General features: G+C 36.4%; 2 protein-coding genes across 8 annotated transcripts; one reads left to right on the top strand and one right to left on the bottom strand.

Annotated features, from left to right (window-relative positions):
• Positions 1-45,177: 45,177 nt before the first annotated feature.
• Positions 45,178-47,937, top strand: LOC122313933 (G-type lectin S-receptor-like serine/threonine-protein kinase At5g24080). Its single transcript, XM_043129263.1, has one exon. The coding sequence runs from the start codon at positions 45,309-45,311 to the stop codon at positions 47,745-47,747; it is 2,439 nt and encodes an 812-aa protein (XP_042985197.1). The 5' UTR covers positions 45,178-45,308; the 3' UTR covers positions 47,748-47,937.
• Positions 47,938-48,125: 188 nt separating this feature from the next.
• On the bottom strand, positions 48,126-66,409 carry LOC122313934 (vacuolar fusion protein CCZ1 homolog B-like). 7 transcript variants are annotated; one of them, XM_043129265.1, is made up of 12 exons: positions 66,132-66,406; positions 65,696-65,786; positions 64,627-64,809; positions 64,162-64,255; positions 63,041-63,221; positions 62,903-62,941; positions 62,687-62,796; positions 58,262-58,357; positions 57,618-58,076; positions 51,113-51,268; positions 48,914-49,143; positions 48,126-48,486 (listed from the first exon to the last, which is right to left on the bottom strand). In XM_043129265.1, exons 2-12 carry the CDS (start codon positions 65,716-65,718, stop codon positions 48,456-48,458), a joined length of 1,602 nt encoding a protein of 533 aa, XP_042985199.1. In that variant the 5' UTR covers positions 65,719-65,786; positions 66,132-66,406; the 3' UTR covers positions 48,126-48,455. The 7 variants fall into 7 exon arrangements, 6 of the variants coding, with proteins under 6 accessions (XP_042985199.1, XP_042985201.1, XP_042985203.1 ...); XR_006243542.1 differs by lacking the exon at positions 48,126-48,486 and adding an exon at positions 49,434-49,818 and having other exon boundaries at positions 49,099-49,143; positions 66,132-66,409; XM_043129267.1 differs by lacking the exon at positions 65,696-65,786.
• Positions 66,410-72,089: the final 5,680 nt, after the last annotated feature.

The following is a 72,089-nucleotide window of genomic DNA, read 5'->3' as shown; positions in this document are numbered from 1 at the left end:
GCGGCCAGAAGCCGCTCGAGCGAATTATACCTTAATCCATATTAATCAACAGTTGATAAAATTAGAGCAGAAATTCATGCTTTTAATCAATTAAAATCACAACTTTGATTTATTCATTTTTCTATATAAAACCAATGATAAAATAATGAAAGAATTAATATATATTGGTTCCAAAAGCATTAAAAAATGCAATAATTCAGCTCAATCAGTAGTGTCATCAAAACCCTTATTTGGGAGTAGATCTTGACACACAAAGTGTTTACTCCAACCTTAATTTGATGGATGAATTAGTAATGTCATCTAGACCCTCCTTTAGGAATAGATCTTGATACACAAAATTGTTCACTCCATCATATACACCTTACTATGGAATTTAAAGTTTTTTTTTCTTTTTAAACAAAAATTCCAGAAACTTTTGTACCTTTAGGTAACCAATATTTTCTTTAATTTTGATGTAAATCATTTATCCCATATTGGATAAACAAATATATATATATATATATATATATATTTATAGCATGATAATAAGAGCCAAAATAAAATTTCATACATGTACTTAACAATAATGACATGCATACAAATCTTAGCCTTGTAGAAAAAGCCCAAGAAAAACTCTTTTCTTTTTCCCTCATATACACAAAGCCGCATCGTATTTTCTTTTCTATCAACACACACAGTGCCACACTAGTTTTCTTTTCTTCTCTCAACACACAGCACCTCACTACTGTATTTTTCTTCTTCCCTCTATAGTCAACACACGGTGCCACACTTCAACTCAGTGTCTTTCTTCTTCTTCTTCTTCTTCTTCTTCTTCTTCTTTTAATTTAATTTATTTTATGTTCTTGCCATAAATTGCCATGGCCAGTGGGCTTGACAGCCATCTGCCGCCGTTATAGAGACGCTGGCAAGGAGGTTCTTAGCCTCCTCGCGGCACCGAATAGTGTACATTCCCATCTCAAAGATGGGTTAAACCCAGAGCCTTTATGCTGGATTTTTGTCAATGAAAACCCACAAAATAATTTTGGGTGCTTGGGCTTTTTAGCCCTTTACGCCGTCTTTAAGGCCATCATACATCCCACCAGCAGGGATTTCGGCCATCACGTACAGCGGCTACAAAACACACAACTCAACTTCTATAAGACCCAGGCCAGCTGCATAAAACCCAGCCTAGTGACCCTAAAAAAAGGGTGTCGTTTGGGTAAGTTTCTTCTTCCCTTTTACGGTTTCCTTCTCCCTGATTTCCTCTCTATTTGGGCGTGTAGTTCCCTTATTTTTCTCCCCCAAATCTCACTCATTTCTTTCAATTATCTCTCACCAGTTCTTGCTCTCAATTTCTTGGCAAAACGGTGCTTATCTCCCTCTTGTGCAGCCCCTTTTTAGATGATCTCTAGGTGCTGCAATTTAGAGTTTCTCAAACCTATTTTCGTGCTCAAAGCCCCACAAGCCAATATTTTCTCTCTTGATCTCTTCTCTCTCTCGTCTTCTCTGTTTTTCCTCTAGATATTTTTTGGGCATGGTGTTGTGTTGGCTTGGATTGGTTTTAGTCCTAGGTTTCACCATTAAAGTACTTACAACGTGTACTCTCATCTTCATTTTATTTATTCATTTTGTTTTCTTCTTCTTCTTATTATTGGTAGATTCCTTCCAATTTCAGATTTTCCTCTCCCTCTTTTGCGTCATTCTCTCTTTTTTTCTGGACTTTTTTTACGGTTACTGAGACCCTCTCATTGGTAAGCTTTGATCTACTCTTTCTCTCTTTTTTTCAGTTACCACTTGGTTTCATCTTTCCCTTGTATATTTTATGTATAGTTATATTTTTTTTATGTGCAACCCATGCTTCTGCTGTGTTTTTCCTTGGATTTTAAGTGTTGCAATTTGGGTGGATTTTTCATTTGAGTTTGCTGGTTTTTATTTGGGTATAAACAGTAGAAAATATTGATGGGTGTGAAGTAGAATTTAAGAAGTTCTGACATTTTTGTGGAGTTGTGAATGAAGAAAATTTTGATTTGTGTTTTGCTTATTTGAGTGAGTTGGTGGTTGTATTAAGATATGGGCTGCTGTGTTGGTTTTGATATTTTGATTAATTGAGTTCGATGTTGGTTGGTGGATGTATAGGACAGTTTTGAAATTGGTTTATTTGAAGTGTGGGCTGACCAAGTTTTTATGTGGTTGCTTGAGTTGCGTTAATGTGTTGAAATATGGTTTAGAATTATAGGTTTTAATTAGTTAGATCGAAGTGGTGATTGTTGGTCTTTAACACTTAGTGTATATTTATTTTATGAATAGGTGTGTATATTTATTTTATGAATAGGTGGCGAGACTAATAGAGGTCAAATTTAAGGCATAGATAATACACTACAAGAGTCAGGTAAGCGGGGTTTCAATGCTAAATTTGCATAAAAAATAAATGAATTAAGGTTGGTTTGTAAAAATGTGCATGTTATATTTTAAAAAGAAAACGTGAAAAGAACCTTAGTTATATGTTCTGCATCCACCCATAAAATCTATATGAAAGAGAAAATGCTTTCTGACATGAAAAGTGTAAACATGAGCAATATTTGACATATTTTGAAATGTGAAAAAGAGCGAATATGATATTTGAGATTTTTGTTAATGTGATATAAAATGTTTTGGATCTGTTATTGATCATTTGAAAATGATATAAATATGTTCCGCACGTGATTTGATATGATATGAATATGAAAAGCATTTAGCATACTTATCTGCTATTATTCTGATTCTGAATATGGTTCTGATATGATGATACTAGTTCAAGTGATATGGTTGGTACCAACATGATATGATATGATATGTGTGCACCCACTTTAGAAACAGAGTGGTCTTTTATGTGTTCTTTCTTGTGTGCACACTCGGGACTCTGAGATTGAAAAAGAGAAAGTTTCACAATATGATATTGCCTGATTTGACCACTGGGGATAGCACAACCCTACCACGAGGGTTAAACATAGTATATGATATGATATGATTCGATATGTTATGATAAGATGAGAATGTTCAATTATGTTATGCCAAAGTGTTTTTGAATATGAACAATTGTTTTATTCTAAAAATGAAAGGATTGAAATGTTGCTCTATTTTTCTTTCCTAATAACTTGTTTTGAGATTTTCCATGAAAATGAAATGATTCTGTATCCTGCATATGAAACTTTTTGAAAATGCTCATGATGTACACACTAGTATATACGCTTTATTTACTAATTTGTTGATAACTCACCCATTTATCTTCTTAATATTTTTTCCAAATGATTTTGACGACCTAGCAAGGGGTCAAGAATAGAATTTGGAGCTTTGATAGCTATGGAATAGGTGGTTGACAACCTAAGAATACAAATGTAATTAGAAGGGTTTAAATTGAATATTTTGAGTCTTTATTGTTATTGGATTTTTTAGACTTATTAAATTTATTAGACTATTATGTTAAACTTACTAGAAGATTATGGAGAAAGGGATTTATATTAATTATGTCTTTATGCTTTGATGTCTTAATGATATGAAGTTGATAGAGATGATTGTATGAATGTTTTGCAATTTTTGGAGATTTATTTGTATTGGGAGACCTGATTATAGAAGACAAGTAGTAATTCTCTGACCCTCTCGGGTATGGGGTGTTACAACTTCGTTTCTCTCATTCTCCAAAACAGAAACCTTCAACTTTCATCTTCACCATCGCAACACAGTATACAAGCATAAGAGCAAAATATGAAATAACACGCAGAAGTATATGCACAATACATCAAGGGTCAATGGAGAAAACAGAAAATGCAAACCCAAAACATATACATATTGTACTGTGTGGATCATCGTGAAGAATAAAATAAATAAAAGAGAATTTTATTGTAATTTTTCTTTTAGATAAAAGGGCTACCTTTTTATTCTTTCATAGCATGATAAAATCACAGATATATGTAAATATATATTCACTATATATTTTATCGACATTATAAAAAATTTATAAACTATCTCTAATATCACATGTTAAATATTTTAACATGAATATTAATAACTAGATCTTCAATTTTCTATGATCCATAATAATAAAAAATAATGATAATTAAATACGTATCTTTCTCTATCTGTTTGATAGAGAATTTGACCAGATATAAGAGAATGATTACTCTAACAACTTTACTTCCAAATGTCTCCCAATAGCTAGAGGCATAATGATGTTGTAGGTGAAAGCCTTTTAACATTTCAGTACTATTTATAGATTTTTGACTATTATAAAATCTAGAGACTTTGTGTCCTACTATGATTAGATATAAATGTATTCTAATCTCATTATAATTCAATAAATTAACTGATAAGATTGAGCCAATATAAACTCATTAGATATGGCACGTTGGAGATAGAGATTAAATAAAACTCTTGCAAGTGAGAGATCGCTTATAGAGGATATTGTCACATGAAACAGAAAATGAGAAGGAAGATGGACATTCTGAACAAGCACACAATAATATGCAGGAAACACCATGCAGTAGACAAGTTGATGCAAAGCAAGATGCAGCAACTGAAAAGTATAAAGCACTGGCACAGAAAAGTAAGACAACAGAAAAGCATAAAAGCATACATCGATAGCTAATTAAGAGTGCAAACAATTGCAGATAAAGTTATGTAAAGTAGTGTCTTAGGTTGTCATGAAAAGCAATGTCTTAGATTACTTGTAAATTAGTAGAAAATAGAAAGTTAACTTTAGGACTCTTCCTCTTGAGTCTTTTTGTTTTTTCTGTAATGTATATATACTTGTAACAGAACCTGTATTCGTGGGTTGTGAGTGAATGAGATTTTCAATAGCTTTCTCTTCCATCTGAAGCTATCTTCCTTTCTCATATCCCCCTTCTATCTTTTGTTTTCACAAGTGCTACTCTGCACCTTATTTTCTTTCATGGTACCAGAGCAAAAGTTGTTGTGAACAATGGAAGAAGAATCAGTCGACCAAAATAATCAACATGTTTCACACTTCCTCAACTTCTCTGACCAAAATTATCCATATCGAATAGAACATGGAGATAACACAGTAGCCAATTTGGTCACTAACCTCCTAACCACAGAAAACTATGTTACTTGGTCTAAAGCTATGAGAAAAGCACTCAGGGCCAAGAACAAAATTGGCTTCATTAATGGAGACATCCAAAGACCTGCAAGTCAGGATGATCCTCTCATGGAGGCTTGGGAACACTGCGATGATGTAGTGGTATTCTAGATTCACAACCCAGTAAGCAGCTCTGTGAGAACCAATTTGGTCTTTGTTGATGATACTTATTCTACCTGGAATGAGCTGCAAGATAGTCTTTCACAATAAAATGAGCCACATATTTTTTAGCTAAAGAAATCTTTGGCAAGCCTCTCATAAGGAGATGATTCAGTGAGCATTTACTTTGGAAAACTTAAGACCATTTGGGATGAGCTAGTTCTATATGACCCTATGCCTTAATGTAGCTGTGGTCAACTAAAGATCCTAATGGAGAGGTACCAAAGGGACTATGTCATCCAGTTCCTTATGGTATTAAGTGACTGCTACTCCAATACTAGGGACCAGATCATGCTAATCGAACCTATGCATGAATTGAATAGAGTCTTTTCCATGACTCAACAACAGGAGAAACGACACCAAATGATTTCTAGTACATCTTCCCCTGACCTTATGGCCATGTTCACTAAAGGCAATTTTGGCAACTTCAAGTCTACAAACAGGCATGAAAGGCCTTATTGTACACATTGTAAGATGTAGGGACACACTTTAGATACTTGTTTTAAGGCTGGAAATGCCAAAACTCCTGTGTGTAGCCACTGTAATATGAGTGAACACGTGGTAGACAAATGCTACCAGCTGCATGGGTATCCACCAAGGCATAAAATGCATAATAAATGAAAGGGGTCAAGTGCCTTTGTTGCTCGATCAAACATCCAAGTTGAAGTGGATCAAGGAGAAGGGGGTGATGATAAAATGGCACTCAACAAAGGGCAATACCAACAGCTTCTTGCCTTATTGCAACAGAAGGATCACTCAGTCAAACCTCCTGCAAGTCAACATCAGACCACTTTTCCCACTGCAACTAACATAGCAAATACTTCCAAGATGTCTAGTATTTTCTCTTGCCTCTCAGCCTATACACAGAAACCCCCTAGTTTTTCTAATGTTCCTTGGATTCTGGAATCGGGTGCAACTGACCATATAATTTGCAACCCCTCTTTCTTCAACACAATCACTAAAAGTGCACTTTGTTCAGTTAAGCTTCCAAATGGTGAAAAGGTACCAATCACACATATAGGAACAGTTAGAATTACTGAACACATCATTTTCAATGATGTGCTTTGTGTCCCATAATTTTCTTTCAATTTGTTGTCTACCAGAAAAATTGCTAAGGACCTTGCTTGTTGCCTTGTATTTTTGTCAAACTGTTGTTTTCTATAGACCCTTTTGTCATGGACCACAATTGGGATGGGTGAAACCAAGGATGGATTGTATCATCTGCTGAAAGTGAAAGTCTCTCCCTCAGCATTGATGACCACCCTTTCAAATTTTTCCAAGAAAAACAGCTTCATTTCTGCTTCTGTCATGAATAGCATTTGTGTTTCAGACCTTTGGCATTGTCACCTAGGCCATGTTTCAGATTCTAGGATTTATTTAATCAATGATCCTGTTGTACAAAAACCTTTACCTTCAAATGACAAAATGCCTTGCTATGTTTGTCCTATGGCCAAGTAGCACAGGTTGCCTTTTGCTCACAGCTCTCATTGCTCTTCTAACAGTTTTGAAATTGTTCATTTTGATCTTTGGGGGCCCTCTTCAGAGATTGCTTATGATGGCACTCGTTTTTTCCTCACCATTGTGGATGATTTTACTCGAACCGCTTGGGTTTACCTCCTTCAGAACAAATCTGACACAAGACAGTGTATAGTGTCCTTCTTCAACTTGGTTGAAACCCAACTTGGAACTAAAATTAAAACTGTTAGGAGTGATAATGGTGCTGAGTTTCAAATGAAAGACTTTTTCAATAAGAAATGTGTTATTCATCAAAGGAGTTGTGTCCAAACACCTCAACAAAATGGCATTGTTGAGAGAAAACGTCAACACCTTTTGAATGTTGCAAGGGCTTTAAGATTTTAGTCTAACATCTGTCTCAAGTATTGGAATGAATGCATTCTCACTGCTACTTATATCATAAACAGGATTCCAACTCCCTTGCTTAACAATAAAACACCTTATGAGACCCTTTTTCAAACCAAACCAACCTATGAACACATGAGGGTGTTTGGTTGTCTTTCTTTTGCCTCCACCCTATCTCAAAGCAGAAAGAAGTTTGATCCTAGGGGGAGGAAGTGTGCTTTTCTAGGGTATCCCTTTGGGGTGAAAGGTTACAAGTTACTTAACCTTGAAAGCAAAAGTGTGTTTGTGTCTAGGGATGTCATTTTCCACGAATCTATCTTTCCCTTTCAAATGAATTCAACTCCACAGCAGCTGTCCATGCCCACCATTGAGCAAGATGTTGACCCCTCTTTAGCTGAGACTTCTCCTTACTGTACTGACCCTTATAGTCATGATCATACTCCAACTCTTCAGCCACCACAAACAGAAAATCACCCTCTCTCTCCACCAAGACCACCACATCTTCCCAACAGCATTTATAGCCCTAATCTTACCACATCAGAGCTATTGCCCACACCTGAATTTTTTGAAGACAGTAACCCTATACACCTTCCTGCTTGTACTGATCAAGTTTTGCAATCTCCTTTGTTCCAATCTCCACCTCGAAGATCAACCAGGGCTAAGAAGGCACCTCAGTACCTTCAAGATTATCACTGCTAGTAGGTCACCCTTGGTTTCCTTTCCCACTCTGTGGATCAGACATCTCATTCCTCTTTAGGTACACCATTTCCTTTGTCAAGTACTTTATCCTATCAAAAATTCTCTCCTAATTTTCTAGTTTTTTCCACTTTCATTTCTACTCAAACTGAGCCACAAACAGATCACCAAGTTGTTAAAGATCCCAATTGGTGCAAGGCTATGAAAGCTAAGTTGGCAGCTTTAGAATTAAACAACACATGGGTGATTTCTGACTTACCACGAGGGAAGGTTCCAATTGATTGTAAATATGTTTACAAGGTGAAGTGTAACTTAGATGGGACAATTGAAAGGCTAAAGGCTCGACTTGTTGCAAAAGAATATACGCAACAAGAAGGGATAGACTACCATGAGACCTTTTCTCCTATTGCTAAGATGGTCACAGTGAGAAGTTTGCTTTCCATAACTGTAGTGAAAGGTTGGCAATTGTATCAGTTCGATGTGAACAATGCATTCCTTCATGAAGACTTAGAAGAGGAAATTTATATGCAAAAACCTCCAGGGTACAACAAAGGAAAGCCAGATCAGGTATGCAAGCTACGAAAGAGTTTGTATGGCTTGAAGCAAGCCTTGAGGCAATGGTACTCTAAACTTTCTACTGCAATACTAGAGTTTGGTTTTAAGCAATCAAAGGCTGACTATAGCCTTTTCACAATGAGAAGACCTGATTCATTTACTACATTATTAGTATATATGGATGATATCATTGTAGATAGTGACAGTACAGAATCTGTTGCCCTCATGAAAAGCTTTTTGAATCAAAAATTCAAAATTAAATACTTGGGTCACCTAAGGTACTTTCTTGGAATAGAAGTGGCTCGATTCTCCAAAGGAATCCACATCTGCCAAAGGAAGTATGCACTTGACATCCTTGCAAATTCAGGCACTCTTGGTTCAAGACCTATTAAGGTCCCTATGGACCAAAACACTAAGCTAAGCAAAGGTACTGGTCAAATGCTCTCTGATCCAGCAGTATACAGAAGCCTCATTGGTCGGTTGCTCAATTTAACAATTACAAGACCTGACATCTGCTATAATGTGCAGAACTTAAGCCAATTCATGGACAGTCCAACCCACATTCACCTAAGTGCAGCTCAAAAGGTTCTAAGGTACATAAAAGGAACTCCTGATCAAGGGATTATGTTCTCTTCCTCAGCTGAACTTCAACTATCAGCATATTATGACTCAGATTGGGCATCCTGCCCCGACACTAGGAGATCAGTCACAGGATATTGTGTGTTCCTTGGAACTTCCTTGATATCTTGGAAGTCTAAGAAACAATCCATTGTGTCACAGTCCTTTGCTGAAGTAGGATATAAGGCCATGGCTGCAACTTGTTGTGAAGTGATTTGGATAAAGTATCTCCTCACATATTTACTAGTACCCCATGCACAAGTTGTCACTCTTTACTGTGATAATGAAGCAGCTTTGCACATTGCATCTAACCCTGTATTCCATGAAAGGATCAAACATATTGAGCTAGATTGTCATCTCATAAGGGATAAGATATTGGAAGGAAGTATTCAGACTTCTCACATTTCTAGTAGGCTGCAGTTAGCTGATGTATTCACTAAGGCACTCCCTGCTTATCTCATTGATTCACATCTAGGCAAGATGGGAGTAGTTAATTACTACTCTCCATCTTGTGAGAGGCTATTGTCACACGAAACAGAAAATGAGAATGAAGATGGACATTCTGAACAAGCACACAATAACATGCAGGAAACACCATGCAGCAGACAAGTTGATGAAAAGCAAGATGCAGTAGCTGAAAAGTATAAAGCACTGGCATAGAAAAGTAAGGCAACAAAAAAGCATAAAAGCATAAATCGACAACTGATTAAAAGTGCACATAATTGCAGATAAAGTTATGTAAAGTAGTGTCTTATGTTGTCATGAAAGGTAATGTCTTAGATTACTTATAAATTAGTAAAAAATAAAAAGTTGACTTTATGACTCTTCCTCTTTAGTCTTTCTATTTTTCTGTGATGTATATATACTTGTAACAGAACCTGTATTCGTGGGTTGTGAGTGAATGAGATTTTCAACAGCTTTTTCTTCCATCTGAAGCTCTTCCTTTCTCATATCTCCCTTCTATCTATTGTTTTCACAAGTGCTACTCTGCACCTTATTTTCTTACAGAGGAAGAGCAGAGCTTTTACGTGAGGGTTGTTTGTGGCTTTCGGTGGACTCGGGTGGTTCTTCGATGGCTCAAGGCTGGAGAGCTTGGCGCTGGTTTGAGAGATAGAGAGAGAAACCGAAAGCTTGACACAGAGAGAGAGAGAGAGATGAGGGAGGTCAACGTGAGGGAGAGAGAGCTTACAGAGAAGTGGCCAGCGACGGAGGCTCACGGGTTGGGTCACGGGGTTTTCTCGGTGGTTCAAGAGGTGAAGTCTCGGCAAGGTGGTGTTTAAGTGTGGGGAGGTTGTAGGCGTGGAGGAAGAGGACACGGCTGGGCTTCGGTTCTGCTCTGTTTTTCGGTGATAAAACAGGGGCCTTTTTGTGGCTTAGAGTTCAGTGGGGTTTGTGGCTTGGAGAGGAAGGGGTAGTACCGTAGTGCGACAGTGGTTGGCTTGGCTTTGGGGTAATAGTGCACAGCTGGTGGTATTTGTGCAGTGGGTTTCACAGTGGCTTTGCGGAAGAGGGCTACGGTGAGTGTATATTGACGTTGGAATAAAGAGGAACTAACGTGAGGGAGAGGCAGAAATCTAACATGGACAGAAATACTTACCGTATAGTCTCGGCAAGGTGGTGGAGCTCCCGTCGTCGGCAGCAGGGTGAAAGCAGGGGTTGGACTGGGTACATGGTGCTGCGGTACGGAGGATCTCGAATTTGTGAGAAATAAATTGTTGTAGCAAGATTGCAGAAGTGAGAGAATATAAAGACAGGGAGATGGCGTTGAAGTGTTGGACAGGAATTTGGAAATCTATTTGTGACTATTTGTAACTGCCGAGCAGTTCATTTGACCTGGGACTGGGCTTAACTGAGATTATGTCAATAAGTGATGATTTTGAAGCGAAAAAAATTCTATGGGCTGATCTTAAATTTTAGAAAAAAATTCTAACCGTTATTCATTGGGCTTTTAGAAAATCTTCTTTTTTAAATTTCCAATTAATTAGAGTTTACTTGGTCCATAAATAATAACGAATTTTAAATTTAGCATCGCTCATTAAATCTAATTTAAGCCCATAAAAATCTAATGACTTCAAAATAATCTTATTAGCTGTTGGGCTATTACAAATTGGCACATTAAACTTAATTAGGGCCCATTAAATCCATACGTCATCCTTAATAATAATATTGGGTGAGGTTGTTACATTATGGCAGCTTTATTTTATACCTTCTGGTTTCTCTCAAGTCTTAGCCCTTTTTAGATTCTCCCCTTCCTCTTCCTCTCTTGGTGGATGATGGAAGTTCAAGGGAAGATAAAGAAGGCAACAGCTGAAGCAACTGCAATCGGGAACAGAAGTTGCAACAGAAAAACTTAGTGAGCTTCCAACTTCTTCTACCCTCATTTCTACCTTGCTCCACCACAAGTCTCCAACTCAGCTCTTTGAAGCACCATGGAGTAGAAGCACCACCAATAGCTGCAATACATGACTGAGGGGGAGTAATTGAGGTCACGGTAACAGCAGTAATGGTAGCGTAAACAGCAACCAGTTGTTCAGGTCTTCTCCATGCAGCTGCAAAGGCCACAGCCCCTTTTTCCAATAGTCTTTTTATGTTTTAAAGTTCTATATGTAACAGACCCTTATGATAATAAATGTGATGCATGATGAAATGGATGCTTATTGAATGTGATTCATATCTATTTTTTTCATTATGTCTTAATGAAATGAAAAGATGAGGATCTGAAATAAAAGAAAGAATGAAAGAGAGAATCATGAATAAAAAGAAAGAAATGAAAGAATGGGTGCTTGAAAATTTGTAATGGGCGGAATGAATATTATGATGTTATGGTATCAATAAAAGAGTAGATTGCACTGTTAGCATAGTCCCACTGGTAGTGCGCCCTCTGACTCCATCCCATGAATGGATTCCCAACCAACCTATGGCCATAGGCAGAATCCAGTTCACAAGGTCCACTGATTCAAACAAACAGGGTGTAATAGTATGTACTAACCTCTAATGAAAGTGGGAACAATAGTATGTATGTAAATGAATAATGAATGTGTATGGTAGACAGAATGTTGTAGAATCGATAGGTGTGACACCCCAGCCTAAGCTACATTCTTGAGGTTGAGATTTAGTTTTATTTGGATCTAAGTGAGTATAGGCCCAAGGGTCATAGAGATTAAAACCTTGTGAAGTGAAATTTAGGTTCGTTTTGGTAAGTAAGAATTTTGAGATGAGAATTTTGAGTTTTAAGATGAAATATTAAAATATTATATTTTAATATTATTATTGTTTTGAGATTTGAAAAAGTTAAGAAAAAGTTGAATTATTTATTATATTTTGTATGGAAATTTAGGAAAATTGTAATGATGAGATGAAAATTTTAAGTTTGAGATGAAAATTTTATACAGCCAAACCGAACTTTAATCATATCCTTTATTAGTTAGTGAGTACGCATCTAAGGGCCAAGGAAAGACCCTAGGCCCAATAGTTTTCAGCTCTACTTGGTGCCAAGCAATAGGGAAATCTTTGGATTTCCAGGAGACAATCATTAAGCATGGGGAAACAAGGTTTTAGTTTTGCCGAGAGACACACCATTTGGTGAACATGCAAGAGCCATTAGAATTTCTAGAAGAAACCATAAAGGAAGAAGAAAGATTATTTTCAACCATGAGGAAGGAAGTGCCACTTAGCACTCATGCACTTGGCACTCATGCAAAATGGTTTCAAACTTCTAGAAGACTACAATGATGAAGAGATGCGAGTGTGATTTTTGGCCAAGCCACTTGGAAAGCATGCATGCAATTTTAGGATTTTCTAGAAGAACTAATCAGAAGAAGAATTTAGGGTTTCAGCCATAGCAGTAGGCGCCACTTGTCCTTCATGTATGAGAGCCCCTTAAGTTCAAAAGAGAAGCAATGATGAGAGGAAGAAGAATGGGTTCTCGGCTAGGGCAAGAAAATAATGCCACTTAGCACCCATGCATGAAAGAAGTCAGTAAACTCTTTAGATTCTACATTAGAGAGAGAGAGGAGGAGGAGCTATAAATAAGGCCATAAAGGGTTTTGCCCATACAAAAGGAAAAGAGGAAGAGCAAAGGTCATTTTTCAGCATTTCACTCATTCCCTCTCCTCTCCATCTCACTCAAACACTAGATCACAAACTTCAATGAAGAAACTACAGCCTTCAGAGACTATCCAAGAGTCGAGAGGTGCATCGGGACCTTGTGGAAGTGCAGTTGCTGTGATCAGGACAGAAAGAACAAAAGGCCATGGTGGGCACATAACACAACAGCCTCCTTGATGGAATTAGCTAGGAGTGTAGTGGATAAAAGTTTATATTATTGTATGGTGAGCAGAGTTGGTCTCTTTTGTTGGTTTTTTATTTTTGGCATTTATGCTTCATGTATATATCCTATATAAAAAGTTGTGTATTATGCTAATGAGAAATAGAAGAGGAAATAAATTATTTTCCTTCACCATTGATCTCTAGTTTCATGCTCTCTTCTCAATCGTCAAATCATCAAATCATTTTTCATTTCTTCAACATTGTATTAGAGAGGGTCACTTGTGATTTCTGCTACTGATTTTTTTTTTTCCGTACTGATTTTTGCTTCTAGCTACTGCACCTCATTGTCTTAACATCACAATGGCAGATGAAGGATCTTCTTCCATTAACACTTCTCACAACTCCTCTCCCTCGAAAGACCCCAACAGTCTCTTCTTCTAGCGTCATAGTGATAATGCCAACACTGTAGTGGTCACTCCACCCTTGACAAGACCCAACTACCCAACTATCTTTCATGGTATCATTCCCTCACACTAGCCATCTCCATTAAGAATAAACTTCGGGCTCCTTATGGAACCATCAAAACACCAAGATTAACCAGCCCTCTTTACATATCCAAGTTGAGGTGTAATAACCTCATCCTCTCATGGATTTTAAATTCCATTTCAAAGGACATTGCATCTAATGTTCTATACATTAGCTCTGTCAAAATAGTGTGGGACAAACTCAAAGCACATTTTGCACAACCAGACAATGTGAGGATCTATCAACTTCAACAACATCTTACTTCCATCACACAGGGCTCTCAATCTGTAAGTGATTACTTTACTTGACTCAATGTTGTATAGGAAGAGCTGAACAACTATAGACCTCTCCCTCACTATTCTTGTGAGTTGTGTACATGTAATATTATAAAGTCCCTCGTTGAAGATCAACAAATATACTATGTTTTTAAATTTGTAATGGGGCTAAATGATAGCTTGATAGCATAAGGGGACATATTATTTTGATGAACCCTATGCCATCTTTGGATAGGATCTTCTTATTGATTTTGCAGGAAGAAAGGCAGAGGGAGTGTGACGCCCCCAAATCCTCACGCACGGACACGGAGAAATCGAGACGTCCGGATGATGACATCACGGGTCACCACCCTAACGACGTGTGCCAAGTGTGTGTAAAAAGCGACAAATGTGCACAAGGTATACGCAGCGGAAAGCAAAGTCAATAACTAAGTACTAGAATTTTTCTTAATATAATACAAGCTGTTTAAAACATACATAAATAAAATATTACAAAACACAAATATAGTTCAAAAGCCAAATACAAAACATAAACCAACTCAGAACTCCGGCGGAACCGCATCCTCGGGCTCAGCCTCCTCCTCCTCCTCGAACTCTGCACCAAAATCTACGGAACCAAAAATGGTACCGCAGGTAAGTAAAATCCAAATACTACTAGATAAAAACATATTAAACTTAACAATATGCATGCAAGAAAAACCAATGCACATGTTCCGCAAAACCATAATTTTTACCACGCACGCCAAAAACCCATTTGGCCCACAAAACATATCCTTAAAAATCACGCCTCACCATTATCCCAGATAATGGCACAAACCACCATTTTCTCAGAAAATGGATCACAAGCCTCGAAACCAATCCTCGCCATTTTCCCAGAAAATGGCCCACTAACCAAACCATCAGAGCACCGTAGGCGGGACTCTACCACCATCCCTGCTCACCACCATCCCTACGCATGCCTCTGAATCAAGCCAAATAAATCCAATTATGCATGCACCATGATCTCCCCTAGGGATCATCCGCACACCCTGGCATATGACACACCGCAGGTAACGACCATGCATATGACACCTAAACGAGTGATGTCCAGACTCGCGCCCCACGCGTACCTGACCAGGCCATCCTCTAGTCCCCGCCACTTTAGGGACCACGGAGTCGACACGACAGCGTTACCGTATCGTGCGATCCGGTCGTCACCCTGCGACAACCCAGGGGATGTCACTCAGTATTATCCACTCCCGAGTGACCAGAGGAGCTCCACCGAGACAATAACCCATCCCGGCTTGGGCTCATGTAACACATGCACCCAAAAACCATTTACGCCAATAAAACGGGATTTTCTCAAATAAAATAAAATGCACATATACACAATATGCAACTCACGCCTCATGACTCAAATAAATCAAGCAATCACAAACAACCAAAACCAAGCACTCCGTCCTCAATCCATCCGACCCCTGAACTCCTCGGACTCAGTTCGGAATCAACCAACCAGCAGCAATAATTTATTGTAAGAGTAAAATATATTTAAATCTAAAATTAGAGTTTGAAAAATATTTACTGCGCTATATGGTATTTTTAGAAAGCTCGCGGCGTTGCAAAAGGCGGAAGGAAAGCAGCGTAACAGTGAAAATTCACTGTGGCCGTGGGTTGTAAAATACCCACTTTTGAACGGGGACAAACCAAGGCTTGGGATTGATAGGAAATGGTCTAAGGATGATTATGAAGCTATTGGAAGTGGTGGTTGGTCGTGGGTGGCGGCGAAAATGGTGGTTGATGGCCGGATTTTCCAAAATGGAAAGCTAGCTCGTGGGAGCTGTTCCGGTGGCTATTAGAGGCCGGAAATGGGTGGGTTAGGATGGCAAGGAACCAGTGATGAAGTGGTGAAGAGGTGGTGGCCGGAGGTGGAGCGACGGCGGCGGATCGGGGCAAAATCCGTGGGGCTTTGTTGGGCATTTTCCAGCCAAACGGCTGGCCGGATGGGGCTGGGGTTCGGTGGGGTGGTGCGCCGGGGGGAGGGGGTTCGACCGGTGGGGGTGGTGTCGACCACGGTGGCCGGACGGGGCTGAGGTTGCTTCCAGCGTGGGAGAGGAGAGAGAGAGAGAGAGAGAGAGAGAGAGAGAGAGAGAGAGAGAGAGAGAGAGAGAGAGAGAGAGAGAGAGAGAGACGATCGGGGGGGTTACGCGCGGGAAGGAAAGAAAAGGAAGAAGAAAAAGAAAAAGAAGGAAAAAAGAAAAAAAGAAAAGAAAAAAAAAAGAGAAAAAGGAAAAAGGGAAAAGAAAAGATGTAGGAAAGAAATGAGGTTCAATCCTCACTCCAGAAACAAAACAAAACCGCCGAAAACGAGATTAAAAACCGTAAAACGACTAAATAAATAAAACACAACATCCAACAATTAAAAATCAATTTTAAAATGTAATAATTTAAAATAAATAAACCAATATATTAATTAAAGTAAAAACAACCTTTCAGTGAAAATACACGCAAAAGCGGGTCATCACAGGGAGACTCGTGCTCTCCTTCTGCCTAACCATGAAACTTTAGCCTTTGCTACATTCCAATCTCACTGTGGTAACCTGTTACCTGTTACCACTGTCGTAAGAGTGGACACACTAAAGACAAGTGCTACCGCTTGATTGGCTTCCCTCCCAACTTCAAGTTTACTAAATCTAAAGGGAGATTTTCATCTGGTATGCCTTCAGCTGGGCATTCAGCAAATCAAGTTGCATCACAAAATCATAAAAATACAACTATGGAAGGGTCACAGTTGCCCAATATTGAAGCTCAGATTCAATAGCTCTTTGCACTTGTTAATGCTTAGACATCTCAACTCAATGTCAGTACTCCTCATCACCTAACCAAGACAAACTTGCAAATACCACAACTAGTGCCTTAACAACTCAGAATTTGCTTAACCTCCAACAACCTACATTCTTTCTATATCTCTTTTACTCCTTAATAGTTTAGTCAAACTTAATATTCCAACAATTATAACTATTCCCTATTTTAGTCCAATGCTTTATTAAGCCGTTAAGCATACACGTCGGCATGCTACGTGTCAACCATCATACACTCCAAATTTAACTCAAGCATAAACAAGTATCTGCCTTAACAATGAGATCGATTAAAATCCTAATAATAAATTCACCAAATAATTATCTTAACTTCACATATAGTAGTAACTAATGATCTCCACATAAATAAAACTCTTCACATAAAATAATAATAAAATTGTCCACCTAAAATAATAACCTCAATAAATCATAACTCAAAACTCTCCAAAGTCCGGATCCTAAATCTTACACCTTGTTCTTCGTGATAGAATCGTGTTACCTATAGAACATAGGATATTTTCCACCAATCATAATAAAATACCAAACACTGTACATAGATCTATGTCATAACTCCAAAATCCACTAAATCTATTCCTAATTTCCTTGGATCAAACTCCACAAAATATAAGACTATTTTCTCATGAACAAGATGCTTCATCAGTCTTAAAACTAAAAGTTCCTAACCTCATATTTTGAAACTTCCTCACCTTATCAACTAAAACCCTTTCAACTAAAAGTTCCTAACCTCATATTTTGAAACTTTCTCACATTATCAACTAAAACCCTTTCACGTAGTAGGTGCACTTTCACATGCATGTACCCAAAAAAATCTCATTCACAATTTTCATTAAAATAATAAAATAGTAAAAATTACAAATTCAGCACGACATGCCTTGAGGAGACCTTGGTTTAGATTTGATTTTCACTTTCAACTTTTAAAATTCATTTTTCCTTGTAAAAAGTTATTATTATTTTTTGCAAAAGGTTTTATTCTCTTTTATTTTGAAAAGTCTATAGAATTTTTTGAACCTTACTCTTATACCAACTGTAATACCCCGCTCTACACGATCAATAATAAAGTAACTTTTAAAAATTCTTGGGAGCCGAAATGCTACTATTAAACCTTGACTTTAAAATATTTTCTTTTATTATAAAAGAAGCACCATGTATAAAGATTCTATAAATAAAATAATTCTTTATTACAATATTGTAATCATAAAAGAGAGTGCATAGAAGCATTTATTAAAATTTCTCAAAACATGTGCCATAAAAATCATAACTTAAAATCTTTGTACATGATCTAAGTTATTGTCTTGCCTCCCTGGACTAGGTCCCATCCTGCAGTTCTATCGTCACAATTATCCTGACCTAGGGTGGTTTAAAAACATAAAAACAAACTAGAATAAATCGATGACTTAGTAAGAAACCCATCATAACGTAAACATACTTAACATAAGATTTTTCATAAAATATTTCATGCTGTGAACTTAAAATCATGGTTGATCATATTGATGCTTATGTCATGCATGATTTATTTATCTAAATTCACTAACTTATCTAATTTATCTAGCTTATCTGACTTATCTAGCTAGCCAACACACTTAACCTTATTTGTAAGGTTGTGCACTAACTTCCCCTGCTGCAACAAAGAAAGTCAAATGTGCAATACTCTGGCATACTAAGGTGGACCATGCTTGAGTCTGTGGTTTGCACGCCCACCCTGAAACTGCATTAGTATCATGCATCTAAATGGTCATCTGATTAATTGTTATAAACTTATCTTACACTTGATCTTATGAAAATTTATGTATTTTATATAATGTGAGATACATGAGATGCATAATACATGCATAACTATAATATGTGAAATGAAACATGATGAATGACTGCTTGAAAATAACATTACATGCATGGTATGTAAACACTTGATTTGAAAGAACTGACTTTAATAATAATATATATAACTAGCTAATGTATGTTAATCTTAATTTATGATCAAGCTATTAACCTTGTAGTGTTGCTTCCTAAAATTTTCGAAACAAAATCGATCAAGGTGTTGGACTGGGAGGTTTATGGCTTTTTCCAAATAACACTCGGAAGGGAGATATTTATAAAGATATTTGGGAGAGGGTGATGACCAGTTTGAGTTGGACTCGATTAATACATGTAGTAACTCTAGTTTGTTAAACACTCAATCTTGATCATCTAATAAGAGAGTTTGAATTTAAAAACATGATCTAATAGTTTATTAAATATTGGATTTGTAGTGATTGAGACTGTTTAGGAGACTTTAATCTTTGATGATTTTAAATTAAAATAAATTTCTAAATGCCGATATTTAAATTCTAAAATGAGTCTAACTCGTTCATTTAACAATAAATTGAATTTAACCTATTTATTGAGTTTAATTAAAACTCATAATCAACATCAATAATTTATTACTCGTGAGTTTATCTAATATGGCTCATTAAATATAATTTAGGCTTAATAAAAATTATTTATATCTCGACCTTAAAATTATTAGATCAGTTGTTACAAAAATAATAGTAATAAAGAGGAATGTTAGATACAGATTTAGGATGTGCAAATCTCATAAAATCTCTTTGAAAAAATTGGGATACACTAACCATTACAACTTTTTCAAATTTCTATATAAAATATAATAAACAATTCAACTTTTTTAAATTTTAAAATAATAATAATATTAAGAAATAATATTCTAATAATATTTTATTTAATCTTGGGCGCTCAATCATAAGAAAGAATTTCAAAACTTATGATTTATTAAAAAGATTGACAATATTAAATCCAGGTTTTTTTAATCAAAAATATATCAATTCCAAGTACAAACTTCATTTATTCAAATTCAGCCTATATTTTGAAATCGTGTTGACTTGGCCTTTCTTCCTTTTTCAATGAACTTGTTCATAACGATAATGACTCGAGAGAGTATTTGAAGGACTACAAATTCATTTGGATTGAGATTCGACGAATAAGATTATCTCCATTTGTATAGACTCGAGAGAGTATTTGAAGGACTACAAACCCCACATCAACTTTGAAAGAAAAGCTTGTTTGCTTTTGAATTTTGATAACATGTATAATCACCATTTATTTTAAAAAGTTAAACTTATGAGAAGAGATAGATTTTATTATTTATTTTATAGATAATGTTAGGGTGCCTACCAAATACAAATGATTTTTTTAATCTTTATTTTCTTTAATATTTTTTAAGCATTTTTTAAACATTCTTAACCGTTAAGAAGAAAAATATATAAATTCACTAATGTCACTTATTTAACCATTAAAAAAATAAAAATAAAAATAAAAATATATGAGTATGCATATTTGGTTGACAAATTTGATAGTCATATTATCATTTTTTTTTATTTTATATCTTAACAGCCCTCATCATACGTGGGCTAGATTCTTCCTCAATGGGTGGCCAAACATGAGGAATATTTAATTAAAAAAAATATATTTGCAACTATAAATTGTACAACTGCCACGTAATCGCTTTTAAAAAAAGTAAATAAAATATAGGATCCACATGAAAAAATTATTTTTTTAATAATAGATCTATTTTTTCAAAGCGATTACGCAACATTTACATACTTCACGATTGTATGTAGAATTACTCAAAGCCTCTAAATCTGAGTTTCACCAGAGGAGGAACTTTTCTCTCTCCTTCCTTCCTTTCTCATTTCTCTCCCTCCTTCTCCCCCTCCTTCCCTCATTTCTTAATTTATTTATCTTCCTTCAAGGCCAAAAAAGTTAGATCCAAATTTTTTCTGCAACTCTTAAGAGACATGCGCAGTACAAAAATATTCTCAGGCCGCAAATCGTTCGGAAGATAGTGGTGGTTTTGTTGAAATCACCACGCGTGACCCTCATGCACTGCTCACAACTATGCTTGGTCCTTACGCACCACACATGCCAGAAAACCAGAATCGCCACCTCCAGATATTTCGGATCTAACTTTTGTAGCTAAAAAAAAAAAACAAAAAAGCTTGTTGCCTTCACGTGTCATCAAAGTCTATTAAAGTTGGTCTAAACAGTAATCCATTTTTTTTATTCTTGTTTTTCTTATTATCTAGTAAAAATAAAAAAATAAATTTTTCTCTTAAACGGTTTGTCTGTAGAGGTTGAGTCTCATCTTTCTATAAAGTGTAAGGTTGAGTTTTTGTTTATATAGAATGTTTTTTCTTAAATGTTTGTCTGTAAAGAGTATTAATGATAATGAAATCTAAGCTAATTTACTAGTATATTAGTAGAGTTCTAAATGATTTATATGATGAGAATATTCTCGTATGTATATGATCATATATGTAAATATCTCTTAATAAATGAATGATGACGTTTTCGTTGAAAAATAAATAAATAAATCACCTAAGATAATGTTGTCGTTGTAAGATCCAATTACGGGTGTCCAGCTTGACTTTGAATAATGAGTTGGCCAGCCGTTGAGAGTGAAGAATGGGGGGATGCTTCGTTTGGTGGGTGGGATATGTATAAATATATATTAATAATGAGTTGGTCAGGCGTTGAGAGTGAAGAATGGGGGGATGCTTCGTTTGGTATATATATATATATACTAGTAGAGGAGTAATGTGCAATGCACATTTGCCTAGTTGGATTAATTGGTTATTTCGAAGAAAAAATAATATTTTCCATAAAAAATCAATCCTGATAAAAATTTTAACACGTAGGGAAGAAAATCTTAATTCTACCATTTTTTTTTTTATAACAATAGTTAAGTGGAGTAAAGTAATTACATGTTTGCACATATCAAAATATAAAAACATTAGTTCAGAATTCAACGTAAAGTTTAGGACAAACTTAATTCAAGTTTAATAAAAATATCAATTCAAAATGTGTGTGTTTTTTTTTTTTCATCATTATAGCTCTGGGCCATGTTATAGGGGAACAATCGAGACTATGTTGAAGTTTTTGTATTGTTAGTTGAACTTGTATGGGTTTGCAGCAAGTTAAATCATCTAATATTTTTGTGAAGCTTATGCTACAATATTCTTAATATATAGTAAATGCTCCTTCATAATAAATATTTAATAACATGACATGATTAATAAAGACGTAAAAAACTAATATGCAGAAAATTAAAATACTGTAAATCAATATCAGTTTTATTATGCAACGCAATTAGTTTATTGAGATTTTTACTTTTGAGAATAAGAGTTATTTTCTATGTCGACTATCTTTTATGTATGTTGTAGATAAAAATAACATTTCTTATTGAAAAAGTGATAACAAAGGGGTGATGAAATAGACTTTATTTTTTTATTATATACTCAAACAAAATATGACATTATATGTAAATTTAAAACATGGGCAGCTTAAAATAAATTAAAAGGCAAACCAAAATAAATAAAAATGACAATCATAAACATTTAAAAATAAAAAAGAATTAAAGCTATCTATTTTTTTAAAAAACCTGAAAGGGAAACCCAACAATATACAAACTCAGCTAAATATATTAATAAAAAAATATACAAATCCAAAAAACAAAATCAATAAAAAAAATATACAAATTCAAATCGAAAAAAATAAATATGAAAGACATACAAACCTCAAAGCATCATCAACTCTAAATCAAAAAGTGCATATTCCATACTAAAAAGTGCAGATTGAAACAAACCAAAAAATCATATTCCAGTTATAGGTTATACATGATCAAAACATGATATATATATATGTATATATATATATATATATAATTTCCTCTTTCATTTTTTCTTTTATTTGAAAACTTCGACTGCGAGAAGAATATTAGATGATTTAACTTTAATATATTGAGAATAGCAGCTAGAATTTGAACTTAAATCCCAAGCAATCCGACCAATCAAAACTCATACGTAAATTATGTAGAATTTCTACGTCCTCTTTTTAATTAATTTGCGTAAACTTACTATGTAAGTATATATGTTAATTTTCCACGTACGTTATCATCATCTCTCACCTGCAACGGCCACTGGCATATTAAAAATATAGTTTAAGGAAACTCAAGCAAACAGATGTTAACCCATTCGGCCTATTCCGATATGTCTGTATCTTTTCATGGGAACCGAGTTTTGCTTTCTCGTCGTCGTGTGACTTAGCAAACAGCTAGCAAGTAATTAGTCCAATGGCCCAATAGATCAAAAGTTTGATGGAGTACTTGAAAGGCAATCTCCTCCGATTCCTCAGTCAAAGCCTTCGAATCCGAGGCTCCCTCGCCTACTGCACGTGAATTCCTTCAAGCCAGGCAACGCCACTCCAAGCTGCATCACCTTCTTAGCCTGGGTTCACTACACAGTAACCTTAGTGGAGGAGAACCAAATTCAAGAACCACCCAAAGTGGTCGGAAGTCTTAGTTGCCGTGAAGCCAACCTCCACACCGTGAGTCCTCCTTCCACTTAAAACCGACGCCACAACTTGGCCACAGCCCAGCCCTCTGTCGTCCCGTAGTGTCACTACACCAGTGCACCACCGTAACACCCCTCTACTCAGCCACTGTGTGATAGCCACTGTCCAACTCCACGCACGGCAACCATCTGCACGTAGAAACAAACGTCCTCTGTTTTTGCTGCTCAAAACAGAGCATGGTCAAAGGAAGCAAGACCCCACGTACCTCCATCGTCAGCCAGTTTCTCTCCAAAAATGTCCACACAACACGCCCATAGATCGGTCGTTCTATTCACGGGATGAGGAAGTTTTGGTTTTTGTAATCGGAGATGGAGATCGACGATTTCATTAATAAACAGATGTGCATAATTAATGGACAGCTTTTTATTTCACTGAATACGGACACACGTTCATAATTAAATTTAACTGCGTTAACCATTTCTGTTAAAAATACAAACTTCCGTTTATAACTTCTGTTAAAACAACAATTTCTGTTTCATAGCCTCTTTATATATATAAAGATATATACACAATGCATTAATGACATACGACTGCTCCTTTGTTTTCCGTTGTTTTCTGTCATAAAACCCACGCGTGATGAAAAATGAGAGATCAAATTTCTCAAGAATATGACTGCTCCTTTAATGACACTTGTCAGATGACCAAAGTAAGATACCTTAGGAATATACTTTTCTATCAGAGATTTACCACTGCCACTCGGGACGAAGAGCTCAAGCATAGAAATAGAAATAATTCTCCTAAAAATAGTTATGATTTATATTTTATATAAGTATGATATACTTTTTTATTATAAAAATGAGATATTATTAAAAAATTAATTTTTATATAAATTTTATATTTATTTATTTATTTAAAAAAATACGTTGGCACATTTTAGAAATTGTTTGAATACTTAGATTATCTCATTACATCAATTAATAATAGCGAGATTGTTTGAATTAAGATATTTTATTATATTTTAAAATTATTAAAATATTATTTTTATTTTAAAATTAAAAAAATGAGTATTAATTTTTATGAATGAATGAAATACGACATTAATGAATTAAGGTTGATGAATCTGGCATGTTTATTTAAATTGGTTCAACTAGGATTAATTGAAATATGAGCAGACTTAAAAACTCTTAACTCAATACAAAACCCTAACTCACAAACTCAACAATGCGATAGGTTGAATGTTTGATACAACCCCCATCTTGACATAACAACATAAATTGTAAGCCCTGATTTTTATATGGATGAAGGGGGACCCAAGGAATTTATCTCCAAGCTGTACCTGTAATTGTGATTTATTTCACTATAAAAATTATAGTTGCACTATAAATTGTATTTAATCATAAAATATTTCTCAACTACAAAGAATATTTAATCTATTAATTATTTGTTTATCGATTAATTAAATTTTAGTAATTCTTTACTAAAGTACTTGAGCACCCAAGTAGATATTTTGTATCTCGATATATAATATATAGATTTTTTTTTTTTTTTAACATTAGGGGAGGGGATCAAATCCAAGTTCTCTATTTTGGAGAATAAAAATTCTATGTATATTCACTTTTGTGTATTTTTTATGCACTCTACTAATGTGATTGGCCGTGTCACCTATTTTAATATAAAATAATTATTTTGACCAATTACATTAATAAAGCGCACAAAAAATATACAAAAAGAACTGTATATAGTAAAACTCGATAGATAAATGGGTTTAGTGAGATCAGGCCTTAATGTGGCACCATAGTAATGTGGCTTATTACAAAAACAAACATATAAGGTAAAGGGGATTTAGGACTTTAATTTTTTTCTTTTTGTATTTACCAGCACCATTTTGTTTTGAATATATATTTTCTAATTTTTTGAAAAAATTTTAATATGCCATGTAGCACCATATTGTAGTACCACGTCAAAATGGCAAAGTAAATGGTATAAATTAGGGAGCATGATAGCATTACTCCTATCCAAAAAGAAGGCATCTTCTTCAACTTATCATCAACCCTATTTTCTTCATTATATTGAAAGATATTGGAAGCCATGAAAGACTGTACAATCACCAAACATAGTAAATTTCACCCCCAACGACCCTTGAATGTAGGTTTTATGTCGAATTATGTAAATCTTTGTATCTTTTGTTATTTACATTCTATCTGGTTTATTTATTATTTATTTCATGCATAAGCATCTGAGGACCGTATTAACGCCTAAATCATCATTTTGGGTCATTTAACCGTATTGTTGGGCTCCAGTTCCATCAAAAAAATGCATCAACACCTTCCAAATAAAATACCAATTTTATCATCTATTATAAATTTATTATTTATCAAATTACAAGGGAAATGAGATTATATTAATCAATATTTAAAAGAAAATGTTAATGCAATGCCTAATATTCATACAATTTAAGAAAGAGTGCTGCTACTCAGTCCCTCTCAAACTCACCACTAGTGCAATCGTACTTACTTTTCTTTTCATTTCAAACATTTTTTAAACATCTTTAAACATTTTAAAAAATATGTACTTCACTAATAACCATTCCTTAACCATAAACTAAAGGGCCCATTTTGCCTCCAAACCCTTTTTTATCTCTTAGTGGGCGATCAATTCGATACTAATTTGGGTGTTTGCATGGGACGTGATTTGCATGGTTGATTTACACTGGATTCCGTTTGCTTGAGAGTCTGCATCATGATTTATTTTCAAGTTTTCTTTCCTTACTGTTAGGGACTAAATTGACTAGGTCCAATCCATTGAAAACCTATTACTAATAATAAGGGAAAAAATAAAGTTAAGAGATAGAGCAGAGAAGAGAATAGGCAAGTAAGAGATAAGTTAGAAGAAGTTACTCAGACTTCCAAAAGGAAAGAGATTTAGACTTGTAAAAGGAAATGGGTTTACAAGGCAAGTTGAACTCAATCATTCTGAGAAAATAAACCTTTATAAAAGGAGCAGATTCCCCACAAATCTAACAAGCTCTCTCCACAAAAGCTCCCTACCCCCAAAATCCACCACTCATAGCGATTCCAAAGGATCTTCCCTAAATTCCACTGTATTGTGAGATGTGTGAGCTATGAAAGATTGTAAAATTATTAATTATAGTGGATTTCACCCCAAACATGGACGTAGATTTTTATGCCAAACCATGCATTAATAGTCGAAACCGTCTATGGGATCGACGATATCTTCCACTCCGAAATTGGGAGAAGGATATTCTCTGACTCACAAGATGGTCTTCGAAAAACTAGATAATATATCCTTCAACTTTGCTATTTCCTATTATTTATTCTCTTAACACTGCAATGAATGGTAATATATATATATATATATAAAGAGAGAACAAAGGAAGCAAATCACATGTGCAACATGCATTACTTTGCTATTTCCTATTATTTATTCTCTTAACACTGCAATGAATGGTAATATATATATATATATATATATATAAAGAGAGAACAAAGGAAGCAAATCACATGTGCAACATGCATTGTGCACGTATAACATGGCACTATACCTGTGCAACATGCACAATGCATGTAAGGCATCTGCGAGGTAGGACCTACAACCACTACCCCATAGCACCATTGGGGTTTGATGTCGACAACCTTGCATGGCTAAGATACCAAGACGGTAAAGCCCTCCACTGGCCACTCATTGCAGCAACGCACTACGCACACCTTGCACAGTATAGGAAGAGATTGATGAGTGATTGAAGGCCCACACACCAGTGTCAGTGAGTAGGCAGGGCCACCACCAGCTACCACTTGCACTGCCAGCAATTTCTATCGCCGGTGCGGTGGTTCCTCAACTCCGAAAGCCAATCACATTAGGCACAAAACTGCTGGCAAAGAATGCACGTTCCTGTGCACCTTGAAGGTCTAGCCACCGGCCGTCACCTAGCTCACCGACATTTTCTATCATCAGCAAGATGGTCCCCAATCACAGAGGATTTGTTCCCCATCACTCACTACCACCATCACCGGCGCTCGCCAGAGGAGACCTATACCAACGTAGCTACACATTTTGAGTTCTTATAGCCTAAGGCCACCAGCAGTGGCGTTGTTCAGAGGGGGACACCAGAAAATGCTGAAGCTCCCATCCCCAGCAAAAAAGTCCCCAACTGTGGAACTCCCATTGCATAGCTACTAGCCATAAGAACTCCACTGAAGTACCTCACCAACGGTTCTCGTGGCTACAAGTTACCGTCAGTTGTATGGTTCCTCACCATAGTGGGTTTGCTCACCATAGTGACTTCAGTCCCACATGGTTCGCTAGCCCCACGTGAGTTTTCCAGAGCACTGCTTACTGGTTTTTGGCCCACAAAGTATTGCTTGCCACACAGAGTGTTCCTCACTTACCACACGAAGTGACCCTCGCCAGTTGCTCTCCTGCAAGATTTTATTCACCAATGCTTGCCCACAAGGTGTTGCTTGCCAGTTACGCAACACATAGGTATTCCTCGCTAGTTTCTCACCACTCAGATTGTCCCTCGCCATACACAATATTTCCCATACCAAGCACATGAATTTTGCTTGGTGATACAGTCCAATAAAAAAGAAGAAGAAGAACAAAAAGAAGAAGAAGAAAGAGGCGAGCTACTTGACTCAGAGTTGAACTCGCCTCCCTTCCAAGAGATTAGTGACGAACAAAAATATCTAGAGACAGTAATTTTCTTTATTACAATATCACTCAAGGATGAACAATTTACCCATGTAAAAGTTATTCATCAACAAACGATCTTAGCTAGAGAGGAATTGAAAGCAACAACTAAATTACTCTGGTTTGTCTCTTTCAAACTTACTATCTTATTTTTTTACCAACAAATTTGGTTTTCAGAGATTTTCTCAACAAAACTTCATGAGGTTGCACTAGAAACCTAGTGGTTGTAGGCCTCGAGAATATACTTCTTTAGGAATCACCTGCTTGGCACGAAACATCGACTACGAAGCCCTTCTCAAGCATCGCTCGGGCATATTAATTTGTTATCATTAGAATAGACTATTTGGTATTGCAAGCATCTTGTGTCCTCATTGCTGCCAAAGCATGGCTGCCTACGGGTATCGCCCATGTGTCACCAACCTTCATCACACTCAAGAAAAATGACTCAGGTTTGCAAATCTCAAACTATAATTTTGATTATTTAATCTAACCTGTTTGGTTTTTATTTTGGTACGATGGACCTCTAGCTCCCGCTACAGAGTGTGGTTGCACTTTGTCTCCCACCACAAAGATTTACATGATCGAGGCATCCTCCCGCTACATGCCCATCACCAAAGTTATGAGGTCGAGGCATCCTCCCACTACACTGACATCACCAGAGTTACGAGGTCAAGGCATCCTCCCACTACACTCTCATTGCCAAAGGTATACAGTCGAGGCACCCTTCCACGATACTCACCATCAGTGCGGTTGAAGCATCCTTTTGCCAAGTAGAAACTGAGTGTCTCCACTCGCTACAACTGCCACTAATGGGTTACCTTCGGGAACGAGCCTTTGTGCTCTACAATCACCTCAATCGAATTTCCTTCAGGAATGAGTCGACAAGCTCAGCAACCACCTAGGATGGATCTAAGGGGTCGACGGGCACCCTGACTACTCAAGCATAGGTTACTACAAATAAACTCTTACATCTACATCAAAATAGAAAAGCACCACCAGAAAACTGCAGCACTAAACAAAATCAACTAATGCCACCAAAAATGATCACTGAGCAAGAAAATATGCACACTTTGCTAACGATAAATAGTCACATACAATCATCAGTACACTCAATTATCACACAAACATTCTTACAAACAAACTTCACACAGGCCCATCCTCAAGGGTCCTTACTACAAATTTCACAAATTCTTCTTGAGAAACGCTCATGGAGATCTCTATTGCATTGCATAACGGTGATAAACTATGGACTAGTTTCCAGAATTGCTTTTTCTACAGTTTTTTACAAGTTATCTCCATCACGGTTGACTTGAAGATTATCAAGGTCTTCTTAATAAACAAGTTGACCCTAAGAATCGCGGGTATCTGTTAGAGACTAAATTGACTAGGTCCAACCCATTGAAAACCTATTACTAATAAAAAGTGAAGAGATAAAGCTAAGGGGTAAGGTAGGGAAGAGATAAGGCAAGTAAGAGATAAGTCAGAAGAAGTTGAATCAGACTTCCAAAAGGAAAGAGATTCAGACTCCTAAAAGGAAATAGGTTCACAAGATAAGTTGAACTCAATTACTCTAAAGAAATAGACATCTATATAAAGAGCAAGTCCCTCATAAATCTTACAAGCTCTCTACACAAAATCTCTCCACAGAAGCTACCTATACCCTAACTCCACCACACATAGCAACTCTAAAGAATCTGTTCTAAATTCTTCCATTATATTGTGAGATGTGTGAGCCATGAGAGATTGTAACATCACCCATTATAGTGGATTTCACCCCCAAACAACCAGTGGACGTAGACTTTTATGTCAAACCACGCATTAACACTTACATAGTTTTGTTTGTTTCTCACATTACTTTGTATGGTTGATTCCATTACTAATTGTTGGAAGAGGTTATCACTTTCTGATATAGAAAGTGGAGTAGTGGTTATTTCAGAGCCGCATACAGATTTTGCTGCACTTCATCATGACCATTGTCTTCTCTTCAAGCCTTGTACCACTAATTTTTTTTAACAGTGAAGTGTTTAAGGGCATGATAAAAACTCTATGACGTCTTGCTAAAGGGATAAAATTTTTGAATTGGGAGATAGCATTTTCTTGGCCCAATTTTTCTGTACAATTGACCGAGATCGGGTTTTGATAAGTGCCTTGTTCTAGTGCAAGTGTATAATGGTAACTTCAAATCATCCTCGATTGTCATGAATTTGGCTGCTTTTGGATTCATCTATATTATCTTCCACCGAAGGGTATGAATGGTTGGGTTGTCCGTATGATTGGAGAATTGAATGGTGAAGTTGAAGATATTGATATTTTGGAGGAATCACCTAGATGGGGTGAATATTCACAGATTTGAGTTTGCTTGGATATCTGTCAACCATTACCTCATTTTAAAAGAATTAATATGATTTGGATTCTCTGTTAATTTGTCTGAAATATGAGAAACTCCCAAATTACTATTACTATTGTGGTTGTTTGGGGCATCTTGATCGGAATTGTGATTTATGGTTAACTCATAGGCATGTATTTGAGAAGGAGGGCTTTCCATATGGAGTATGGCTATGGTTTGATAGTGGTTCTGGTCATCCTTGGGGGGGCTAAGCAAATTTGCTACACTTTAGTTTGGTTCTAATGTAGCCCATGGACGAAAATCTTCTTTGGCCGATGTTCTCCAGTCACTAGCAACCTCTCCATTAGCGGTGGGTGAACGGTTACTCAAAGCAGCAAAATATCCTTTGGGGCATGTAACTGACATGGTCGACATCTGTGAAAAATTTAGAAATGAGGCACTAGGTCAAGTTGGGCTTGTGGACTCTGTCATTAGTTCTGGGCTAGCATCGATAACTATCCAACAAAATAGCTCATCTATTGATATTCCCTTAGTTACACTTACAAGTCCTTCACGGCTAGGACAGGGTCGACTAAAAGGGTAGAACAAGTAGAAAGCTTCTCGGTTGTAATCTAGAGTTGTTCTGACTATGCTACCATCTAAGATAGAGTCCTTGAGTCTTCTACTTCAATCTCACTCTTTAATGTTGATTTTAAATTTCTAAAACCATTGGATGACGATGGATTGGTGGATTTTGAGATTATATTAGGGAAGGTTGTGTTACAACCCCACCGAATACCATGAGGTTTCTAAGTTGGAATTCCCGTGAACTTGAGAAACCACAGGGAGTCCAAGTCCTTTGCGATCTAGTTTGGAGAAAAGATCCCGATTTGGTTTTCATTATAGAAACCAAATCTCTAGTTTCTCATTTGGAGAAACTCAAATTTATGTTGGGTTTTGATGGGCTTTTGGTTGTTGACTTTGAGATCAAACAAGCTGTAACCATGCTGATGCAAAACCAAGATGTTGTAAGTGTTTATTTCTCCAAACTCAAAACTTTACTTGATGAGCTTTTGAATTATGAGACAATTCCAAGTTGCAACTGTGGAGGCTTGAAAGTTGTTGTACAAAACCAACAAAGGGATTAGGTTATGAAATTCCTAATGAGTCTGAATGATCTTATAAGGGAATCAAAGCTCAAATTCTCTTAACTAAACCCTTCCCTAGTCTTAACAAGGTTTATTCCATAATACAACAAGAAGAAAAAAGAAGGAAAATATCCACTGAGGGATCTGCTCATGACTCTATGGCATTGTTTACTCGAGGCAACTACAAGGAAGGTGGTAAACCAAACACTTCTACATAAAAAGAGGGATCGATACTATTGTTCTTTTCGCAAAATGACAAGCCATTCTCTAGAAATATGTTTTAAGGCTAATCCAAACAAACCAGTTTGCTCTCATTGTCAAGTTCCAGGTCATACAACAGACAAATGTTTCAAGCTTCATGGATACCCATCAACTCACAAGTTTGATGGGAGGAACAAACCTTCAGCAAATCAAGCCACAGGTTCTCCAACTTTAGCACAGGACTTGGTAAATGACAAGTCTCAAGCATCTTTAAGTCAAGAACAATATTCTCAACTTATGGCTCTACTTAAACCAGTCTCAAGTCCCTCACATTTGAACCCCTCGGCCAACAATGTTCAAAGCATCTTTGCATCTTCATCTTCTGATGAAAATGTCCATCAAATGTCTGGTATACCACTTTGCCTATCTATTTTTAATTCCAAATCTTCAAATAAATTGAATGTGCCTTGGATCATTGATACGGGGGCAACAGATCATATGATCTGATCCCCCTCATTATTCTCTTCAATACAATCACAAACCTCTCACTTTGTTGCTCTACCTAATGGTGAGGTAGCTGTTGTTACTCACATAGGAACAGTAAGAGTTACAGATTCTCTAATCCTACAAGATGTTCTTTGTGTTCCTAGTTTCACCTTCAACCTAATTTCTGCTAGAAAACTGACACAGACACTTCATTGTTGTTTGCTTTTCTTTCCTTATTTCTGCTACATACAGGACCTTTCAATTTGGAGGACGATTGGCATAGGTGAAGTGAGGCAGGGGCTGTACCACATGCTGCAAAGAGAGGTCTCTCCCTCAGCCTTGTCAGATGCAATGGACAAAATGAGTCTCTCATCTTCATCTTCCTTTTCAGTTTCCACTCCAACCATCAACAATGACCAAAGTTTTGATATTTGGCATTATAGACTAGGACACTCTTCTCACTCAGTTTTTGACATAAGTGTTGATGTGCATTTTGCCAAAACTCCTAGTGAAAAACCTTGCTCCATATGTCCCTTAGCCAAACTTCACAAACTACCATTCCACACCAGTACACACAAACAGAAAGGTGTTTAGAACTTTTACATTGTGACATTTAGGGTCCTTGCAATGAGATTGGCAGTGATGGTTCAAAATATTTCTTAACTATTGTTGATGATTTTAGAAGGTGTACTTGGACTTATATGTTAAAACTAAAATCTAATGCCACCACTACTCTTCAACACTTTTGTGCTATGGTGGAAACTCAATTTGAAACCAAAATAAAAATCATTCGAAGTGACAATGGAGGGGAATTTAACATGAAAAAATTTTATCTTGAAAAGGGGATCATACATCAAAGGAGTTGTGTTGAAACACCACAGCAAAATGCTGTGGTGGAAAGAAAGCACCAACACATTTTAAACACAGCAAGGGCACTAAGATTTCAAAATGGGGTACCTTTAAGATATTGGAACCATTGTGTTTTAACTGCTGTACATCTCATAAAAAAAATATCTTCACCTATCTTAAACAACAAAAGTCCTTATCAAATCCTATTCAAAACAAAGCCAAGCTACACACATCTTAAAGTATTTGAATGCCTAGCCTTTGCCACCACCATTGTAAATGGAAGGCGCAAATTTGACCCCAGAGCAAAAAAATTTGTGTTTATGGGATATCCCTTTGGGATTAAAGGATATACCTTGCTGGATGTTGAAACCAAAAGGGTATTCACTTCAAGAAATGTGGTTTTCTCTGAGAATGTTTTCCCCTACAAAAATGGGACTTCCACTAATATTCATTTGCAGTCTAATCAAAACAATATCAGTTTCACTCAAGTCCCAACCATTCTTACAAAACCTGTCACAAATACCTCAAATATTGCCTAAGAAAATGAGACAAATTCACAAAACAACATCGCAAAACAGGAAGTCATTGAGGTCCCTTCTCAATTTGAGACAGAAACCAGTCCACAAGATCCTCCTCCTCATGACAGTGCAACAAATACCACAACTATCAATCACTTACCAAAGAGGTCAACAAGGGTTCAAAAAACACCATTCCATTTGCAGGATTTCATATGTCAGCAGGCCACTTCTCTTCACCCATCTCAAATGTTGAACAAACAGAAAGGCAATAGTCTCACAGGTAATACTTACCCTCTCAGTAACAATATTTCATATGAAAAATTGTCCAATTTACATAGATCTTTTGTTTCCTCCATTACATCCCAAACTGAACCTAGCACTTACCAAGAAGCCAAAAATTCACCCAAGTGGTGCACAACCATGAGAGCTGAAATAGATACTCTTGAACTTAATAAAACTTGGGACTTAGTTAGTTTACCATCTGATAAGAGAACAATTAGATGTAAGTGGGTGTATAAAGTTAAATTCAAAGCTGATGGGAGTGTGGAAAGGCTTAAGGCAAGGTTGGTGGCAAAGGGATACACCCAACAAGAAGAAATAGACTATCATGAGACCTTCTCACCAGTGGCTAAGCTTGTCACTGTGAGAACCCTCTTGGCTATAGCAGCAATAAAAGGATGGGGCATTTTCCAACTTGATGTAAACAATGCATTTTTGCATGGTGAGTTAGATGAGGAGGTTTATATGGAACTACCCCCTGGGTATCCTAGTGATGATAGTAAGAAGGTGTGCAAATTGAAGAAAAGTTTATATGGCTTAAAGCAAGCATCATGACAATGGTATTCTAAACTTTCCAACTTCATTGTTGAGCAAGGATTCACACAGTCCAAAACTGATTACAGTTTGTTTACCAAGAGTACTGAAGGATCATTCACAGCCATTTTGGTCTATGTGGATGACATTATAGTAGCTAGTAATTGCATTAAAATCATTAAGTGTCTCAAAACCAGTCTTCGTGAGAAATTTAGAATCAAAGAATTAGGGAAGCTAAAGTTAGTTTTTTGGAATTGAGGTGACCAGATCTGAAGATGGTATCCATATATGTCAGAGGAAATATGCTCTAGACATTTTGAGTGACTAGGGAACCATTGGATCTGTACCTGTTAAGATCCCTATGGATCAAAACATGAAGTTAAGCAAGGAGGAAGGAGAGCTGCTTCCAGAACCAACAATCTACAGAAGGCTAACTAGTAGATTACTATATTTGACAATAACTAGGCCTGATATCTCATATGCAGTCCAGTTATTAAGTTAGTTCATGGATAATCCTAGGATTCCTCGCCTACATGCAGCACACAAGATTTTAAGGTACATCAAAAAGGGCACCAGGCCAAGGCTTATTCTATCCAAAAAATTCAAGGTTACAACTGCATGGATACAATGATTCAGATTGGGGGGCTTGTCCTGATAGCAGGAGGTCTGTCACAGGATATTGTGTCTTACTGGTGATTCACTTGTGTCTTGGAAGTCCAAGAAACAACATGTTGTTTCCAGATCCTCCTCGGAAGCAGAGTATAGGGCCATGGCAAATCTATGTTATGAATTAATGTGGCTCAAGTACTTGTTTGAAGACCTACAAGTAGAACATCCCCAAGCTGCTCTTCTATATTGTGATAACAAGTCAGCCCTATACATAGCTACTAATCCTATGTTTCATGAAAGAACTAAGCATATAAAGCTTGACTGTCATTTAATTCGAGATAAGATACAAGAAGGATGCATTATTACAAAACATGTGTCGAGTAAATCACAAGTGGCAGATATGTTTACCAAAGCTTTGGATTCCCAAAGTCTCTACTCTTGCATGCTCAAGATGGGAGTAGCAGATATCTACTCTCCATGTTGCGGGGGGCTGTTGAAGAGTGAGGAAATTGCTGAGATGGAAGGGCACCCTCCTGCTACGTTGGATTGCAAGTCAGCAAATGCAAACATAAAGCAACCTGCAGAGGGTATGTGCAAAAGATAAAATATTTTTGTTTGTATGCATGCAGTGTGTTTCTGTCACCTGCCATGCCATTTCTTTCATGTAATATAAAAGCAATGTTGGAGTAGTGTGTATAACAGGTTTCTTATATCCTAGTGATTTTGTAGTGTAGTGACATGCATGAGCTGCTATAAATAGTAGAGTTTTGTACAGCTTTATAGTGTGAAAAATATACAAAGTATTTCCATCGTGTTTTTCCAGTTCCTAGCAATATCAACACATTGTTTTTATAATTCTTACAATGAATGCTAATCTTTTGAGACCATATACCGGGGACAAAGTTAGGGAAGCTTTGTTTCAAATGCAACCCTTGAAAGCGCCTATTCCAGATAGTATTTGTAACAGCCCGTTAGAAATTCAATTGTGGAATTTCTATTGACTTTAGGAATCTCGTGAAGACTCTATAAGCTTTCACGAATCCACTAATTGCATAGGTTTTAGTCTGTCAACATAGTTAGTGTTATCACTCACTATGGTGCCAGAAATACGATTTTAATTATTTGAGATAGTTAGAAGTGTCAGAATACATTATAGTCTATACCACTAGACTTAATTGAATATTTAGGACTTTTCAGTACTAAGTTTATTACGTTTATTTTTGGAGTGAATAGTAACCTCGGTAAACAACTAAGCGCAGTGTTTTCAAAATCACAGTGTGAAATGTCCAAATTAGGTTAGCGAAATTTTATTTGGACACTTGGCAAGATCTTAACCACACATAATGAATAGTATTAGATACTTGGCACAAAGAGAAACCATTAGATGGAATTGTGAAGGAAAGCAAGGTGTGAGATCATGACACATAAGCAAAATACACATTTGGAAAATATCTTAAGAATAGAGATTTAAAATACACATGGAAAGATTTTAGCCACCTTACTCTTCCAAGTCTACTCCACATTTGGAAAATATCTTAAACTGATTTTTGTAGATATTATTGGATAGAATATTTTGAGATAATCTTTTATAGATATTTTGGGTAGGAGAAAACTACACTCAACTCTCAACTCCAGCCTTATCATCTTCCTTATCTCGTCCATAAGCATCTCCAGCCATCACCCACGAACTTATCTTCATTTACACGTTCCTTTAAAAGAATATCAAACACTTTCTCTCGGACAGCTTTTAGGAGTTCTTTTGCATGCCCATTTTGAAGCTTTTGTAAGTTTTTTTTATCATAAAGTCTCCTTCATATAAGTCGTTCCTTTTTTAGTCTAGTTTACATGGATATCTTATTTGTCTCATTTGAAGATCATTTGGTCAGTCAAATATTATGTAAACTATAGAAAGGTCATTCTGGGAGATAAACTGGAGAATATGTTATAGTTTGGAGTTTTTGACCAAGCTAATGGATAGATATTGGTCCGAAATTTTTATGGAGTATTTTTAACATGTATATATGACTATTGGTTGAGGATTTTTGCATGATTAAATGTTTTGATGAAAGATTTTCTTAGATTTAGAAACTTAGAAACTGGAAGAGGAAAAACAATTTCTTTTTTGAGAAAGTTTAACTCTCTGGTGGTCTAAACCTATTCCAATGACTTTGATAATTTTATTGGAGGATCCTAAGCATCTTATATACATGTTATATTATTATTTTGAATATATTTGATGTTAGTTTCAAAGATATGAAATTTTATGTAAAGAGATATTCAAATAAGCCAAAGTGTGGATGTTCTTGGCTAAATTTATGTTTTGGTTAATTTTTAACCATGTGATCTTGAATTAGAAGCTTATATATGTTTTAGGACATCTTTTTAAATCATGTGATGGTTTGGTTTGAAGATCACATATTTATAAGTCATAGATCAAAAGGTTGATCAAAACAAGTTGGAAACAAAAATCAATAGAAATAGCATATGAGAATTTTGGCCCTATGGAGTTTTAATAGTTGTGATTAGTTTCAAATTTTTCTAAATTGATATATGAATTGAGGATAAAATTTACATGAGGCATGTAAATTTTGGTGACTTTTGGAATTAGTATGCAAAATCCTTAAGTTATGGGTAAAACGGTCATTTTCGTACATGCAAAGAGTAAAATAGAAATTTTACTCTTTAAGTTAGTATTTTTTATATTTCAATTTATTAGTGATTTAGTGCTAACTTTTAGAATCACTAATTATAGTTCCTCGTGATCGCGCTTAAGGTTTTATAAGAAACGCAGAGATCGAGGTAAGTTAGTTTTTAACTTACTAGCAGTCTATTGTGTATGTGTGCTAAGTAAAGGAACTACAATATATGTATATGTGTTATCATATATGTCATGCCATGCCAAGTTATCACGTAATTGTCTATTATACAGAATTTATTCTGTCATCAATTTTTATCTGTTACATAATATATTCTGTTATGTATTACTGTACATTACAAGTACGTCATGCTAAGTATGTCATCTATTACATGTATGTCAAGTCATGTAATATTCACTGTTGCAAGTATGTCATGTTAAATATGTTGTCTATTATATGTTATGCCATGTTACGAAATATTTCTATCTCAAGTTGGTCATGTATTTCAAGTTATGTTCAAGTCACGTTATGTTACGTCAGGACTTCAGTCCTTTCGTATTCCAGTCACGTTTCATCTTGATTACTTATGTATGGGGTCACAGCAATTGTGACGCATACACTACGTGAGACACAACAATTATGACACGTAGAATACATGGGGCCACAACAACTGTGGAGTATGTATTTAAGCAGTTAAAGAATAAGTTTGTGTAGCCATGGGGCCACAACAACTGTAGAGTATGTATTTACACTTAGAATATATGGGGCCACAACAACTGTGGAGTATGTATTTACACTTAGAATATATGGGGCCACAACAACTGTGGAGTATGTATTTTTTATGTTAAGTCAAGTTTGTGTAAAATACATGAGACCACAACAACTGTGGAGTATGTATTTACACGTAGAATACATGAGGCCACAACAACTGTGGAGTATGTATTTTTCATGTTAAGTCAAGGTTCAGATCAAGTTCACGTCAAGTCAAGTTCAGTTCATGTTTCAATTTAAGTTATGTCAATTATGCTATGTTGTATGCCAAGTTATGCTTTAATTACTTATGAATTTGATTATGCATTTATGCTTTTACTGTCATCCATGCATCATTAGCCTGTGTGGAAGTTTTTTGTTAACTTACTGAGATTTGTAATCAAATCTCACTGTGGTAGTCCCAACTACCATTCCCCCTGAATGGTAGATCTTGTTACAGGATCTGAAGGAGAATCAGGAGCTGACCAACTAGACACAGTTGACTGAGCGACGATGCGACGTCAATGTTAATATAGTAGTTAACGTAAATTACTACTTGTACGATGGAGTTGCATCTCCAGTACTTTTTGAATCATAATCATTTTGGACTAGTGTTATGATCTTAGTTGTTCAATGAGTCTTTATATATCAAGTATGTTTTAAGCATTTGGGATATTTTCAATTTGGTGCATAGTATTGCTAAAGAAATAATTTATCCGCTGCGAATATTGCATAATGTTAGATGCATGTTAGGAACATTGCATCTTATATGTCATGAACGGGGGCAGGTAACCTTGTGTTACATGTCTTGAAGCTTCAAATGTCCGTCCAATCCCAAACGGAATTTGGGGCCGTCACAGGGTGGTATCAGAGCAATACGTCTCTGGGCAGTAAATCCACATGTCCTTAGGAAATGCACCAAACATTAGGCTTGAAATTTTAGTCGTCAGTAGGCTTGAATTTCTTAAGGTATGAAAGGTAGTATGTGGTTTTAATACATATACTCGTGTGTTTCAAGAAGGGACACATGACTCGTGATAGAATACCTCGGAATCCTAAGAGAGATAACAATCAAGAGGATCAGAATTTCCCGATGGATGAAGGATTAGTTGAGGTAAACATAGTTAAAGTTGATCTGATTGCAATTGATGGTAGTATTGCATTATTGTTATTTTGGAGTAGGTCAAGTCATTGGGGTTGGTAAATTGTACATTGTTTGATTCAAACGAGTCATTGTTTCTATTAATTGTGGTAGTGCTTGAGAATTCAGCTTGGAAGCTGAATTGTTACCCTAGTGGTAAGAGTAACAATTTTCATTAGAAGTATTATTGTTCATACCAATGTAGATATAGAATACCTTTTAGTAATATGAGAAAGGATATGTAGGATTGATGAATGGTATTCCACATATTTGGAGAATTGTTTTGATTCTGAGAATATGATAGAAATTGTGTTTGGAAAAGTAATTTGATTAGGAGAAGCTTTAGCCTTAGTAGGATTCATTTATGATAATAATATTACCACGCTGCCAGTAAATGATTTCTGGCAAAGCACTATATTTATGGATACATAGATCGATCTTCTTTTGAAAACTATTATATAGAGAGTAAAATCTTGGTCTTGAGGATTTATGTGAACATTAGGAATAAATCATTTAGAGTTAGAATAATTGATAACTCATGATGGATAGAAGAGTTATGACAATCATAAGAGAGAAAGTCTCAAGTTTAAGTTATTAACTGGTCAGTTATCAAAGTACCACCTAGGAAGATGACTGATTGTTGCGATTATAAAGAAGTAAGTTAGTCCTAGACCAGTAGAACTCCTTGAGGTTTTTATTAACTTGAAGATTACTAAGAGTTTGGATATGCATGATTAAATGCATATTTATATGAGTCATGGGATCATGTCATATATATGAAAATTCCTGAAAGAAATAAAATGGAGCACATAAAACATCTACCAGAAGATAGAAACATAAATATGAATATTTGTGAAGTATTATTTTATTATCATAAAGCAAAATTACAGAAATTTGAGGCTCTTTGCCTCAATCTTTAAACGTTCTTGCTCTTCAAAAATCTGCATGTCTTTCCTATCTAAATGAGTAGCCACTCGAAAAGAAGAGTTAAGCAAAGATTTTAAATCTTTGTTCTCTCGCTTTACTGCTTCTATCTTCATGTTGGATTCCATAAGAAGCCTCTGAAGGATAGAAATATTTTCGTGGAGTTTGTCAACCCCACCAATCCTGGATTGCAGTCGCTGAGAATATGCGACAATGACTGATGAGTATCAAGTACCGAGACTCATAAGCTCGTAGATAAGTTCATTATCTGACTTATTAGTCAGATCATTATTGGATTGCATTATAGCACCTACGGAAGAAGCATAAACAACTGGTGAACGAGGTGCAGAATATCTCATGTTTTGGTAATGAGAAAATTGCTGAGCTATTGCAAAGTGAGTAAGCAGAAAGAGATTGCAGAGTAAGAATACAGATTAATTTCAGAAAAGTGAAGAAGATGAGATGTGAAAGAAGATGAACTGAATAATTCTTTTATAGAGAAAATTATGACGAATCATCTCTCGTGAAGCATTTCTCTACAAGAGACAAGAGCAATGTAGTATCATAGTTGCGGTGCCTGACAACTACAGAAGAACAAAGTAGTGTTATAGCTATGCGGCGCCTGACAATTACAGAAGAGCAATGTAGTATCATAGCTACGGCGCCTGACAACTACAGAAGTCATAGCTATGCGGCGCCTGACAGCTACAGAAGACCTATAAAAATTATGCGGATCAGAGTTGTCTGGTCTAAAACTGAGTGCCACCGATTTTGTTAAGAGAGAGAGAGAGAGAGAGAGAGAGGTTAACGGCTTAATTTTGATGAATTCTCTACTAACTTTGGTATTTACAAGAACACTTAAAGTATATCGCCTATGTTTTTCTAAAAGAAGAGTTTCAGAAGATTATTTACTTGAAGTTTTAGGTTTGGAGAGTATGTCGATACAACTTGGCCAACCTTGTGGAAAGAAGTATAATATAATTGTTGATTAAAGTAAGAGAGTTAAGGAATGACATAATCTCAAAGGCAAATATATACGGGATAGACAGTAGGTTGGTAAGCAACACCTCTTCATTAAATTATTATTTCTTACTTATTTCGATTTCGAGGACGAAATCTTTTTTTAGGAGGGGAGATTGTTACAAATGTTGTTTTACACTCTTTGAATCATGTGGTTGTTTCTCCTGAATTAAATGAAACTTTTAAGTTCTTATTCCAAAGAAGAACCAACATGAGAGAGTTACTAAATATTGACTCATCAAATTATGCCTATTGTCAAGGTTATTGCTAATAGACTTAAAACTATTTTGCCTTCTGTGATTTCTGATTATCAATGTGCTTTCATATCGAGGTGACTCATTACTGATCATGTTCTCCTTACTTTTGAGACTATTAATACTATCCAGAAGAAAAGGAGGGGCAGAAATTGTGTTATGTTAGTGAAACTTGATATGAGCAAACCTTATGATAGAGTGGAATGGGTTTTTGTTCAACAAGTTTTGTTGAAATTGGGTTTTGATTTAAAATGGGTGGAGTTGGTTATGTCTTGTTTAATTTTTGTTACTTAAAAGGTTCTTCTTAATGGGATTCCTACTTCATCTTTTGCTACATTTAGAGGTTTGTGACAAGGTGGCCCATTATCCCCTTATTTGTATTATGTATTAAAGCTTTATCTACTCTTCTTCAACACGCTAAATCTTGTGGGCTGATTAAGGGTGGTAGGGTATGTCTGGGTGCTCCTCTTATCACTCATTTATTCTTTGCAAATGATTGTTTAATTTTCTATCAAGCAACATATGCCGCAAATGAGTGTATTAAACATTTACTTCATCTTTATGAGATTGTTTTTTGTCAAAAATATAATTTGGACAAGACTAAGTTGCAAAAATGTTAAAGATTAGGTGGTGAATGATATTAAAAGACTTTGGAATATTATTGCATTGCAACTCCATGATTGTTATTTGGGCCTCCCATCTTTTATTGGTAAGTCTTGTAATATGACTTTTAAGGAGCTTAAAGAAAGGGTTTAGAAAAAGTTTTAAGGTTGGAAGGAAAAAATGTTATCACAGGGTAGTAGAGAGATTTTGATCAAAGCTGTCGTTCAGGCATTGCCAACATACACTATGAGTTGCTTTAAATTACCCAAATCATTTTGTAAGGAGCTTGAAGCAATGTTTGCAAGGTTTTGGTGGGGTCAACATGATCATGTACGTAAAGTTCATTGGGTGAGTTGGAAAAACTTTGCACTTCAAAGTTTCATGGTAAGATGGGTTTCAAAGATTTAAAGTTATTCAATATTTCTTTACTTGCAAAATAGGGTTGTAGATTATTGCATGACAGTCATTTTTTTGTTTTATGAAGTACTTAAGGCTAAATATTGTCCCAAATTAGATTTTCTGAGCTCTAGTATAGTGCATAGCCCTTCTTATGTATGGAGAAGCATCTTTACAGTTAAACAGGTTTTGCACTTGGGTGTCGGTGGCGCATTAGACAAGGGGATAAATTTTGGATTTGAAAAGATAATTGGCACCCAATTTCTTTGTTGAATTAGTTTCTATCTAGTCATCAGCTCTTATCCTCTGATACTCATGTTAGTTGCTTGTTGAATTAGCATTCAAGGACTTGGAACCAACATCTAGTGTATGAAGTTTTTCATCTTTTGAAGCTGATCAGATTTTAAATGTTCATCTATTCCCATAGCTTTGTGAAAATCAGATCACTTGGAAAGATGCCAAAAATGGTTTCTATTCAATGAGTTTTGGCTACTATATATTATTAAATTTATTATTTGCAGGTCTTGGCTTAAACTTTAGATTCTCTATGAAAGTCGAATTTCTAGAGAAAATTTTGGAAATTAAAACTACCCAAAAAGGTGAAAAATTTTGCATAGAGGGCTTGTCACTTGCCTACAAAGGTGAATTTATTGTAAAAAAGTATCGTTTCTTATTTGTGTGCCCGTTGTAAGTTAGCTTCAAAAACTAGCACCCATGCTCTCTTTCAATGTTTAGCTACTCATGTGGTTTGTTACCCGATTTCCTAAGGTTGTGGATATGTTAGATATAGTTTATGATTTTCAAAATTTGGTATGGGAATTGATGTTGGCTGATTTGAGTAGTGTTTCACTTTTATTTACTATTGCTTGGGGTCTTTGGAAAAATAGAAACTATTGTTTTATTTTAGCAACAAGACTATGGAGTTATGAACAAGGTAGATAATTGCCTTGCCTATGTTGAGAGCTATGTAACTGTAAAGTCTGACTATGTGCTAGCAAATAAGGACCGTGTAGTTTCATGGATTCCACCTCCACAAGGTAAGGTTAAAATTAACTTTGATGATTTGTCGTTTCAATCTTCTAGTCATGTGGGACTTAGGGTGATTGTCAATTTGTTCGTAATGATAAATGAGATGTTTTATTTGCTATGTGCCGTAAGGAAGTTGGTATTTTTGAAGTTGATGATATAGAAGCTATGGCTACATTTCGAGGCATGCAGATGGTTTAGAATATGGGTTTTTATGATTTGATATTAGAAAGGGATTCATTGGTGGTTATTGATGCAATTAGAGCAAGAGGTGCTCCTTTATCAAGTTAGAATTCTTTGACCGGGCAAATTCAGCTTCTCTTTCGTAGGTTCATGACTTATAAAGTGACTCATGTTGGACAACAAGAAAATGAAGCAGCTCATTTGTTGGCTCGACATGTTCGACTCATTCACAACATTGTACAATGACATTAATGTCCAAATATTCTCCTTTCTCAAGTATTGTTAGATTCTAAGATGCAATGGGTTACATACGTTTTCCTTGTAAATGAAGCATTTGTTATTATAAAAATAAATAAAATAAAATACTCGAGCAATAAATTTTGGGGGTAAAAATCATAGGGCTAAGTATCTTTTCCCAAACATATTTTCTCAAATAAATATTAATATATAATTCTCCTAAATTCTTTGTTTTTCGAATTTCACTTTTTTAACTTTGTTTAGAGCATTCACGATGGCTTATGTCTTATACAAGAAATGTAAATTATTTAAAGAATTGTTCAAAAAATGAGTTACATTCGATTATGTAAAAAGAAATCTAAAATATAATTCACTACAATAACCCGCTACATGTAAAGTGAACTGTTTATCAATCTAAAAACTTGTATTAATTCTCTCTCTCTCTCTCTCTCTCTCTCTAGTTTTTTTTTTTCATGCTATAGTGGCATCCTATGTCAATGTTTATGAAGCAAGTGTGTGGAAAACAATCTTAATACACTCATTTTGTTTTCATTTTCTGATTGTTATTTTTTTTATTTAGGTTATTTTTATCATTTAGAATGGAAATAGACACATTACAATCACATTAATAAGGACTATTAAAAACATTGAAAGATGTAAAGACATGGCAAATGTTAGATAAAATAAGTATATATACTTTTTAATATTCTCATACTATAATCTATTTTTTTAATATATTTTGAATACTTTTAGCTTATAAATCTTTATTTTATGTGTATAGAACATAATTTGTATGACATTGTATACAAAGAGCTATTGTAAATTTATTGGTAATTAAATGACATATTTGAAATGAATAAAAAATATTAAAAATATTTTATTTAAATGATATAAAAAATAGATATATTGATGTATGATATATTTTAGTATATAAAATAAAAATAAATAAATTTTAATAATGTATTTAAAAGATAGATAAAAAAAATTCATTTGAATGCTGTTAGCGTAGAACGTTGAACGTCGGGTTAATGTTGCGATCAAACCGAGGACCAGAAAAGTAACCCCCGTGGGCCATCATCTCAAGTCAATAGTCTTCGTCAATGCCAGAATTCATCTACCACCAGCCGCCATGGAATTACTAGTAAAAACCTCTCCCTCGCCGGCCATTCAGAATTCCATAAAAGTTAGAACCTCCCCCTCCCCAAACCAATATTTCCATGGCTACCCAGATCCTCTCCTTACTCTTCTCCTTCGCCTTCGCCTTCCTCCTCTCAAGCACTCCACCATCCTCAGCCCAACAACAAGCCCCACCTGTGACTTTCTTATCCTTCAACTTTTCGGACTCCCCATGGCGCCCAGACCAGAACCGAATCCTTGTCTCTCCCAACTCCGTCTTCGTCGCCGGATTCCAGCTACTACCCGGCTCCGAAAAGTTCTACAACTTCTCAGTTTGGTACCGCAACGTCTCCGGAAACCCCATCGTCTGGTCAACCAATAAGGCCTCTGCGGTCAACGGCTTTCCATCGCTTGTCATCACCACCTCTGGACAGCTCCGTCTCAACGACTCCTCGGGCCAGAACTTGTGGCCCGGGAATGCCTCAGGAAACCCAAACTCCAGTCTCTTCCTAAGCAACGAGGGTAATCTTTCTTTCGCAAGCTGGCAGAGTTTCAAATTCCCAACAGATACCATTTTACCGAACCAGATTATAACTGATACCATATTAGTTTCAAAGAATAATATACTAGTTTCCAAGAATGGTAAGTATAGCTTCACCAATTCCTCGAACTTGCTTTTCAATAACACCGATAGTTATTGGGATCCCAATAAGGGAGACCCTTTCCAAAAGCTCCAGAATGACGGGAAAATGGTCCAGAAGAATGGAGGATTTTTCATTCCTGCGGATTTCGGTTCTACATATTTGCGAAGATTGACGCTTGACGACGATGGTAATCTCAGAATCTACAGTTATGTTCCAGATCAAAGAGCGTGGGTCGTTGTTTGGCAAGCAATGCAAGAAATGTGCAAAGTTTATGGCACGTGTGGGCCTAATGCTATTTGCATGAGTGATGGCTCGAATTCTAGTACCAATTGTGCATGTCCGCCAGGGTTTCGGCCGCGTTCCGGTAGAGCACAAGAAGGATGCGACATCAAAATTCCGATCGATAACCCGGCAAAGACCAAGTTCCTTCAGCTTGATTATGTCAATTATACCAGCGGGGTGAGCAATACGATTCGGATTACTGCTAGGAATTTATCTGAGTGTCAAGCTAACTGCTATAAAGACGCCAAATGTCTTGGGTTTGGATTCAAGTACGATGGACAAGGTTATTGCGCTCTTCAACTCGAACAGCTGCTATACGGGTACTGGTCGCCGGGTACCGAGGCCGTCATGTATTTGCGCGTTGACAATTCGGAGACAGACATATCAAACTTCAGCGGCATGACCAAGTTGCTGGAAACGACATGCCCGGTCAATATAAGCCTCCCTCTACCGCCCGAAGAATCCAGCACCACCGCGAGAAATATAGCGATAATCTGTACCCTCTTTGCTGCAGAGCTGCTCTCTGGGGTGTTTTTCTTCTGGCGTTTTCTGAAGAAGTACATCAAGTACAGGGACATGGCTCAGACCTTGGGCCTCGAGTTCCTTCCGGCGGGTGGACCCAAGCGGTTCACATACGCCGAGCTCAAAGCAGCCACTAAAGACTTCTCCAACCTGATAGGCAAAGGTGGATTCGGAGATGTTTATAAAGGAGAGCTCCCCGATCACCGCGTCGTCGCGGTGAAATGTTTAAAACATGTTGCCGGCGGCGACCCCGAGTTCTGGGCTGAGGTCACAATTATTGCCCGGATGCACCACCTCAACTTGGTCAGATTGTGGGGGTTTTGTGCGGAGAAGGGTAAGAGAATCCTCGTCTACGAGTATGTCCCCAATGGCTCCCTCGACAAGTACATCTTTCGTCCTGGTCGGGCAAATTCCAGAGAAGATGAGGAGCTGGAAGAAATGGGTCCTCTTTCTGAAAACGGCCAGAACCCGATACTGGAATGGGGCGTTCGATACCGGATTGCGCTCGGCGTGGCTAGAGCGATAGCGTATTTGCACGAAGAGTGTTTGGAGTGGGTTTTGCATTGTGACATTAAGCCGGAAAATATACTCTTGGGGGACGATTTCTGCCCCAAGATATCCGACTTTGGGTTGGCAAAGCTGAAGAAAAAGGAGGATATCGTGAGCATGTCACGGATGCGGGGGACAAGGGGGTACATGGCGCCGGAATGGGTTAGACCAGACCCGATTACTGCAAAGGCCGACGTGTACAGCTTCGGGATGGTGCTGCTGGAAATAGTGACAGGCACAAGGAATTTTGAGATGCAAGGGTCCGTGAAGCACAGCGAGGATTGGTACTTCCCGGGGTGGGCATTCGAGAAAGTATACAAGGAGATAAAGGTGGAGGACATACTGGATCGTCGAATCAAACATAGTTATGATAGTCGAGCCCATTTTCATTTGGTGGATCGGATGGTGAAGACGGCGATGTGGTGCCTTCAAGATCGACCGGAGAAGAGGCCGCCGATGGGGAAGGTAGCTAAGATGTTGGAAGGTACGGTGGAGATCACAGAACCAGGAAAGCCCACCATTTTCTTTCTTGGGGATGAATAAAGTTTCCCCCTTTTGTTTCCGGCCTCGCGCCTTTTCAGCAGTCGTGTGTAAATTAGCTTGATGTTGTAAAACCGCTTTGTAAAACACTACGCTTGACAGTAGCTTGGTAAAATGCCAAAGTGGATCTATTTTCATCGGAGTTTAGAATAAAAAAGTCTGCGCAAGCGTGCATGACAGTTGCATGGTAAAATGCCAGAGTGGAACTTCGAACTTTATCTTACTTGATGAGTAGCAACCTTGCAACCCGGTGAGACTGTGTCACACACAGATGTGCACTAGCTGTTGGTGTTGTGTATATCAAAGTGGGTGATTTTGTATTCAATTCGCAGTTGATGACAACCTTAATCTTAAAATGTTGGATCTATTCATCAGGAGAGGTGAGGGACAATACTGTAATAAAGTTGGTAGTGTATGTTCTCAACCTGTGACTCATCTACAACCCACATGTTATTCTTAAAAATCTTTAATCGTAACACTGCAGACATTTTTTTTCCTTTTAAAAAAAAGGAAGAGAGAAACGGGGTGCAAATTGCACAAATATATCAGGATATACATGCAACTGACTGTTTTTCTTTTCTAAAGACTTCTTCGACCTCAGAGAATTCTACAGCAAAAGTACGCCTGAGTCAGGGAAGAAAGAGGTGGGTAATAAATAACAGAATGCTGAATATCTTCATGCACTGCTAGTTTTTTCTTGTGGATTTTACCCTAATCCAAAGAAAATGCTCCATTGCAATACCTGCAGAAGTGAAAACCAAATAGATTATTACCATATGCTTTGATCTAAGCTCGATTCGAAAGATCAATTCCAACCAACAATCTTGATAGATTAAAAAGTAGTATTTTACATAATCTAGTAACCAGTCCCATATTCATCGGTGACAGTAAGAGAGAACTTATTAGCACAAGATGCACTCTCCCAAGAAATAGCAGCTATGGAAATTATCACTTACGGATTTTCTGCAACAAGAAGATTGTTCTTCTTGTGTGGAAAAATATGCAACTTAATAATTTGATCTTCATGAGATAATTTAGGTTGAGCAAAATAGGTTGCAAGAGACTTTTCCTGGACCAAACCAGGCCCTGATATGCATGCTTTTTTCAATTGATATGGTAAACTTAAAAACAATTGACCCAAAGGGAAGCATAAAATAATAACTGGTTACCTGTTGCTGAACTTCTCGACTGCCTCAGAGGCATAAAGCAGTGTGTCATTTGCTCTCTCTAGAACCATATAAACCTCTTTCCCTTTTGTAATCCGAGCAATAACCCAGGCGTTATTTTTAGCTCTAATGCATATTTCCAAATCTTTCTCAAGACCTGCATTAACCCCTACCATTTGACCTTTTTCCAAATCAACCTCTTCTCTAACCTTACTTAAGACAAGCAAAGATTCCTGCAATAGAACAATACTTCAATTAAATCGCTTGATTAAAGTAATCAGCTGACCAAAAATGGATGTTTCTTAACTGGCAAGTCAGCATCCACTATCAGAAATTATGTTGTCAAGTTGCAGGCAACAGAACCAACATTTAACTTAATATGCAAAGCTGAAGGTTTGAATAACATGAAAGACTCCCAGAATAAAAATCGTCCATAAATAATTTTAGATGCATTTGAAGATTGGAACAAAATGATCTGTCTAGTCCAGTCAATTAATTGTGCTGTCTATGTTCATACACTGACCACAAGATTTAGGCCCCAGACAACGGTAGTGGACCCAGCCAGCAAGGCTTTTGAGGATTTCATCCAGAATTTATTTTGATGCTAAACTTCTTTGGCAACAACGCGGTATAACTTTTCATGCGTAATCTCAAACATCTTGCAATTGCATAGCATAAGAATAACAATAATAGTGATAACGACTGGGTCCACCAGGAGCATTTGTCCTCAAGCCAGCCGAGGCAATCCACTCAGCACAACACTGGAGGCCTCAATGTGAAGAAAACATGGGTCATCATGCCAACTCAAATATATCTGGCGTTTAACCAGAGTCATCATTACAGTCATGATCATCACCATCATCATCTTGATCATACTCTGATGCTATGGATCATCTTGCAATCATACCCTGTTGCCAATGTTTATGAAAATACTGATGATAGGAAAGAAAATAAAATGAAAGGAAAAGAGGATACAAAGCAATCAGAACCCAAAGAGTTATTGAAAAATGAGTTGCATTTGTTCTTAAGCATTATATTTATATATATTTTGTGACTCAATTAAAGAGGTCAACACCCAACTAAAGATTTTCTACAATACTCCCAGACCAACCAACAAGACTGAAGGGCAAAAACAAGTCTTCAAGGCCCACATCCACATCTCCATCTAAGCGAAAAATCATGAATATGCTGGGAAACACCCAGGACATACCGAAGAGAGGAAAAGCTGTTGCAAAGACTCCCAGTCGGCTACCATCATGACTTGATTCTTTTACAATTACAGTATCCAATATCTTTTTCCAATAAATTTCAGTGATTCACAAGGAACAAAGTTTGAGGAGGCATATTTTCAGCCCAGGCACATCTTTCCTCTGAAAGCCCAACCAGCTGCATGTCCACCAAATTCCTTAACTATGCTTAGAAAGACAACAAACCAGCAGCTACCACTCGTCCTTACACTACTGGAAATCATATGATTTTATAACGATGATTTCGGCAAAAGTTAGCATGTGGAACCAATAAGAGCGAAAAGGACAGCACTCTCAACTCTTTGGGAAGTTTATTCAGGAGAAAAGGCAAAGGCAGGTAGAATTTCCAAAAAACACAGACCATTGAAAATGCAAAATGAGACTATCCAATTTGGAAGCGAGAAAGTATTGAGTTCCTCAGCATCATTGAAAAGAAAAACCACCAAATTGACCTCGTAAACAAATGGTGTCTCTAGATGAAGATCCCGACTCAACATCCTCCACAGTTTACAATTTACTAGATTTATTCTTTCTTTTTGATAATTTGTGGAGCTTGGCATGTCTGGAAGCACAGGAGAATGGTATTGGCAGTCGTCGTCTGACCAATTGACTCGGACACCAGATTGCTCGTGCCTGCCCATTCTGGGTTTGCCCAAAGTTGTTTGTCCAAAAGGAAAAGCAGGGAGGTTTTCGCCCAGGTGTGCCAAATTCATAATTTCACTTAATTTGATATAAAGGCAATACGATGTATTAGAGCAGTTGGATCTTGCATATAGATAAGGATAAAATAGAAAAAGATTCAGGTAAATTTTTTGTCCTTCCCACCCAGAAAAAATAAATAAATAAGTTAAAATATATACATGGAAAGGGGGGAAAAGACAAAAACTCATGCCTCCACACAAACAAACAAGCAAGCATGCCATCACCAAACTAAACTATGCTATGATGTTTTTACCTTTGTTAGGGTTGTAACCTTTCCTGGGGGAGAGGATCTGGATACACTTCTGTCACCATCCACTAGCAGATAACGATACCCACTGACATGATAAGCATTCTCACCACCCCATCCTTTTGAAAGTATCTCTTCAACTTTCAACATCTTCAGTGATGCCTGACAGATTCAGCAAGGAAGTGTAGGATTCAGCCAGTAGACATGTTTCCCATTCTTGATTCAATATCACTGATTTTTTCGAAGTCTTTAAGCACATAGATAATGAGCCCAACATTGTATACGGAGCCACTCGATACACAAAACTAATAACACCCCCTGCCTCAAAACCCCCCCCCCCCCCCCCCCCCCCCCCCAAAAAAAAAAAAAAAAAAAAAAAAAAAGAAAAAAACCTCCCTGCCTTTCATGTGCAATGTAAAGCGAGAAAGCTGCAAATGAATGAGCAAAACACAGGAAATAAACAATGTCTATTTAGCAAACAATATGATCAACATCAAGCGGGAGTGCCAGAAATGACCTGAATATTACTTGTCACACCTTGGGAAAAGCACATAACTAACGAGGCAAAAGAAAGTAGCAGTAATACAAGGAGCAAGGAGCAAGTACTACTACTTCAGTCTTGTCTTTCTAGGATTATCCTTCTACTATGTTGTTCCAGTAAATTATTATTAGGAGGAAACAACCTATTTTAGAAAATTAAAAACTTCTAAAAATGGACACTCATTTGAAGACAACCAACAAAAACATAAAGGAGAAACAAAAGTACATCAGTCATTTGGCGGAGTATTTTTTCAATCAACAATGGGTATTTGGGTTCCAAGTCAAAACAGTCGACGGCTTCAAGAGGCATAACTCCATGTTCACTTCTCACAATTTCCATTTCTTTTTTTTTTTTTTTTATAAGTAAGAGATAGATATTATTGATATGAATGAGATAGGTCAAAGCCGTGTACACCGGAAGTATACAGAAAAAGACCTAAATACAATCTAACTTAGCTGAATTAAAGACAAAAAATCTTGAACGTTGTCCCCATTTAGTACAATAGCAGAAAACCAAAGCAGTAAAGTGTGGAGAAAAAAATTCTTCAGTTCCTCCCTTGTACGTTCCTTATCATCAAAACAACGCGCATTCCTTTCTGACCAAATACACCACATGATACATAACGGAATCATCTTCCACACTGCAGCCACTTGAGTTCGACCTTGTAGCTTCCCCCAACATCCCAACAAATCCACCACCCTCGCGGACATCACCCAAGAAACATCCACCCTTCGAAAGATCTCCTCCCATAACTCCCTTGCTACCTCGCAACGCAATAGAAGATGGTCCACAGTTTCTCCATTCTTTTTGCACATATAACACCAATCTACCACAACACAACCCCTCTTCCTCAAATTATCCATAGTCAAGATCTTCCCAAGAGCCACATTCCATACAAGAAAAGCAACTTTAGAGGGCACCCAAGTCCTCCATATATTTTTCCATGGGAACGGAGCATGATCTTATGTTGTCAAGATTTTGTAATATTCCTTAACTATACATTTCTTATTATTAGCCCTCCACTTCAATCTATCCCTTTGTGTCGAAGACAACCCCCTGGAGTATAGTAAGCTGAAAAACTTTGCAACAATGGCTAGTTCCCAATCATGAAAGTTCCTACTAAAAAGAATATTCCACTGGTGGGAAACATTCGAGAAGAGTCGCATATCTGCCACAGAAGCCTCTCCATTCACAGCAATACTATAAAGGGCCAGAAATACCCTTTTCAATGCATGATCTCCACACCACACATCCCGCCAAAAACTGATGTGATTGCCCTCACTTGCTACAAAACAAATATGTTTTTCAAAACATGGCCACCCCGCCCCCCCCCCCCCCCCTCTTATAAACTTCCATAAGCCCACGCCATACCCCACTCTCACTTCATTAGAGCACCACCCATCCCAAGCTGTCCCATGTCTAACATCGATGATTGTTTTCCACAGAGTCTCCCCCTCCGCATGATATCTCCACAACCATTTCCCCAATAAGGTTTTATTAAAAGTTCTCAAATCACACACTCCCAATCCCCCATATACAACAGGGTCACAAACTGTCTTCCATTTAACCAGGTGAAATTTCTTCTCCTCCCCCATACCCCCCCCATAAGAACGCCCTAAATATCTTCTCGATCCTATTCACCACCCCTACCGGCATAGGAAATAGGGATAAAAAATATGTAGGAAGATTAGTAAGTGTACTCTTAATAAGAGTGAGACGACCCCCTTTCGATAAATACATCCGTTTCCAACCACCCAACCTTTTTCTCTATCTTCTCCACCACCCCATCCCAAATAGCTCTAGCTTTAAAAGTTGCACCCAACAGTAGGCCCAAATACTTCATTGGCAAAGAGGATACCTTACACTCCAACGTGCTTGCTAAGCTATGAATATTTGAGACCGCACCCACTGGAACCATCTCAGGCTTCCCAAGATTCATCTTGAGTCCCAACACTGCTTCAAAACAACGTAAGAGTGCCCGTAGAGTTTGAATCTGGCTAGTATCCGCATCACAAAAGAGAAGAGTATCATCTGCAAATAAAATATGTGAAATGATAATGGAGTCGCCAGTGCCATTACCCACCAGATAACCAAATAAGAGACCCCCCTCCACTGCCGCCTTTACCATCCGACTAAGAGCCTCCATGACTACAACAAACAGAAGAGGAGATAATGGATCTCCTTGTCGCAAACCACGAGAGCAACTAAAGAAACCAACGTGTGCCGTTAACAAGCACTGAGAACCTTGCAGTAGAGATACAATGACTCATCCAGGAGATCCACCTCTCACCAAATCCACACCTTCCAAACAGATATAATAAGAAATCCCAGTTCACATGATCATAAGCCTTTTCCATGTCTAGTTCACATAATATACCTGGGTCTCTCTCCCTCAATCTATGGTCTAAGCACTCATTTGCAATGAGCACTATGTCAAGGATTTGTCTCCCTCGAATAAATGCATTTTGCGACTTGGAGTAAAATTGTTCCATCACAAGACTTAACCGATTTGCTAGCACTTTCGAGATTATTTTGTAAATACCACTCACCAGGCTTATAGGACGAAAATCCTCAATAATCGACGCCCCAGGTTTCTTAGGAATAAGAGCAATAAAAGTCACATTAAGAGATCTTTCAAACTTTTGAAAAGAGTGAAATTCACTAAATACCTACATAACATCACCTTTCACTATGTCCTAACAAGTTTGGAAGAAACCCACAGAGAATCCATCTGGTCCCAATGCTTTATGCTTTGCCATACCAGAAATAACCTTGTAAATTTCATCTTCATCAAAAGGTCTCTACAGCACACTCACACACTGAGAATCAATAGTCTCAAAAGACAGGCCATCAAGTTTCGGCCTCCAATCAACCGGTTCGGTGAGAAGGGACTCATAATATTGCACACTATGGTTCCCTATAATAGAAGGCGAAGTCAGTACCTCAGGACCTGAATGTAACACCTCAATAGCATTACTACGCCGATGAGAGTTTGCCACTTAATGAAAATACTTCGTGCACCTATCCCCCTCTTTCAACCAAAGTGCCCTAGATTTTTGGCGCCAAGAGGTCTCCTCCGCCATCAAAACTCTCTCCAAATTTGACATAACCATGCCCTTCCTCAACAACCCCTTCTCTAAGATATCTCTCTGTAACTCCTGTCCCTCTAATACTTGCAATTCCTCCAATAGGGCTGACTTCTGATTGTCAATGTGACCGAAGACTTCCAAGTTCCACTTCTTCAAATCTTGTTTAAGAGCCTTTAGCTTCCCTGCAAAGATGAAACTTGGAGTGGCCAAGAACTGGTACGAATACCACCAATCCCTCACCAACTCAACAAACCCATCCGTTGTAAGCCACATATTTTCAAATTTGAAGTGCCGTCGACCATTGTGGATGCCCCCACAATCTAGAAGAATAGGAAAATGATCAGAGCTAACTCAAGGTAACCGTTTCAAACATACTTCTGGAAAGTGGGCTTCCCACTCAGGAGAGACAAGGAATCTGTCCAATTTTGACCAAACCAGACCGTTTGACCAAGTGTATTCGCCCCCTACCAGAGGGAGATCCATGAGGTTCAAATCAAAAATAAACTTTGAAAACTCGTCCATGGCCACAGAATTTCTATACTGCCCTGAGCACTCACTCTGAAAACGGGTAATGTTAAAATCACCCTCCATACACCACGGCACATCCCATAAGGAATAAACACCCGCCAATTCCTCCCACAACCTTCTTCTATCCCTGTCCACATTAGGACCATAAGTACCTACAAATGCCCATACCCATCCGTCCTCCACATTTTTAAACATAGTTGCTACCGAAAAGTCACCAATACACTCTTCTAACACCTCCATCACTCTTTTATCCCACATAAGTAAAACACCACCTGAAGCTCCCACTGAAGCCAGATAAGACCAACCCACATACGAACACCCACATAAACTACGCACAATGCTTCTATCAATACTCCGCAATTTTGTTTCTTGCAAACACACCACATCACCCCTCCACATCCGCAATAAAGCTTTGATTCGAAGGCGTTTATTGCACTCATTAAGCCCCTGCACATTCCATGATATAATCTTAGGATGCATGTAAACTTAAATTGCCCCTCCCTTTCAATTTCTCCCTTCCACCACTTCCTTCATAATTAATGGAACAAGTTAGCCTTTTCAGTCCTCTGGGCCCCTTTAAGCCCAACACACGCTAGGCCCTTGTCTTTGAAAGTTAGCCCTTGCTCTTCATACCGCACGCAATCAGGCTGCATGTCCCTGTCTAAAGACAGGCCTTCTAACTGACCCGGGCCCAAGTCTCTCTTCACCCCCTCCTCAACGCAGCGTTTTACTAAAGCCATATTATCCTGCAACTCTCCCACCTGCTTTTCCATTACCACCAACGCATGCAGTAGAGTTTCTAAATTCAGCCCCGACACACTCCTGCCCTCTTCTATGCAATTCAGGCTCTTCATCAAAGAGGAAAGATCGCCTGTCTTCTCTGCCATTTTTGGAGCTCGAGATAGGACCTCTTTATATGATAGGGACTGCTGCCCCTGCGACAGAGGAGGAGGCTTCCATGGGATGTTGCCTCTGTTTTTCCCTCCCGAAGCATAACCCGTTGCAGCTAGCTCCTATAGCAAGTCCCTGAAATCCCTCCAACCTACTCCTTTCCTCCCTTCCGGTATCACTAACAGCCCACTTCGCCTCTGTTGTCCAAACTCTGAAAGAAAAAAAAAATCTCCCATGGGAGTTATGCTTTCTCTGCATCACCAGAACCTGAGAGCCACTTCGACGTGACCTGTGAAACTCAACAGACCCCCCGTGAGCTGCACCTTCTCTTACCATGGCCACCAACCACCCCAAAGTGGCTTGGTCGATGGAGACATGATTCACAACACGACAACTGCTCTCTGTAACTCTCCACCATCTCTCATTAACCTTCTTGAACTCAAAGCACTTCTGAACAATGATAACGTTCCTAATCGACCCCATCTCACATAAACAACTCCTAATAATCAGTAAAACAACTGAGCTAAACTCCACTGATTACAAACAAAATCAACCGCTAAGCTCCATCGCACTGAACCATTGTATTTTCTCAAGATGTACGAAGAGAACCTCTCTCTCTCTCTCTCTCTCTCCATCGCGGATCATTTCTCAACAATTCTTTTGTGATCTGTAACTCCATCGTTCCCTCAAGTATGTTTACTTACATGACGTAGCCATTCCCCCAAAACTATGTTTATGTGTATGAAATCCAAAACTATTAAGAATCCAATGCAAAAAAAAAAAAAAATCCCAATTTCTTATGAATGCATTCAAGAACAATATAATCAAAACTCTCAACAAGTGACAACTTTTAACTTCACCGCCAGGAGTTACTTGTCATGCTCATCTAGAAATATATCAATTCTGAATGCAGTTGATCGGCATCATACATTGACACTGCCTTGTACTATAGAATCATTCTTTGAACCTGCATTGAAATGCTTAAAAACATGCTTTTTTGTGTATTCAACGTAAGCAAGCAAAATAAATTAGATGATTGGATGTATAACATTGGATGTTGCTTTTGAGTTGTATAATATTTCTCAAAGTTGCGTAATCCGGCTAGGAATCTGCCAAAACTAATAGTATTATATTCAATCAACCTGTAATAGCCCTAATAAGTTGGAAAAGGATATGTGTGATTGTTTGTATGACCCTGTGCTCTGTTAAAAAAAGATCCAGAGAGATGAAGTGCTAAGGAGTAAGGAGAAGGTAGAAGGATCTAAAGGAACAAGATTCTGACTAAACAAATGAGATAAGATTCAACAATATGGCATATTTAAGAAGAGTACCACTGAATTGGTGAGAGGGTGATGGCTCCAATAAGTTAGGCCAATAATTAAGGTATAAAATTTGTTTAAACAAGCAATAAAAGCAATCAGAAGAGACAAAATTGTAATCACTAGAACAGCAAGGGACTGACATTTTCATGAACTTGCTGCTTCACCAAAGAAACACCTTGGTCCCCATTAAGAATAGAGGCAACAGGAACGAGAAGGATTAATGTAAGACTCTTATACTGGTAAGCACTGAGATACATTCTCTCCTCTGTCTGCTGGAGCCAAATGGTTGGAGCAGCAGGAGTTGAACTACCATTCTCGGCACCCCATAAGTCAGTCACAAGAAAACCATCATTGCCTTTGGACCACCTGTCTTGCTGTAAGGGTCTTGCAACATGATAGTTGTCATCTACACCATGGGAGGTATCCTGAGAACCATAAACTTGTTCTAAAACAGAAGCTGAGTGGGTCAATATAGAGCCAGTGGCAACGTGAGATGCTGTACTTCCTTTGCGTAAATAGGACCAAGAACTTACTCCAGAGGAAAGAGCATGCGGAGTCAACCTTAGAATAGAATATGTAAATAAGCTTATGGTGTCAACCTGGAAAATATTTAATAATAAAGGTTAGAGAGAAAAACAAAATTATTTCACCAAAGATCTCTAGCATCATTCTGTTAACAGGAATGCCAATCAGTTCTGGGCATCTTGTCAACTTTATGGATGGAAATCTAAGGTATATGGTATAAATTTAAAAGCATAAAGATCAAACAAGAATTTATCCGTACGGGAGAAAGTGTAGTGGAAACTAGCAGGTCCTGAAATAAAATCAGCGAGTAACATGGTTTGTTTCCTGCAGAACCTTCTAGCAGCCTGACAAGGGACTGAAAGCAAGATATCGTTAAAAGTAGATGAATAAAAAAATTGCAAGGAACTCAATCAATAAGTAAAACAGTTTACATTTCACCATCACGTTTAATATATAGGAGTCCAATGAAGTTAAAAAGAAGAAGAAAGAAAATACTAAAAATACACACTTTCCAATTTCAAATTTTCAATTTTTTCATCTACCCATTATCTAATCATTACAACTTTTCCAAACTTCCAAACAAAAAACAATTCAACTTTTTTAAGTCCCAAAACAAAAATTATATTCTAACAATAGTTTAACTTTAAAAAATTATATTCTAACAATATTTTAACTTTATAATATTTTTATTTAACTAATAAAAAAATAGGTATTTTTATTTAACTTTTTCTCTCACATTTTCCAAAACCCCATCAAACATTTTAACTCAAACTATTTCACTACTATTCACAAACCCATTTCATTATTATACACAGATTTCTCATCTCATCTCATCTTATTTCATCTCAACATCCAAACAAGGCCTTAAGTGGTGTTTAGATGTTAAGATGAGATGAGATAAAACCACCTCAACATCCAAATGGGGCCTAAATGTTCAAGTTCTTCCTTTGAGAAGATCTTGGTCAGCCGTTCATAGGTAGTAGGTAAGTTAAAATGTTGATCCTTAAAGCTACACAATAATAAAGAAGACGAAAATAGTTGGCAGTTGGAGATAAGAGCAAAATACGTGAATTCTAATCTAGAAAGAAAGCAATCATACATGAGATCAACTACAATTAATGTCATTTCCCCTTAGTCCAAAGATCCTAAATTTACTTTATTCTTCCAGGCAAATGAAAGCTCAGTCTCATAAATATGTGAAACTCAGTTACACTCCTATAATTGTTCTGAAAAAAGTGCTGTTTTTGAAAGATACAAATGTATATTTAAACAAGAGAATGAGATCCAAAGCATTTTAAGTAGCAGTATAATTCTTGGAAGCATTCCCATTTAATGACTCATTCTTCAAATGAACATGGGATCATTTCAATGACAAACAACCAAATTAGTATGGGCATGAAGAAGGTAGAACAAAATATGATGTCACCTTGCTTAACTTGAACAATTACTATACAGTAGATAGGATATAATGCAAAGACAATTTTAGCCAACACTTAAAGTAAAACAAATCACCAGAAGATGAATAAAATTGCAAAACTATTGGAAGTTTTGACGGTGATGTTGAAATAATGACGATAACAATAATACATAAGAGCATTCGTAGTGAGCTCGGCAAACCCACTGCTTGGCTATACTTTAGCCAGTTCCCTTGAAAACCATCATATAATGAACTAGTTAAATGAACAGTTAAAATAGCTAGAGTCATTTCCGAAGGCCAAAACTGTTGACCCAAATTTGCTGGCCATTCCATTTCTTTGCTCTTTTTTTATTTCTTTCGTGTCTCTCGCGCTTTCTTCTTCTCTCTTCACACCTCTACCCTCTAAGAAAAATCAGAAGCTAGTTTTAATTCCTGAAAGCTCTCCTCATTCAAGTTCATTCATCTATGCTCTCTCCTTGGCAGAACCCGAGCTCTCTAGGTGCCTCTCTCTCTCTAGGCCCATTGTGGGGTTATTAATCTTTGAATCATACTTTTTTTTTCTTTTTTCCTTTTTCTGTTATGTTGATGGGTCCATGTACAGTAACGCATCTTGTGGACTTCGAAAAGGAATTTGACTTCAAATATTTAAAGCGGAAGTAGAAATCCAGTGAAAGCAGTGGAGTGGCTTTAAGTAGGTTGGTCTGAAAGCTGGCTGGCTGGCTTCAGCCAAGTGGTTCCATTATTAGTAGTTGTATTTTTTAAGGGTGAAGAAACAAGTGTACATATCATTGGAGTTGGGAAGAAAAAAGAGTTCATTATTTGCTTCACCAAATGCAACCTTTGAACTTTGTGTTGCACAATTGGCATTCTGTGAACTTTGGACTATTTAAGACTTTTTGCATATCTTGCTAGTCACTTGCATTATATTGCTACTATATCTGCTCTGAATTAGCACATATTCTATACAGGTTCAAGTTCTGGAATTGGAAAATTATGAACCCATTACCCTCTTACCTGAAACTTTATCATTAGAGAAAAGCAAATAAATGGAACAGGTATCACGTTACATTCTGTTGGTGTCTTTCTGCCAAGTACTATATGTTCTGTTGTTAACTCTTATTTTCACAGAAATGGGGATGTAGTATGCATGCAGTGTATCAAGTACTATATATTAACAGCCCATTTCAGAGCAGTGTACCTTTTTTTTTTTTATATACGTTTATATAGTTCAGTTGAATAAATAACATATTCATTGGAAACAATTATATCTGTCCAAGGGTGATAAATGGACTCCCATTAAGAGTACATTATCTAACCTCCCCACGCATTTTCTTTCCTTATTTCCGATACCTGCAAGTGAGGCTTCTCGTATTGAGAAAACTTTTCATAATTTTCTTTGGGGAGGAATGGGGTATGAAGCTAAAATCCATCTTGTGGGTTGGGATAAAGGTTGTTCTCCAATTCGATGGGGAGGATTGGGGGTGCATAATGTAAGGGTTTTCAACAAAGCATTATTGGGGAAATGGTTGTGGAGGTATCATAGTGAAGGAGAGGGCTTGTGGAGAGAAGTGATAGAGTCTAAGTATGGGAGTTTTTGGTGGGGTTTGTGCTCTAACGAAGTCAGGGGGGCACATGGAGTGGGATTGTGGAAAAACATAAGAGCTGGCTGGGACAGATTTTCTCAATTTTTCAGAGTTACAATTGGCAGTGGCAACAATGTTTTATTTTGGCACGATGTTTGGTGCAGGAAAATGGCTCTTAAGCAGGTGTTTCCTATGCTTTACCAAATTGCATGTGATAACAAGGCTGTTGTGGCTGATTTATTGATACACTCTAATGGTGCTGTTCATTGGAATGTGAGATTTTCAAGAGAGGCTCAAGATTGGGAGTTAGACATGTTTTCTGGTTTTTTTGACTCATTATATGCTATACCGATTGGAAATGAGATGAGGGATAGGCCGTCGTGGAATCCAAGTGGAAATAAAAAATTATCGGTGCGATCCTTTTATTCGGCTCTCTTGGGTTTATCCAGTGGTCATAGCTATCCTTGGAAGGTTATTTGGAAGTGCAAGGTACCTTCCAGAATTGCATTCTTTGTCTGGACAGCATCTATTGGGCAGATTCTTACCTCGGATAACTTGAGAAAACGTGGGTTCATTATTTCAGATTGGTGTTATATGTGTAAGTGTGATGGGGAATCAGTTGATCATCTCTTATTACACTGTGAAGTGGCCCGCTGTTTATGGTATGAAGTTTTTAATAGGACGGGTGACATGGGTCATGCCTAGAAGTGTTTGGGATCTTATGTGCTGTTGGAAAGGTATCCGGGGAAATGCTCAAATCGCTGCTGTGTGTTCCTGGGCTTCGGCAAAATATTTGACGGATAATCTCCATACTTTGCTTGTAACTCTCACTAGTAATTAGTTGTAACCTGGCATGTTCTTTGTATACCTCTAGTACTCAGGCTATGCCTCTTTTATTAATAAAACTTACTTTTACATATCAAATATAAATATATATATATATATATATTCATTGGAAATTGTCATGTTTGGATTCATGTGTGTTTTTTTAATATGGTTAGTTCAAACAAACCATCCAGCTGCCATGAGAATAAAAAATTGTCAAGGAAGAATGGAAATAAATATTTAAACTGAATAGAGATAGATTTAGAGAGTTTGTTACATGGTGCTTTTGAAAAGTGGCTAGCCTGGAAAAGGTGAATTTTCTAGTCAAATTTTAGCCAAAAGAGTAGCCCATTCACCACTAATGATCAAACAAAAATAAAATCTAATAGATAAGTATAAAACCCACCGATACTGCTCACTAGTCATGAGGAAACATTGATGAGATATTTTTCAGTTAACTATATAGCACAGATCACAACAAACACTACTGCAAATCAGCAGTACCCTGTTCCAACAAAGCTCCCATTTGTAAATATATGATGAAAATCATACAGAGACAGGTAAAAATATTGTTTAAAAAGAGTTTAAAAAACTGGCATAAAAATCTGACTCAAAAAGAGTTTTTTTTTTTATAAGTTCTGACTCAAAAAGAGTTAAACCAACTACACATCTAAATGACAGAAGGTAAACAACCACAGAATACCAGAAATCAGATCTTCATAAATAAGAAAAATAATAATACAATATTCATGCAGAAAAATAACACTCAAAGATTTAAACACAAATACTTAGTTTAATCATGATGAAGCTAAGGACTTTCACTCCATATTACTAATGAACATTGTTTCCAAAGACAAACCTGAACTTCAATTGCAGCCTCCCGACTTACAGTTAACATCTGCACAGTTCCACGCTCCTTTAAACAGTCACGGAATGATGGTAACAGGAGTTTCTTGCCAAAAAGAAAATCTGCCTCAAAGAGAAAAGTTACAAGGTATGAGATATGGCAACTTCAGCATTAGATGGGTAGCACAAATCCAATGGGGAGCATTTGATACAGCAACTTCAGCATTACCGCAGCAGCAATTATCCAATGGAGACCGCTTTTGACATGCTGACAATTAGTGACTTACAATGAAATATTTTTAAGTGTAGACAAAAGAAATTTAGATTTAGGATAATTTTGTGGGCATGTGATTGCTTGATGATTTACCTCTTAGATAATCAATGATGAATGGGTACAAATGGGATCGAATTAATCCTCCAGCAGGTTCTTTCTCAAGCAATGCTCTTATGGATCCATGAAACATTAGAAAAAGAGAGTGAATTTCTTTGAGAACTTTTTGTAATGCATCAACCCGCCATATAGCTTCTGACTCATTTTTCTCCACTATCTTCAATAAAACAGAGCATAATTTAGAACTAAGCAAATAAGTGATGACATTTGAACATCATGCGACCAAAACCTATAAATGATGCCATTCAAACATTCATGTAACCAAAATTTAAACATTAACATCACCTATCTTATTTGATGAATAACTTCTGATGAAGGAAACTCCAGAAAGGATTATAGAATGTGATATACTGAGCACTAAATGTTATTCGCACACAATCACCTTCTCTGGCAAGCATTGGCTGAGATTTCATTTGTTCCTATCCTTTCTACACCCCTTTATGATCCAAAACTGGAAATTAGAGTCAATGGATGCACAGACCATACCTTGTTTTTTTCTTTCATTTACCCTGTCACCTAGTGAGTGAGTTAGATAAGTGAGTCTACCACATAATGTGATTCATTTCCCCAAGGCACAAGAATAGAGGGAAAGCTTTCATGCTATAAAGCCAAATCCACATACATGGAATAGAGGAAAGTGTCGTCAACACATTGACAATGGAAATCTCCAAAAAAAACTCAAGCCCTATTTTCCTTAACAAGTGGTCGAACCCTAATATACCATATGCCATCAAATTATACTCAATATGTGTTTCCAAGGCTTGGATTTGAGTGCAAAACCGTAAGCAAAGCAAGAAGAATAAAACGGAAACAGAGATATAAAAGGATGAAGGTTTAAATTGATTATGTGATGAGAAGGACCAGTCTACAGTCTGAGATGTAGATTATTCAAATAAACGGAGGCAGGGAACACTATGCCAGACCTGCAAATGAATAAATTGCCTATTTACGTGGATCAATAAAAAAAATTTTACCTATCAAAAAAAAATTAAAATTCACATTATTATCAATGATAATAGCAACTGCTTCATCAAAGTATTCAGTAGATATAATATAGAAATACTATGAAAAAATACAATACAAGCGAGGTAACTTACCATAACCATCCAGATATCTGGTTCTGCCTCATAAAATACATGAGTGTGCCTATCTGCTTCTATGACCTCACAAGCAACCTCTGGAGAAAAGATTCTGTATAAAAAAGAAATGTTGTACCATTAAGTTAATGCTAAAAATAGAAAATGCAAACGTATTGATAATGTTAGGACGTGACAAAAGGCCATATTATTTTACTTTGTTTGTAATAGGATTTTAAGCCCTATATATGAGCAAACCATGCTTTTGTAAGAATGTCTCTTGTCATTATAAACCAATAATTTTTTCTGTTACCTCTTCATTGAAAAAACCCCAAAGTGGGCCAGTAAATTGCCATGGTATTATGAATGCAAAAGTAAACAATTAAAAAACCGGCAGTATCTTTAACCCAAGCTTCTTTCATCAGAAGTAAAGCAAAGGTTCCATAAAGGGCGGTTAAAGGACATAGCATACACACAAGTACTAACCTTGTAAACGTGATAAGTCCTTCACTTAGCCCTATTACGGAAAGCTGTCTTGAAAAGGGAAAATCAGCAGGAAAGAAAAACAATATCTTGTCTAGCTCCTGTCCTTCTTGTTGTCCCCGTCTTAAATCAAATATGCAAAGTTGTATGGCTTCAGTGGCAGTATCAGCCGATGAAAGTCCCATTCTGTCTTCCACAATTCATAAACTTTGACAGGGAGAGAAAATAAAAAAATAAAAAAATAAAGTGGGGTGATGAGATACAGCCAAATTGTGGAAACATTACTGTAAAACTCCTAGCAAGAATGCCCAAGGATGCTGGATATCTTGCATAACTGTGGAAAATTTTTAACAAACTTATCCAAAATCAAACTTGATAGAGATAAAAATGATGACCAAGATATCTCTATCAAGTTTAATCAGCCAAATGAGTTTCTAACTTTCTCAACTTAAACCAAGAAAAATAGTGAAAAGGGAAAATTCCTTGGTCCTCACTTCCGATGAACACTGCCTGGGAACCCACCACCGTTCAAATTTTGCATAAAAGAATATAAAGAGATTTTGGAATTGATAAGGAAAATCAATTCATTCAAGTTACTGCATCTCATAGCAGAAAACTTAATCGCGAATGTAAAAATGGATACAACAGGAAGACGACTCAAACGACCCTCTAACTTTCAATCAAACCAAATTTCCCACTCTTCTTCCAAACACAGGCATGCGATGTAGTCTGTTGATAGTGGTTCTTTCAAAAATTATGGTAGAATGTCCAACATATAAATCTACCCTGTTACTTTAACATATAAATATCTAGGCATGCGAAAGATGTAAGAGTTTTATTATAACCTGATGCCCCACACGCCCATATTTTTATGGGTTTATACTAGTTTTTTTTTATAATTAATAAGAGTTTTATTACCATAAATAGGCATAGACCAGGAAGTATATAGGAGGAAATATCTACAAAATATATCACTTAATTAATGAGTTATAGTGGGACACAAAATAATTCTAGATTTCATGATGGCCAGAAGTTTATTTAAGCAGTGAGAGGGTTAAGGGTTCTCCCTTACAACATAATTATGCCTCTAGCCATCGGGAGATGCTTAAAGAGGAAAGTTGATAGGGTGGTCCTCTCATTATCAGGTGAAACTCTCCATTAAACTGCAATGGAGAGAGTTACATTTCTAATTTGTATTATTTAATATCATGGATTATAGAGGATGGAAAATCCTTTAAGAAATTAATGTTTCATAAAATATTTAACAAAAGACACAACAGAGGCATTTTCACAAACAGTTGGAATAAGAAACTCAAAAGGCATCTCCACGGTAACAATTACTTGAAAAACTTTATCAAGAAGATATTTAATTCTGGGTCAAAAAAAAAAAAAAAAAGATATTTAATTCTCCATCACTAGAGGGAAAAATAAAAATCGAGAGAGTTGAATGAAAAATGAAAATGGCAGCTGCAAAAGTGGAACGCCAGTTATGGATGAAGAAAAGTTACCATAAATATGGGGTGGCTCACAGGTCGGGCTCTGGGTTGGAGATTTTGCAGATTCGAAAGAGAACGCCCGGGATTCGTCCAAAAGCTAAAGCTATATGGGAAAATAAAAATCCAGTTTACAGAAGCCAAATGAATTCATGCAACTCAGGCGGGGACAAACCCTATTTTCGCTCTGGCATGGAGTTTACGTTAGGATTGGAGGAGAATTCTGATATATGAGGAAAGGAATTGTTAGCTCAGTAACTGAGATTTTGTTTGGAAGTGAGTTGACATAATTTTGTACTAGTAATCAAAACTATAAAAATGTATTGAATATTAATGAATAATATTATAAAATAATAATAAAATAATAAATAATAGTAAGCTATTCTGGCTATCTGAATCAGCTCTAATCAGATCATTCACATTGGGCTAAAAATATTTTACCAAATTTTATGCAAAAAATATATTTTCCTATTTTACTGTTATCTTTATAGAGGTTTAGACTGAATTTAGTTTAATTTAAATTTAATTCAGTTGAGATGAAATAAAAATTAAAAGTTAAATAAAAAATTATTAAAAAATTATTTTTATTTTAAAATTTAAAAAAAAATGAATTATTTATTATATTTTGTCTAGAAATTTATAAAAATTATAATAATTAGATCAAGATGAGATGATTTGAAATGATTTCTAAATCCAAATAGGCCTAAAACTTCTTATCCATATTCTTTGTTTATTCTGTTAAAATAATTTTTGTCTACTATTTTTTTAATTTATTTCATTTTACATTTTTAAATATTTTGTTTTTTCATCTTTTTTTCCTTTTATTTTACATTATTGCTTTCTAACAAATATTTTTAAGAAAAATTCTAATTATTTTTTTTGAAGACGATAATATTTTCAAAAGTTATCCGTTTTTAATAATATGATTTATTTTTCAATATGATATATGATTTTTTTACCATTGTTCAAATTGATAAGATTTCATTGAAAATCAAGATCATGTTAGTGGAGACATTTTTTTAATGATTCCAACTGTCATATTTTAAAAATTTTCCATCTCCAATGGTTAATTTGGAAAAAATAAAAAGAAATAAAAAAATATGTGATGTGTGATATATAGGCTTATGTGTAGCAATGTTCTTTTTCTAATTATATTATTTTGCATATAAATGAGAGTACTTGCTCTTTCTTAATATTCATAGTAACCTAAGTTTCATTTGAGATCAAGAGAAGAATTTTATTGAGGCCTTATTCTTCACTTCGCTCTTTTTATTTTATGGCTCTTTTTGTTTTTGCAAATTGCTTCTTCACTTAATTTCTTATTATGAGTTAGAGATAGTTCTTAATAAAGATAGAGAATCAACATCTACTCGTGGTGGCATCAACGTTGTAAGTATATTAGGCATGATCATATACAAGGGTGCAAATGGCTTTTTCACAACTATTTTGCAGAATTACCAATATATCCCTCTAATATATTTCAAATGAAGTTTCATATGAATCGTTCTCTTTTTCTTCATATTCAGTATGAAATAGAGGCTTACAAGCCTTACTTCATTCAAATAAGAGATAATATTGAAAGACTCAATTTATTTTCCATGTATAGTTGCATTTAGAATACCTAGATATGGAGTAAGTACCGATTTCCTGGATGTAAATATATGGATTGGATAAAGCACCACAATAAAAAAATGGAAAAAAATTTGTGGAATCAGCCATTCATGTTTTTTCTAATAAATATTTGAGATCTCCAAATGCCAAAGACATTACTCGATTGCTCTCTGCTAATGAGCAACGTGGATTCCTATGAATGCTAGAAAGCATTAATCGCATGCACTTGAAGTGAAAATTTGTCCAGATGCATAGAAAGCTATGTACTCCAATCACAGTCATGAACCAACTATTACATTAAAATTGGTGGCACCATAGGATCTTTAGATATAGTATGCATTTTTTATCTGAGCTTGCCCAAGATAGATTTTTTATTTGAGCTTGCCCAAGTCATTACCATTTTTTATCATTTTTTATAATGATCTCAATATGCTAGAGAGATCTTTTATATTATCTGAGCTTGCCCAAGGGTGCACTTCTCCAGTCAATTACTCAATTAATAGTAATGACTATATCATGGCAAACTACTTTGCTGATGGTATGTATTCAAAGTCGTTAATATTTGTAAAGACGATCTCATCTCCACGAGGGAATAAGAAGAAATATTTTGCAGCAATACAAGAATCAACAAAAAAGAATGTAGAACGTTCACTTGGGATCCTTCAACAACGTTTTACAATCATTGATGGACCAACTCCAATGTTCAAAATCACTTATCTAAAAGAGTATTATGAAAGCATATATAATTCTACATAACATGATTATCTAAGATGAGCGAGAAAATAATGAAGTATTCGACTTTGATTACAAACAATTTGATGATAGTCCTTCTAAACTCTCGCTTAATCATACAAGTGAACTTATGAAATTCATTCTACGTCCTCGTCAAACTAGAAACACTTTAACGTATTCTTAGCTTTAGTCAAATCTAATTAAGCATCAATAACAATTATATAGAAAATGACTAGTATTACGTATGTTGTCAATTTGGTTTTTTCATTCCTATGTACGCTTTCATTTTGTGATTAATATTTATGTGATTTGTACTTTTTTTTTTTTTATGTTTTATGCATTCTCCAACCTTTGAAAACAATTGATTCGAACGATTGTGAGTGTTATACAAATATCCAACATTACAAACAATGTCCTCAAGTCCAACCACACAAAAAAAAAAAAAAAAAAAAAGTTTGGTATTTCACAAAGACCAATAACATCCCAGAAATTTAAACATCACAAAAATAAGAGATTTACCTATCAATTGTCACAAATATTCACTGCTTATCTAGATTAAGTTTTGCCATAACTTTCATTTGACATTGATAGAAATATGCTCCTTGTATTTTAGGTAAGACATTGGTATCCATCAACATAATTCGCTCTTCCCTTGCTAATTACTTCATTTCAACTTTCTCCTCAACTTTAAACCGTGCAAATTGAAGCCTATCAATTTTCAACATTATTCTCTCGTCCTCTTGGCATATTCTATGCACCTCCCTTTCTCAATCAAAATGTAGTTTTTGTTCTTTAAGATGAAAATACTCTCTCTTGAAGGCGTTACTCCTCAAGAAGCATATATTTCATCCTTGAGATCTCGACAATGTCCTCAGTTGACTTAGAGTCCTTCTTTCATTTGACTTTTGCCATTTTCTTTCACACAAGCCTCTCTAAGTCAATAACACCATTCTCTACGATATTTTCTCCTTCGAATTCATTTAGTTAGTTGGGAACACAAGATGTATGAGTTGGGTCGGAAACATTAGAGATCTTCTCTTTGCTTGATCCTTGGAGCAACACTTAATCCATTTTGGTTGGTCTTTCAACATATGCCAACAATGCTCAAATGGAAATTGGGTCTTCTTAAGTGATTAGTACATAATTTTCACTTTGTCAGACTTGTAAAATATAAACGAACATAAAAAAAAATAATAAGTGTGTAGTTAATAGTCCAAAAACATAAAAACTATGTATAGACAATAGCATAAAAAGCTAGAAGAACTCTATACATTATCTTACTTTGTGAAACCATTTTGATTTAACCATTCCAATTGGGCTAGCTTCGCACATAATTTATTGATCACTTTTTGAATCGTCAGCCATCGATGCGGACCCAATTGTATGCTCAATTGTACTTTACTTATACATTGAAATATCAGAGAATTTTCTCCCAAAGTTGGGAATGTTTTTTATTGGTCTCTTGTATTGCATCTAAACTAATATTTAATCACGCCAAAACAAGCAGTTTATCTTTCTCTTAAATGAAGTTGGCACCCCTTTATGATTTCTTAGTGGTAAGAACCTCAACTTGGGGTTGGGGTGAAAAGTCTTCTATCTACACTGGACTATGTTGAGTTTGACTCAATAATAGGTGGTCAATTTTAGTGTTTTGATTTGAGAAATTCATGAAGAACATATTTATATACTTTTATGAAATAATTTAGACATGTAAAATTAGCTTCAATGTTCAAAATCAATTCATGGATAAAAAGACATAGAGCATCAGCTCATAAATCTGGACTCGGGGAGGCTTATAATTGGTAGTGGTGATGTAGAGGAAGGGGCACAAATGCCGTGGCTACAAGTCACGGTTGCCTCTATATGAAGTTCACACCAATAATGGCCATCCAGGTTACCCTGTCATGGTGTTTGTGCTCATTTATCCTATCCCTAATGAAGTCTAATTTCACAATAAAAATCAGTTGTTTACAACAATCATCGTAATCTCATGTAACTCTAGCAAAGTCATTGATCACAATAAGAGAAAACCATAACAATAGAGGGAAAAAAATCGAACACAAGGGGCTACCAACTCACCCAAAGCAATCAACAGTTAATGGTATAACTCACGAACATATTGTCACAAACTATACCCTAACAAAGCAAGTTATCATAGAAACAGAAAAGCATCACAACAAAGGGAAAAGAGTCAAGCACAAGAAGCTGTCAATTCACCCTAAGAACTTCAACGATTAATGGTATAACTAAAGAATATAGTTAAACAAATTATATCCTAGCAAAACTAGTTAACATAGCAACAAAAAAGCATCACAACAAAGGAAAAAGAATCAAGAAGAAAGGGCTACCAAATCACCCCAAGAACTTCAACAGTTATTGATATAACTCAAGAACATATAAAAATATCAAGAGAAAAGCATAACAATAGAGAAAAAAGAATCAGTTAATAGTATAACTTAAAAACATATAACTCAAGAGGAAAGCATAACAATAGAGGGAGAATAATTAGTTCATTTTTAGGAGATGCCAACTCACCTCATTGGAGAAAACAAGATAAAAATATAATAAATCTATAATATGGGGGCTTAGAATGGTCAAATGTCAGACAAATGGAAAGGAGCACAAGCTCGATGACTACAACTTCTAGTTGCCTTTGTGAAACCTTTTCATAATGAAAATGGTAATCTGGGTTACCTTGCCATAGAGATCAACAAGCCCCTTTCACAATACTTGCTGATTTTACACTCCTAATATTCAATTCAACCGTCATTACAACCTTGTTACATTATAAATACAACTTCAATGACAGTTCGTGCATATCAATACCACAAGCTACAAAATATTTGTTCCAACAACAAATTAAAGACCAATACAATAGAGTGACCAAATCACACCCTCCAGAGCTGCAGAGCAATCACATGAAACAAGAATAATGCAACAATTATCAACAACATATACTAAAAAAAAAATGCAAACAATGAAAGAGCATAACTTGGTCATGACACGTTAAGTGTTCCCTGAACCTACCAAAATGCTTATCCAAGAAATGATAGATGACAAAGGTGATTCTAATATAACTCAAGAACATATATGTTACATTTAATGGAGGTAGAGGGAAAAAATGTAACTCAAGAACATATAACTCACAATAAAGGGAAAAGAATCATTTAATGGAAATTATAGCAGCATGGAAAATATATGCTAATCGATTAGAGATCATTGCCAAGTGGTGGAAACCGAACTATCACAAATCTATCACAAATCACAATTATATCATAAATCAAGCACAAATGAACCTAATCTATCACAAATCATCCAAATTACAAAGAAAATATCATACCCTAGGCAAGCATGAATAGAGACACAAAATTATAATAATAGAGTAAGGCACGAGAGAGAGTGAGAAACGCAGGAGGGTGAACGGGAGGAAGGAGGAAAACAATATTAAACTCGAAATGAGATCTACAGTAGAGTCCCAAATATAGGGATTTATGGTATCATCCCCAAAATCAAATCATTAAATGCTCAACTAGATGTAGGCGTCGAATTGGTGACTCCCTCATATTTTGGCCAAAGCATAGATGATCAACCGAACAGAAAAGCTTTTAGGGGTTTGTCCAATTTAAAATT

The sequence above is a fragment of the Carya illinoinensis genome, chromosome 6, assembly GCF_018687715.1.
Source record: "Carya illinoinensis cultivar Pawnee chromosome 6, C.illinoinensisPawnee_v1, whole genome shotgun sequence".
Classification (NCBI taxonomy): Eukaryota; Viridiplantae; Streptophyta; class Magnoliopsida; order Fagales; family Juglandaceae; genus Carya; species Carya illinoinensis.
The sequence above is the reverse complement of the archived record's forward strand: the minus strand, read 5'-3'. Positions and strand labels throughout refer to the sequence as shown.

Excerpts from the sequence above, each read along its gene's own strand:
- LOC122313933 (XM_043129263.1), top strand. The coding sequence starts at position 45,309 with ATGGCTACCCAGATCCTCTCCTTACTCTTCTCCTTCGCCTTCGCCTTC.
- LOC122313934 (XM_043129265.1), bottom strand. The coding sequence starts at position 65,718 with ATGGCTAGAGGCATAATTATGTT. Across the intron at positions 62,942-63,040 it reads CATCATTGATTATCTAAGAG|CATGTCAAAAGCGGTCTCCA; the intron begins GTAAATCATCAA and ends ACTAATTGTCAG. Across the intron at positions 58,358-62,686 it reads AGGCTGCAATTGAAGTTCAG|TCCCTTGTCAGGCTGCTAGA; the intron begins GTTTGTCTTTGG and ends TCTTGCTTTCAG.